This window comes from Neltuma alba, unplaced genomic scaffold (assembly GCF_004799145.2).
Source record: "Neltuma alba isolate B1F8T4 unplaced genomic scaffold, ASM479914v2 tig00002090_pilon, whole genome shotgun sequence".
In the NCBI taxonomy this organism is placed as follows: Eukaryota; Viridiplantae; Streptophyta; class Magnoliopsida; order Fabales; family Fabaceae; genus Neltuma; species Neltuma alba.
The window spans coordinates 2,502-74,590 of NW_021632734.1; the positions used below are offsets into that span (position 1 = coordinate 2,502).

The window sequence follows — 72,089 nt, forward strand, 5'->3', positions numbered from 1 at the left end:
TCTTTTGGATGCAACCAAGAGGAAGACTCGATGCACTTAATAAGTGATTGCTTGAATGCCACTGACCCTTGGAAGCCTACAATCTCTCTTGCAAAATAGAACACCTTTCCCTCCCTCCAAGGAATAGAATGGATAAATTGGAATTCAAAACCTGAAGCAAATATGAATCATACTAAGAAGGTCTAGTAGTTGACTCTTTTTGTATGCATATGTTGGGATATTAATTAGGATTTCTCATGCAACAAACTTTTTGGCGTACAGGGCATGAATGATCTTTTTGAATGCTCAATCCATCCCATTTAGAGCTTGTTTGAATCAATACATCACATGTTAGGAAATATTGTGCCTTCTAACAATAACTCATGTGAAGGACGTGCATGCTATAAAAGGTCCCATCGAGATTGAGGTAGATGGTAGAAAAACGAAAGAAGTGATTATGGTGGGGTCATTTGTGATAATAAAGATAGATGCATTTGTGGCTATAGTCGCAAACTTATGGCAGTCCCTGTAACATCCCGGATTTTGGGTCTAGAAATGTAAGGAATAGACTAAAATGATTAAGCTACTGAGTCTCTATGAGCTGAAGTTTTGAAAATGTAACAGGAAGGTTAAAGGGTTTTCAAGAACTAAATTGCAAATTAAGAAAGTTCTATAGACTAAAATGTAAATAAAGTTAGAGACTCTAATGAAATCTCAAGCCCTAAAAATGAGAAATGGAGATGAATGTAAGCCAAAGGTTATGTTAGAGGCCTCAATGAGGATAATTATGGGGTTAAGTCAAGCTAAGGACCAAATCATAATTTTGTAAAGTTTCAGCGAAAGGACAAAGATGAAAATTATGCTTAAAAATTTTTAAAATTTCTAAAAAATGAAAAATAGCATGTTAGGCCTATATGTGAAGAAAAATTATGAAAATGCTATTGAATTGACTTTAATAAAATTTCCAAGGTTATGGCTCATTTTGAGGTATATAGTTAGATTAATTAATTGTTTAAGCCATAAGAAAGCCTCAGAAAATTAAGAAAAAATAGGAATGTATGAGTTAAGAGATTGTAGAAAATTATAAAATTAGCCTTGTTCCCAGAAGGCGAGCAAAATAGCTTTAAGAATATTTAAGGTTCCATTTTGCCATTTAGGGGTATTTTATGGGAAATTTTAAAAAAAAACCTACAAATTGAGTTATGGTCTGGGAAAATTAATATATTTTCTCTAGAATTAAAAAAAATTTATGGTATAGATGGATGAATTTTTAGAGTTTTGGATTGAGTAAAATGCTTTAATCAAATATTAAATAATTTTTGTTTCTTAAATAGGAGACCAAGTTAGAAAATATCTAAGGCTCATTAATGAAAGCGTTGAGACCGCGTGCTAAGTCTCCAAGATGCATTTATAACACCGCTAGGTCATCTAATGAGTCATCAAGAGGTATTTATAGACAGTAGAAAAATTAGAATGTTGTACATGTATGTTTTAGACAATTCTCTGTCTACCCAACACAACGAAATCTCTACTACGTGACTTAGTAAGGCTAAGTAGCCTGCCAATGGAGCTAACTATTTTTTTCTATGCTCCTCTAAGATTGTGCCATATGTGGGCCAATTCATTGGTTAGAAATTCCAAGAAAGCCTGTGGAGAAAGAAAAGAGACTGATAAGAGGCGAATGAAACTGATAGTTTGGAAGCTTGTTAGAGAAGCTTTCTAATTTTCTTTTCGTCCCCTGTTTCACCCCACGTGTAAGGCTTCTCATTGGTAGGAATATTGTGAGAAGACAAATGGCGAGATCATGAAACATATAGCCTAATCAAGTTACAAATGGAAAAATCATAAGCTAAGTGGTTTAATTATGAAACACATGGCGAGGCATGATGATTTCCAAACATGTCATTATGTTATAAAGATGTTAAGTTGCAAACATATTATGAATGCCAAGCTTATCATGTATGTTTGGGTAGTTATTGTTTGCTATTAAGATTCTCCCGAATCTCACCCTCTCTTAACCAACCATACTAGGCATAGTATGCAAAGGAGGAGGAATGCTTGAAGGAGAACAAAGAAAAAAGAGAAGAATGTGATAATTGAGCTTATTTAATTAATGTAGCCTTTATGTTGATGTATATATGAACATGCCTCTCAATGTTATGAGATGTTAAATAATGATGATGACATGTATAATTGACTATGATAATGTATGTGAATGGTTAGTATACAGATGGAATGGTAATATACATGAAAGGAATTAATCATGAATTGTTATTGTAAGTAAGAGGGATAAATTATCCTAAATGAGTCACAAATCTGTGACAAAGTGAAAGTGAGACAAATGAATGAATCTGCCCATGAAATTTGGTGAACATCTATAGCACATCTTAAGCTTTAAAACAAGTGGTAAATCACTTAAATTGGATGTGTGTACTGAAAATTATGAATTTTCAAAATTGAACTGAAATTTTGGAATTTTCTAGTGAATAGTAACCCAAGAATTAACTTTTAAATTTTCAATCTACTGACTTGTTTCGTGATCCGCTTAAACCATAATCCTTCCAAGCACATACTAAAGGGTTTAAGGAAGGATGTTTTAGTCCCTCTAGTTATTGTAGATAAGATTGGGATTATACATTATCGCAAGTTGTGTTGGCATAAAGATTTTAGAAAAATAGCCATTTTTCAATTGTATAGAAGTAGGTAACTTGATAATTAGAGATTGTGATAGTAATCATCTGTTTAATTAAAGATATTGTGAACGAAGCTAAATTACCTGTCTATAGGGATTGTCATATCTTCTATAGCCATGTGCATAGAGAAGACATTACACTTGCGGACCATTTAGCCAAGTTTTTTCATTAGCTGGAAGAAAATTTGTATTTCCTTAATCGCCCTTCACATTTTAGGCAAAAGACAGAAGTTGATGAGGAAAACTAAGCTCTTATTTGTTTTTTCCCCTCTTTGTGAGTGAATAGAATTCAATTTTTCATTAGCAACAGAAGGAAAAAAAGATCACTACACAATCAATTTGACATTTTCTAATAGTTGCTTAAAATTTGAACCCAACACTTGTCAATTAGCACAACTTTATATGACTAAAATCCATCAAAATTATAACATAATATTGAATACTACTTAGAAAGATACGAAGAAGATTACACAAAAATTCCTCAAAAGGAGTATACACAACAATAACAAAGCACAAAATAAAGGAAGTCCAGAGCTTTGAAATATTCAGAGAGAATAAAACGTTTTGACACTTGTTAATACTACCTCTAGTTCTTAATATAAGAGCTAATTTGATATTCAATTTGGTCCTAAATATAAGACCTCAATTCACTTTGTCTTTTATATTTATCTTTTTTTTTTAAAGTAGCTCTTGTAATAGTTGTACATGTTAAAGGTTCCCATCAAATGATAATTCTAGCTAATACATATGATTAACAAGACTATTCTAAAGAAGATAACATATATTCATTACAAATAATTAATTTAACAAACTTTATTAATTTATTTAAATTAGTCAACTAATTATTATACTAAGGACTGAAAGTAGTATGTTGGATCCCTAAACATCTCATACTTGTTAAAATGAGGTTTGTATTTATAGATCCCAAGTGATTCTCGGCATTAGAAATGAGATCCAACTAACCTAGGGGTGTGGTTGAGCGGTGGGGGCTCATCCTCCCTTAACCAAGTGTCAAGGGTTTGATCCTCACTTTGGGCATAGAAAAACTTTAAAATCTCAAGCCAGCTGTTCCACCTATCAAGATGCATACAAGCCAGCGAAGGGATTAGTCACTGAGTCTGCTGGTAGATACCCTCATGTTTCATCCAGAAATGAGATCCGACTGTTTGTCGTGGAAGCAATGAAAGGTACAGAGGGCCAACCAAACTACAACTGTTAAAAAACAAATTTATTAGGAAATTTTTAATTAAAAGTACAGAGCATCCAAAAGTTTGTTTTGAGTGCAAATTTATCTAAATTGTAGCAATATTGACCATCCCATTAAAAAACTAATGGTGACTATTAAAATAGCCATCATATCACAAAATACAAACACATAACTTTGTCATAACGACCAATAACAATGAGAAAAAATTACTGTGGTCTTATATTAAAGAAAAAAATTATAAGAAAGTCTGATAATTATGGATGAAAATAGGCTAAACCTTTCTTATGGACTTACAGATCGACCTAGTTAGAGCCTGACAAGACCTAGCTTGTTTAGCAAATAGGCAAGGCTTAAGGCCCATTTAAAGGCCTACTTGCTAGGCTAGGCGTTTTGTTTTAAAACCTGGCTTGCAAGCTTGTAGGAATATATTATACATTTTAGTTAATTATATAATATTAATATATAATACTTTATTTTAACTTAAGACTTATTGTATTTGCATAGATATGTTGATTCCCTTTATTCCCAGCTTATGTTCAATCTTCTTCTTTTTTTAATTAATTTTTTTATTAGTCTGTTGCTCTTTTTTTTTTTTGTACATTTATATATATGCAATTATATTGGCAAAGCATATACACACATGGACTTAGATGTTGTTCTTGATCACCACATGTATGTCTTATGTTATTGTATGTTGATTGTTTTGTTGTTGTATTGTATTTCTTTTTTAGCACTATTGTTGTATTGTATTCTAACGGGATTTTTTTTTTGGCATTACGATCACGTGTAACAAACTTTACAATTTATTAAAGATCAGGTTTTATTTTGAATTTTAATTATATGCGGGTTTTAAATAGGCTTTAAATATATAACATTATAAGCATGTCAAATATAGGCTTTAATAGACTTGAAGCCTATTTATAGCTTTCGAGGCCCAAATGTGAGGCTTTTTTAGAGGCTTACATTGTAAATGGGCCTTTAAAATCAGACATGATAAAGCGAGAGAAGCCCCATCCCTCTCTTTTCTTTTTTACGTCCCTAGTAGGAACAAGTTGATAGGATCCCCCTTTTTTTACGTCCCCATGTTGCCCCCGTGTGGCGACATGGGGGCGAAAAAAGGGGGATCCTATCAACTTGTTCCGACCTAGGATAATAAGCTCATGATCTTAGTCTTACTTCACCGTCAAGAAACGAAAGAAAATCATAAAAATTGAAAGCTAAATCATTTTTTGCAAATAAGATATCAAAATGTCATTCATTTTATCTAAATTTTGATGATAAAAAGATTCAAAAAATGTTCGAGAAAAGCCTCAAAATTAAGAGGCAATTGTGGGGCAACTGACAAGGGGTGGTTGATAGCCTCGGCCCAAAAAAAAAAAAAAAATTTTTATACTGACTTCTTTAGACCCCTGTTATAGGCTCAGGCCTTTTTAGCCAAAGTATAGCCTGGCTTATTTTCATCATTACTTATAATCAATGAATGATAAGTTTTATAGGCAAGACATAACAAGATTCATGCTACTCACTTGTTATTAGGATTCTTGATTATTATATTTCTTTTTTGGAAGCTCATAGTAATTTTCCCTAAGAAAGAAAATAATGTGAGAAATGCAATAACACCAACCATAATGTCAAAACAATAATTAACATAGGTATCAGAATTATTTGGTCTCCATATCAGAGTGCTTGTGTCTTTGCCTGCTGGACTTTCCTTTGGGCAACTATCCTGGAGAGCCCTGCTTAACTGAAATGGGTTTAACGAAGTTTTGCTGGCAAAAAAAAAAAAAAAAGCATAAGAAGTTAAAAAAGTATCAATTTTTTATGCCCCAAAATAAATAGATGGAAACATCAAACAAACAATCTCGTAATTTTTTGGCCCAAAAAACAATTTCGTAATTTACTCTCAGGTTTAAACTTCACACCCGCATATGTTATGGTCAAAATGGGGCCAAAAGCCCAAAAGTGGGTTGGGCCAATGCAACATCGATTCCAGCTAGCGGATTTTGACTTTTATATTCAAATCCAAATAAGCATTTTTCAGAGCATGAATCCAAATTTTTTTGTGCATGAGAAACTCCTCAGAAGCTAGGATTTTCTTCTTCTTCTTGTTTTTTTTTTTGTTTGTCATTATTCACTTGATGAAATGAATCCTTATTTATCCCCCTTATGGAATATTAAACATGCAACTTCATGTCTAAACAAGATTTAAAAAGATGCCAAGTGCAAATTAAGCCACATAATGCTGACTCAAGCAAGGATAACATGTGAAGTTCGAGACATTTAAACAGAATATAATGATTAGGTATATAAATTGAAATAAATAGTGGTATAGTATGGTATAATGTAATATATGGTGTACTATAAATATATATTTATTTATATCTATGCATGGAAACTCCTCACAAGTCACAAGCTAGAATATAAACATATGGAGTTTAATACATTAAAAATAAATAATTTCTTCGGAGTTATGACATACGCTCGTCCATATAATATTTACGATGTTACAATTGTTTTGGATTTTTTTCAATTGAGCATCTTATTAGAAAATGTTAATATGTTTTTCAGATATATATTATTTTATGGAAACAAATGGAGCTTCTAGGAATGATCCAACTTATTAAGTCACCGTTTATTTCCTCAATGAATACCTTCCCCAATAATGAACTGGCTAGAAAACTCACCCATTCAATAAAGTAACATTATATATTAATAAGAATAAATTAGCCGCCCCCGGAGACAATTCTGCCTATGGATCTCAATTATATTTTAATTAATTCCTTCTGGATCTCAAATATAACACGTATGTGTATGTGTATAGAGATCAAAGGAATTAACCATATGTTGACTTAATTCATAATTTAAGACGTCTTTTATGACTAAAGAAAATGGCTTTAGCACCTTTTTTTTTTTTAAACCAAAATGGCTTTAGTACCTAAAGTCATACATTTTAGTTAATTTCAACATTGAAGGGGATTTCATTCATAAAATATTTAGTTTTCTATATGTTGATTTCATTTATTGAAAACTCATTACATGCGTTTTTCCTGTCCTGTATGATTTGGTTTCAATTAATTAAATAATCCCTAAAAAAATATATACTATAATTATAAGTATTAATCCTACAAAATTATTTGCGGAAATATTTTTTATCTTAATATTTTTATTTTTTGCCAAAATTTATTTATTTATTTTTCATTTAGTTCTATAATCTAATGCTCCTCCGGTCCTTAATATAAGACCCATTTAACTAATTTGATTAGATTAAAGAGGTTAGGTAAGTTAGTTAATTATAAGAAATATAAGACGTTTTTCCTAAAACACCATAATCATATTTCTTAGAAAAAATCCCAGATAAAGCCCTTCGAATATACATAATTCCAGATTGGGTCCTGGAATTATATAAATGACAGAAAGGGTCAATGACCCAATCGGTCATTTCTAAAATTAAAAGCAATTGACAATTTTGTCCTGATTAAGCAAAAGTGAGTAGTTATTCTCTAAACAAATCTAGGTAATGTTGTTCTAGTGATTATATGATTAGTTGTAGTTAATAACAAGACATCTTCTCATGGGGCATTCCTAACTACGAAAAAATGAATAGTTATTCTCTAAATGAATCTAGATAACGCCTAAACCCTTATACTGATTTCTTAAATTATTATAGTAAATGAATACAAATGAAAGTAAAAGTGAGTAGTTATTCTCTAAACAAATCTAGGTAATGCTTATACTGTTCTAGTGATTACATGATTAGTTGTAGTTAATAACAAGACACCTTCTTATGGGACATTCCTGACTACGAAAAAATAAATAGTTATTCTCTACATGAATCTAGGTAACACCTAAACCCTTATAGTAATTCCTTAAACTATTGTAGTGAATGAATATAAATGAGGACAAAATTGTCAATTGCTCTTAATTTTAGAAATGACAGATTGAGTCATTGACCCTTTCTATCATTTAGACAATTCTAGGACCCAATCTGGAATTATATATATTCAAATGGCTTTATCTGGAATTTTTCCTATTTCTTAATACCACCTCTCCTCTTTTACTTGATTATAATTGAAGAAGTATTTATAGGGGGTAATTTAGAGAAGATTGATAAATATGAGAAATGGGTCTTATATTTAGGACTAAAACTAACTCAACAATTGAGTCATATATTAAGGACCGAAGGAGTAATATAAAATCTTTTTAATCATTATTATTGTATTCTTGTCAATTTCCTGTAATCTTGATTATTTCAGTCATCATCTATAATTTTATCACTTACATAATGGACAAAATTTGATAAATAATCACAATTTTTAATCAAGAAGCATTTTTTCCCCCTTGAGGAACTTATAATTAGAAACGCGATTTTTCTTTAATCAAGAAACTTCTGGGCCGTTTTTCTTTATTTTGAAAAATCTTATGGTATTTCACATTACCTTAATCAATAAGAAATTAATAAGAAACTCTCAACCAGAAAAGGATTATAAATAGCCCCGAACCTACCCCATCAACCCTCAACACGCAAAACCCATTAAAACATATCAACCACCATCCATATATTCTCTCTCCATCTCCAACCAATCTTCATATTCCCAGCAAAACCACGATGTCTGAAGGCGGCGGCCACCACCATCACCACCACCACCACGACAACCAAGAAAATCCGACTGGCGAGATTGATTACAGGAAGGAAGAGAAGCACCACAAGCATCTGGAACAGCTGGGAGAGGTCGGAGCTATTGCTGCTGGTGCCTTCGCATTGGTAAATATCATATATACATATATATTTATATATAAATATATATATTCACTAGCTATTGTTCATAATTATGATTGATTTGAAGACATGATGGAATTGTTTTTATGCAGCATGAGAAGCATAAGGCGAAGAAAGACCCAGAAAATGCACATAGGCACAAGATAGAGGAGGAAATTGCAGCAACTGTGGCTGTGGGAGCTGGTGGATATGCGTTTCATGAGCATCACATGAAGAAAGAAGCAAAGAAAGAAGATGATGAAGGTGGTCATGGAAAGAAGCATCACGGCTTCTTTCATTGATTTTAAACTTAAATTAATCGCTGAAGAATAATATTATGGATTTGGAAAGTCGTTTATTATCTTCTTTTTGGATCTCTTCTTCCATACCACACACACATGCTTGTACTCTTCCTACTGCATTACTCGTAAATAAATTCTCTGAAGCCGAGATTCATGAATTTCTATGATGTTTTTCTTTTTTAATACTACCCGTTGTATTTAATATAAAAGTTAGTTTGACTTTTAATTTGATTCTAAATATAAGACTCAAATCTGTTTTGTCTTTTATATTTACTCATTCTTCTCTAAAATAGCCTTTGTAGTAGTTGCACATGTTAAAAGTTTCATCAAATCTTAAAGTTAATACACTTAATTAGTAAAGATATTTTAGAAAAGATAATTCCTATTTATTAGCTCTTATGTTAAGGAATGAATGTAGTAACATTTTTCATAACTTCAGGAAAATTATTGATACACAATTTCAGCAAATCTACTCCTTTAATACGTACTCTATATTGAATAACAATACTTTGTGAATCACTTTTGATTATTAAATGAATCTTTCGTGGTTGGATTTTGATTCTACATGCTTGCGTAATTTTTTTTTTTAATACCAAATACAACCTTGTGCTTTTTAGGAAATCAATCTTTCCTTATTCTAACAGGGTTTAGCACAGTTCTAAATTTATATATAACTTATAAGAAGTGTTGATATTTTTATCTCAAAAAGAGTATAAAATAAAATAATTAATGTTTAGTCATTTTATACTGATGGAATTATATTTACTTTATATTAATATTTTAGGCTACCTACATGAAAGTCCCCAGAAATGAGCTAAATCAGCTAATTACACTGTACTGGAGTTACTAATTAAGTCCTTTTCAGATGTTAATTTTTTTCTTATTAAATGACCATACTAACCATACTTTGAAATTACACTCGAGTTTAATGACACGTTCTGTATAACGATTAGTAGCTTTAACTATTATGACTAATGACAACTACAAGTTTGACAACTCCTTTTTATAAATAATAATAACGTGCTTTCAAGTATTAGAGTTTAATGACAAGTTTAGTGATAAATATATCAAATTTCATTATAAGCAATGACGACTACCATCTCATCAGTCAACAAATATTTTTCAAAAACAAAAAATCAATTTTTGAGTTTAGAGAGTTAGTTGTCACCTGGAACTCAATGACAAGCTTCAAATGACAATTATAACAATTTTGATTTTATATAGTTGAATTTTTTTGGTGATTAATAAAATTGACTTTTTTTTGGCCAAAAAATATATAGTCGAATTTTCAGTATGCTCTTGACGGGATAATATATATCTAATAAGGCTATTGTCTCAAATCTCAATCAAATAACATTAAATTAATTAGTATTTAATTTAATTAATATCAATTAAATGAGTTTTAATAATTAAGATATTATAGGTGACTGGGAGATACTCCAAATATTGATCACAATTACTTATATACGTTATTCAAAAGGGAAATAGTAAGATATGATATATTTTCTATCATAAATATGTCACCCACCGACTCTACAATAAACAGGAGGGACCACCATGAGTAGAAACACAGTCGCGTTCATGAGTTGCTTTTAATTTGTTTTATACAAATCAAGAAAAAGAAATTCAATAATTTTTTTAATTTTATTTCTATTTAATAGATATTATATCTAATATAAACAAAATCTACACAATAATAAATAAAAAGTGAAATTGTACATGCGTATAAAAATTTTTTCTCAGTATCCTATAAATAGGATTAAAAAAATCTTCTCTCTCTACTCTATAAATAAGACCAAAGGAGTATGAAATACATCAAGTGACCTTCTCTTCATAATATTAATTGCCTATAGTAGGAGATAAATGAAATTTTCCAATTTTATATATATTTCATATAATAAAATCAAATTATAAAAATCAAATTATTTTTAAGAAAAAATTTCTTAAAAAGACATTTAAATAATTTATATTTTTATTTGGGTTATTAAATTCCCCAAACTCCTAATCAGGTATATGCCCCCAATAAGGAGATTAGGTTTTAGATGTCAATTATCTGTGTGAGTACATCCAATAGATTGCTCCAAACCCTAAATCCAGTATGCCTCTCTCCCTCCATTATTTGTTTTCTAATAGTGCCATCAGAGCTAGTAGATCTTGCAGCTGTATTTAAATGCTATGTGATGATAAGCAGTTTATTTTGTTGTGCTGTGTAAATATATGACTTCCACGTTCATATATCCTTGTCATATTGATCGATATGTATGGGAAGCTTTTTAGGAATTTTTTTAAGGGTTAAGGTGCAATTTTAACAACAAAGTTTACCCTAAGGAGCACTGGGCATCATAAAGTTTATTTGGGTGCAAAAATATACATGAAGTTGTCAAAAGGGAGCATCTGACACCATGCCGTTAACATCCGTCAGTTTACCGTTAGAGGGGCCCAGAAAGTCAGTTTTAAAGTGTATTTTTAACAACAAAGTTTACATCAAGGGGCATTAGGCACCATGAAATTTACTTGGATGTAAAAATATACATGAACTTTGTAAAAGGAAAAAAATAACAAAATTCTTCAACTTCCATAAACATCCATTAATTTTATTCTTTTCTGTCTCACCAAATGCTATATTTTCTCTCTATAAATTCCAAGCCGATCCATCTTTCTCTCATCATAGTCAACATGCACATTCTCTTTGTCATGTCGTTTTCTGAGCCTCCAAGCCTTTTATATGTATTTAAGCAAAACACATCTTTCCCTTCTAGGATATAAGGTTCATTACTTGCACCCGAGTACTACCTCCAGTCCTTAATATAGGATACAATGGACTAATTTGAGGAGATTAAAATAAATAAATAAATTACTTTAAATATTATATTATTTATTTATTTGACGCAATAGCATATAGTACATGATCTCTCTAAAATATTTATATGCATCATTAAATTATATATACGTTTACAAGCCAAGAAAATTAATTTGGAGAAAAAACAATAAATATAATATTTTAAAGTAATTTATTTATTTATTTTTAATCTCCTCAAATTAGTCCATTGCATCCTATATTAAGGACTAGAGGTAGTACTGGGATACAAGCAATAAACCTCATATCCTAGAAGGGAAAGATGTGTTTTGCTTAAATACATATGACAGAAAGAGTATGCGTGTTGACTATGATAAGAGAAAGATGGATCGACTTGGAAGTGAAAATTGATGGCAAGAAAATATAGCATTTGGTGAGACCTAAAAGAATAAAATTAATGGACGTTTATGGAAATTGAAGAATTTTGTTATTTTTTTCTTTTACAAAGGTCATGTATATTTTTACACCCAAGTAAATTTCATGGTGCCTAATGCCCCTTGATGCAAACTTTGTTGTTAAAAATGCACCTTAAAACTGACTTTTTGGGCCTTTCTAACGGTAAACTGACGGACGTTAACGGCATGGTACCAGATGTTCCCTTTTGACAACTTCATGTATATTTTTGCACCTCAATAAACTTTATGGTGCCCAGTGCCCTTTAGGGTAAATTTTGTTGTTAAAATTGCACCTTAACCCTTTTTTTTTTAAAAAAAAAAACTTGTTTAAATCCATCAAAGAGTAGTAAAATTAAACAGTTTAGGATGTTAAATACCTTCAAAATTGGACTCAGATAAGAATTTTAACATGAATGATGGGTATAATCGTGTAGAAGACGAAGAGACGATTGCAAACAAAAAATGTCGATTAATCATTAGGGTCCCCACCACATCTAATAGGCAGGTGGTGGCTCTCAATTAAGGGGTGCAGGTTGAGCTTTATCCTTAACAAGTCTGGCTTGTTTGGTAACAAGTCCTATAGCATGTTGTTAGTTTTTGTTTTTTTTAGCTTAAAGTTAGCTTGTACAAAAGTCTGACCTGATCCGGTTTGAGCTTGTTAAAAAAGTTTGTAATTTTAAAATTTTTAAAATGTATAGTAAAAAAAACATAAACTAATGAAAAGCAAAATATACATACTACATAATAATTATTTATTATTATTATTTTTTATTTAAATTTTAATGTCATAAGTGATATTTTAAATCTTGATTACAGTTAACATTAGTAAAAATAAGTTATAATTATATGTTAAAATTTGAAATAAAACTAGATAAAAGTACAAAATTAAAATTAAAATTAAGATAAATAAATCAGCTAAGTGAGGCTTAACAGGCTTCTCAAAAAGCCTAGGCCTGATCTACTAGATTAAATAGGCCTTTGAAAAGGCCTAGGCCTATTTCTATTTTGAAACAAGTTAGGCCATAAACCCTTGATAGGCCATCTGAGCTATTTTCATCCATTCTCCCAATATAATTAGTGCAGTGTTGTGAAAGGGAGACAAAGGACAGATAATACTACCTCCAGTCCTTAATATAAGAGTTAGTTAACTAATTTGAATAGATTTAAAAAATCAGTTAAGTTAATTATTTATAATATATAGGTGTTATTCTTTCTAAAATATGCTTACGGATCAAATATATTGGGTAGAACTATCATCATTATAAAGATTATCTTAAAAAAAATAAATATAACAGACAAATTGGATTAAAATATTGTATTTAGGACAAATTGAAAGTAAACTAGCTTTTACATTAAGGACATGATATAGTATTATATTAACACGGGAAATTATCCAAATTATCCATTCCATACGTAACATGAATAATTATGGGACGGGACACGATGCGAGGCAATTTAGGCTATTCGAAGCTGGGAAAACCCGAATTATGGGACCCTTATTGGAGATCGATCTAAAACATGTAGTTCGCAAGTTGGTTGCGGCTCATTTCTTATTAATTTCCTAACTAGCTATTACTATTATGTTTAGAACAAAAAAGGTGTACTCTGCTCGTTAATTCCGTTTTGCAATTTGATTGTTAGTAACCCCTTTTTTCTTTTTCCTTTTTTTTTAAAATTTTTTTGAACATTTTAGCTGCCTGTTACTTTCAACGTTATCTACTTTTTTGATTCTACTTATAATTCACTTCTAACATGTTTCATACGGACCAAAAAAAACTTAAACTTCGTTAATTCTCATTTAAAATTCAATAACTTTCTAACTTTATCCCTATTTAATATACATTATATATTATGTAAACAAAATCGAGATAATAATAAATAAAAAGTAAAATTATATATCTATATAAAAAATTCCTCCCTGTCTTATAAACAGGAGTAAAATTTTTTTTTGTCTGTTTTATAAATAGAGACATAAGAGTATATAAAAACATTAATTTCTGTAATGCCGCCGATATAGGTCTACATTGCGCCGGAGCCCAGATTTCTAGACCTATAAGCAGGCGAACTATAAATTGAATTTAATTCTGCAGGACTTGCGATGCTGAAGGGTATGACAAATACACACGCCTTTTTCAAGTTAGCGCGTGACGTGTGGCTGTTCGCTTGTTTGTTGTCTATCTTATCGCAGGGCAAGTTTCTCAGCTTCAAGCCTCCTATCACCAGTTTCCGCGCCCCTCTTCTCTCTGGTTGACTGTTTCAAAGTTTTCACATCAAAATACCACCTCTAATTTTTAATATAGAAACTATTTTGATATTAAAATATGTTTTATGAAAAAAAAATTTATTTAACCCCCATTATTGACACTTAATCTCAGCCGACCTCCAAAAACGTAAATTCTAAAATTTCACTACATCTCTAATGAACAAAATTTTATGAGTGAAAAGAGAAAAATACCCTTGCTTTATTTTGGGTTATAAATTTTCTTCTTTTTTTTTTTTGGTATATCATCAAATTTGGATTGCAAATCGCTATTTTTTTGTGAGTTACAAAATTTTTGAGTAGTCCATTCACATCAAAATAATTGCATTTAAGGGTTGTGACTTGTGAGTTCCTTATTTCTCTTATAAATTGTCAAATTTGGATTGCAAATAGTTGAATTTTTGCAATAAATGCTAAATTTGAGTTGTCCCTTCACACCAAAGTAATTACATTAGGGTTGTGAATTTTTTTATGTTTCTTGTAAATTGTCAAACTTTAACAACCCAAATTCAGCAATTTACAAGAATGTTTTTAAAACAATAAAACAAGAGAATTTTTGTCTTTCCACCCATGAAATTTTGATCCTTTTAGTGCAGTCAAATTTTATAATTTTTTGGAGGTTGACTAGGATTAATTGTCTATAGTGGGAGATAAATGAAATTTTCCAATTTTATATATATTTCATATAATAACATAAAATCCATAAAAATCAAACTATTCTTAATTATTAGCTCAAGCTTAATTCATGTAAAGCGCGAGCTGAGTTTATTATTTTCTATATTTGTATTATTGCTATATAAGGTGTATATTGAAGATTTTGAAAGTGATGTGACCATCATACTTCCTAATTGAATTTAAAGATAAATATATATAAGTTGGCAAAAAAAATTAAAAAATTTAGAAACATAAGGTCGAATAAGTATTGTTGTAAAAGAAAATTAGAGAATTCATTTTCAAGTAAGAATAAATGACACGCTTCTGTATATTTCGGCTAAAACGCGGCATGTTTCTTAATAAAGAAGTTTTTTGTATTTTGACTATTTTATGTTTCACATATGGTCGTCTTACAAGAAAATATTAATAATGTTGACTTAATCTACAAGAAATTATCAACAAAAATAAAACTATAAATGGCTCAGCTTCCCACATAAACCTTCAACATCTATCCGTAGCAATAAGCATACATACATCATTATCATTTCGTTTGAAATACCTTCCCTTTATACAGCCAAGTCATCTTGTATTAAGAAACTACCATGTCCGAAGGCCATCACCACCACCATCACGGCCACCGCCATCACAAAGAAAAACCGGCTGGCGAGACTGACTACAAGAAGGAAGAGAAGCACCACAAGCATAAGGAAAGTGTCGGAAAATTAGGAGCCGTTGCTGCTGGCGCCTTCGCATTGGTAATAAATAACATATATATAATATCATTAAACAAAAATCATTAATTATTGTTCATGATCATGATTAATTTGAAGAAATTAACAATACAATGAAACTGTTGGTTGCAGCATGAGAAGCACAAGGCGAAGAAAGATCCGGAACATGCACACAGTCATAAGATAAAGGAGGAGATTGCAGCCGCTGTTGCAGTTGGAGCCGGTGGATATGCACTTCACGAGCATCATAAAAAGAAAGAAGCAAAGAAGAAATACTAAGAGGCTCATGGAAAGAAACATCACCAATTCTTTGACTGATATTAGCTTATGAAAACACACACACACACACACACACACACACACACATCTCTGGGGAGCTCAACTTCTTGCTGGATTTGTTCTGTTCTGTACTATATTTGCTCTTCTGATTCGTACAAGTTATTACACTCAGTGTTCCTACACAAAGTAGTAATACCTTGCAGTATTAGGAGAGGATATGGAAGAACAGATTAGGAGAGAAGCTGAATTCATATTTGGATAATAATTATAGTCCCTAGTTTTTTATTTTATTAATTTGTTTTTGTGTGTGTGTGTGTGTATGCTTTTCATACACAGCAGGAGTTTCATGATATATGTATGATTATTTGTTTGTTTGACTTTATATATATGTATGTATGCATGAAATACAACTTTGTGTCTAATCTATTCGACCATTGTTTTCTGGTGTTGCTTTGGATTTGCTTCGCCTTACAGACGGTGCACTACACACACACGTGTTGCGCAATGTTGTTAGTTTTAAAAAAAAAAAAAAAGAGGAGACAAGGGAAGAAAGAATCAAACATACAAGAATTTTTCTGATTTTCGGCAAATTAAATCTTCCAATTAAAATGACATCATCAATGTGTTTTTGTTTGGTAATTGATTCTGCAACTGAGATCAAACAGTCGATTAGAAGTTAGTTGGCTATTTATTATGATCAACACTAATAACCACCTCCAATCCTAAATATAAAAATTTGATAACTAATTTATACAAATTAAATAAATTAGTTAAGTTAATTACTACCTCTGTCTTAAAGATAAGAGCTAGTTGGATAATTAGCTTAGTCCTAAATATAATACTATCTCAATTCATTTTGTCCATAATATTTATTCATTTTGCCCTCAAATAATCCTTAGGGTGATTGAGTTTTCATCAATTGTTAGTTCCAATGCACATGATTAACAAAAGTATTTTAAAAAATACAATATATATATTTATTACAAATAACTAACTTAACTAATTTTCTTAATATTTACAAATTAGTTATCTAACTCTTATATTAAGGATCAGAGGTAATGTTAAAAATGTGTGTTAATTTTCTTTGAGTCATTTGCATGAATTGGAAACTACTCCTCTAGTCCTAGTTATAAGATAGAGAGAAAAGATTTTTCTTTATCCTATTTATAAGTCACTTCATTAAATTATTAACATGAAAGTACTATTTTATCCTTAATTTATTATAGTGTAGATAGTTATTTCTTTTAAAAGATTTATATATTAAATAGAGGTAAAATTGAAAAGTTATTATATTTTAATGAAAAGTTAACGCATTTTCCCCCTTTTCAAATTAAAAATTTTATTATATTTTTACACCCAGGTAAATTTTATGGTGCCCAATATTTCTTGGTGTAAACTTCATTATTAAAAATGCATCACTAACGGAGAAGTAACAGACGTTAATGATGTTATTAAAAATACTCTTTTTGACAACTTCATGTATATTTTTGCAGCTATAGAGACTTTATGGTGCCTAGTACCGTTTAGTGTAAGCTTAATTGTTAAAATTGCGCTTAAGAACCATTTTAAATGACTAAACTCACCGTCCACATTGGTAGTTAGAAGTTGGAACTATCCTCACCAAGTTTGACTTTTGATGTATTAAACTCGTAACTTTTTGCAAATATAGAGTCCTTATGTATTACAATATTGTAAATGGATTCGTTTAGGATACAAAAATTATGTTCGGTTCCTAATACATGACACTTGTTAATATCAAAAGGTTGGCTATAAAGATGATATATGGAAATTATAAATCCCTAAAGACCATTTTAAAATAGATTATTTCAATTTACATGCACTAAAACATTTCAATTGTAAATTTCAAAATGCTGAGTAGAAACATGTTATAAAACATGTCATGTAAATGGATTCTTTCATTATTACCTAAAATAGATTAATTATAAGAAAAAGTATATTCCGTTCTTTTTCATTGCTCTTTCACTCCCTTTTGCAATTTGATTGTTAGAGTTTTTTTTCTCCTTATAAATATCCTAGCTGGCTTTTAGGTTACTTTCAATATTATCTATAGAAAAACATTAATTTTTGCAATTTGATTAGAATATGACCTAATCCATCCTCAGTGAATTCGACCCAAACCCATTTAAGTTAGGGCCGGAATGCAAATGAAAGAAGACTTAGATCGTTAACCATAATATCCACCATGTCATTTGAATTTGCTTTAGAGCTGGTAATATGGGTTGAACCTAGGGGTGAGCAAAACCGAACCGGAACCGAAAACCGAACCGAACCGAACTCAATTCGGTTATTTCGGTTATTATTTTTTTCGGTTATTTTATTCGGATACTTCGGTTATCGGTGTTCGGTTTGGTGTCCTGAAAAATAATTCGGTTAGTACCGAAATAACCGAATTTGAACAGTTTTTTTTTAAAAAAATATTTCTCTCCCATTCTCCTTCTCCCCAATTCCTGCGGCCCAGCTACCATCTATCCAGTCATTCCAGACTTCCAGTGATCCAGTCCAATAGATAATAGTCCCGTGACCCACAGTCCACACTGCCACCCGGCCCTTCTCGCCTTCACCTTCACACTCAGTCGGCCTCACACTCCTTCAGTAGTTCAGTTCAATCACGCCCACAGCTCACTGCCTCACTCGACGCTCACAGTCATAGGCTCGCCGCTCGCAGCTTGCTCCCTCTCTCCCAGACTCTCGACTCCCATCCCCTCTCCAAGCCCTAAGTCTGCAAGCGGATTGCACAGCGTTTTTGAAGTTCTTGCAAATCGCCCTAATCACGCCCACAGCTCACTCGACGCTCACAGGCTCACCGCTCGTAGCTTGCTCCCTCTCTCCCAGACTCTCGACTCCCATCCCCTCTCCAAGCCCTAAGTCTGCAAGCAGATTGCACAGCGTTTTCGAAGTTCTCGCAGATCGCCCTAAGTCTGTCGCCGTCGCAAGGTTCAGAGTCTGAACTTCAGACTTCAAACTCCCTTCTTCGACTTCGTTCGGTCATCGCAGATCAGCAAGAGCATTGAAAAGGTCCATTTTTCCCCTTTTTAACAATAGATTATATTCGACATTAATACTCTGCATTCGACATTTTTTCCCCTTCAGACTTGGTCACTTGGTAGCTTGAGAGAATTTCTTCTACTTGTATTTGAATTTAATACTCTGCATTTGACATCAATTGTATATTGATTGAAACCATGGGTGATGCTTGATTATATCCAACATCTGACATTCCTGATTCCTCTGTATTTGGGTGGTTTGCTTATGTTTTTCGATATCATGATCCCCTGTCCCTTTATTTTCTTCCGCAGCGCATATATAATATATTGATTGAAAGTTGAAACGTGATGCTTGATTATATAATCTGTTGTAAATTAAGAAGAAGAGAGATTGATTATAGATAGGAGTTATCTATTCATTATAAATTGTCTTCATTTGTGTTCTTATATACAACTGCAAAGGGTTTATTATTTCAAGTAGTGGAGAAAATTAAGCACGCATTCTTCAATCCTTCAATTTATTATTTCATAATAGTTTGATGATGCAGTGGAGAAAATTCTTTAACATGTTCCACTTTGATGATGGTTTAACTAATATATATATTTTTTTAAATTAGATGTCTTCTCATGGTGAAACTATGGGTAATGCTTGAGCTGGGGATGATGATACTACTCAAACAATGAATCCTTCAATGCCAGTAGCAAGTGGGACTACAAAAAGGAAAAGCATGAAACCAAGATCAAAGGTTTGGGAGCATTTCACCAAATTTGTGAATGAAAGAGGTGAAACTAGAGGTAAGTGCAACTATTGTGAAAAAGATCTTGCATGTGATTCAAAAGCTAATGGAACTACTGCACTTAACAACCATTTGACTACTTGTAAGTTGAAGCCCCCTCCTGAAGAGCTTGCGCAATCTCACTTGAACTTTAGTGTAGATGACAAAATGGGTCTTACTAATTGGAAATTTGATCAAGATGCTATTAGGAAAGCCTTGTCATGCATGATAATTACTGATGAATTACCTTTCAAGTTTGTTGATGGGGATGGGTTTAGGCAATTTATGTCAATTGCTCAACCTAGGTTTAAAATTCCATCAAGATGGACTATTGCTCGTGATTGTTTTGGGATTTACATTGATGAAAAAATTAAATTTAAAGACTATTTACTGCATAAGAGGCAAACGGTTTGCCTCACCACCGACACTTGGACTTCCATTCAAAGAATCAATTATATGTGTGTTACTGCTCATTTTATAGATGATGCATGGACATTGAGAAAGAGGATTTTAAATTTCATTCCTATTTCTAGTCATAAGGGGAAGGATATTGGAATGGAAATGGAAAAATGCCTACTTGAATGGGGAATTGAAAAGGTGCTCACAATTACAGTGGATAATGCTAGTTCTAATGATGTCATGATTCAATATTTAGAACAAAAAATTGTGAATTGGGGTCACTCAATTATGAAATGTCAATTCTTGCATATGAGATGTGTTGCACACATAATCAACTTGATTGTTACTGATGGGTTGAAAGAAATAGGGAGTTCTGTGAAAAAAGTTAGAGAAGCTGTTCGCTTTATCAGACAATCACCCCTTAGGATGAGAAAGTTTAAAGAGAGTTGTGTGGATGAAAAGATTCAAAATAAGCAAATCTTATGCTTAGATGTCCCTACTCGGTGGAACTCTACCTATTTGATGTTAGACACTGCTCAGAAATTTGAGGCAGCCTTTAAAAGGTATGAGGATAAAGATCCATATTTTCGATTTGATCTTCAAGATGAAGAGGGGGTGCTTGAGTCTGAAGATTGGAAGAATGTTAGGAGGATGATTATGATGTTGGGTCATTTTTATGAGCTTACTGTGCGGATATCTGGCTCTTTATTTGTAACATCTAATACTTTTTTCCGTGAAATTTATAAGCTATATCGTTTTTTGGATGAGTGGACAAAATGTGATGTTTGGGAGTTAGCTTCAATGGCAAATAGAATGAAAGAGAAATTTGATAAATATTGGGAAGATCCTTTGAAAATGAATCAACTTCTTTATATTGCTGCTGTTCTTGATCCACGATATAAATTAGATTGGGTGCAATTTGCTTTGTGTAAAATGCACACAAGTGCAATTGGTACAAGTTTGGGGATGCATGTTAAAGAGCTTTTAATTTCTTTGTATAATGAATACAAACACACTTTTTCCCCCTCAACCCAACCTGAAAAAGAGCCATTGCATAGCACACAAGATCATTGTGATGAAGATGATGATCCTGCTATGAAAGTTAGAAAATTGCTTGATATTGAGGAACAAGAGTTTATGAATGAGCGTCTTGGTGGAAGAACTAGCAGAACTGAGGTTGATAGATATTTGAATGAAGAAATTGAGGTTAATAAAGATGATTTTGATATTTTGAGCTGGTGGAAGCTAAATGGTCCTAGATTTCCTATTCTTTCTCTAGTGGCAAGAGATGTTTTAGCTATCCTAATTTCTATGGTTGCATCAGAGTCTACATTCAGTACTGGAGGACGAGTTCTAGATCCATTTAGGAGCTCTTTAACTCCTAAAACTGTGCAATCTCTAATTTGTGCTCAAGATTGGCTTAGACGCTCAATTCAACATGTTGTAGAAGAAGGGAATGATGATATCCAGAAGATAGAATTGGGTAATATTTTATTTTTACTTATAACATTATAAGAATAATATCATGTTTAATTTATTATGACATATGAAGTCTGATTTTGTTTTTCTTTGTGTAGATTTGCAAAAAATTGCATTGGAAACAACTGTTGATATACTATAGATGCAACAGGGAAAAAACTTAAGAGTAAAAAAATTATTGTGGTTAATTTGTTTGTTTTTTCTTTAACTCTAAAGTTGTGCACTCTCTAATATTCTTGTTTAATTGTAGTTGTTGCTGACTTGATGGCAAGTTGTATGCAAGGAACTTTGGGACAAGACTGGAATTTCAGGCTGCCTTGTGGAATTTCATTTTGGGTTACTTGTTTCAATTGTTTGATTTTGGATTACTTGTATGTTGATGATGGGTTAATCAATTGCATAATGTGATAATGGCTAGCTAGATGTTGATGATGAACTTCGGCTAGCTAGATGCTAGCTATCTGACGAGCTGGGGCAATTTTAGTTTGTATTCTCTCTATTACAATTAATATCTACTCCTAATTTGTACAAGCCGTAGATGTGATGGGGTTTCACCGTTTCAGGAGAGAGTTCGTTGTTATTTGGGATGTGAGAACTTTTTCCATGCTGATATTTTGTATTTGTTTTATGTTCAGCTGATATCCGCAATGGTTCATGATGGTTCTTCTAACATATTTACAATTGTTTAGGTGTTGTGGTGTTTTTAAGGATATTAAATTTTAGAAGAATTGTAATTGCATATTTATAACTTGTCATTGACTTTTTAATAATTATTCTGTCTCACAATATATGTAGTGTGTAATAAAATATATTTGATTTTGGAATTTAAAACTTTTATTACACCTTTCAAATATCTAGATTCTTTGTACAAAAAGAGCCCAAAAAATTATTTTTTTTCCCACTATTTAGACTTTTTGTGCGTACTGGGCTGTAATGGTACCTGAAAAAAAAAAGGCCAAATAAAAGTCCCAGTAACCGAATAAGCCCACTAACCGAACCGAACATATTTCGGTTATTTCGGTTCGGTTAGTTCACTATATTCGGTTTCGGTTCGGTTTCTTCATTATGATCATTTTGGTTATTCGGTTATTAATACTAACTGAAACCGATTAACCGTTTGCTCAGTCCTAGTTGAACCCGCGGGTTCAACCCACCAACCCGCCAAAAATGGCGGGTTAGGGTTGGCTAAAAGCCAACCCGTCAGTAAACGAGTTTTTTTAACCCGCACCACCAGGCCCGCAACCCGCCACGGGTTAGCCCGCCAACCCGCAGGCTAACCCGCATTTATTTTTTTATTTTTTTAAATTTTTTTAATTATTATAATTATATTATTATATAGTATATCCTATCTAAACAAATATTAAAAAAATACCTATATAATTTATTTGGTGCTTTTAATCAAATATTTCAAGAAAAAACAAAAATTTTATTATTTTTTAAATATTATATAAGAAAAAATATTTAAAAGTAAAAAAAATATTTCAAAAATAAATAAATAAATGTTGGCGGGTTACCTTGGCGGGTTAGGGTTGGCTAAAAGCCAACCCGCCTTCAAACGAGCCTTTTCAGCCCGACCCGCCACAGGCTCAACCCGTCACGGGCCAACCCGCAACCCGCGGGTTGGCCCGTATTACCAGCCCTAATTTGCTTGGTGGGAACTGTCAATATAAGTGGGATGAGAGTGGGGAGTATAAAGAAAAAACTGAACACATGCTGGCATAATATACCTAGAAAGGAAATACCATCTCCGATCTCATTTAAAAGACTTTATTTATAGACTACAAACAAAATCTTATAATTAGGATTAAAGGTAGTACTCTCTATTCAGTTTGAGTAGAAAACACTTCTTATCTCAGTACCCTTTGTTGTATAACAAAACTCTGACTCCTTTCTGTGGTCTGATCACGTATGAGCTTATTTACTGTTCTTGATACACTCCAAAAACCCTTAATCTATGTTGTCCCTGGGCCTAGATTTCTAGATCTATAAGCAGATGAATTATGAATTGATTTTCATAAGACTTCCGATGTTGAAAGGGTATGACAAATACACACGCCTTTTTTTTAGTTAGCGCGTGACGTGATTTTCTGTACACACACACACACATTGTGCTTGTTCGTTGGCTATTTCCTCAGTTCCAACTTCCAAGCGTTTTATCACTATTTTCCGCGTCTCTCTTCTCTCAGGTTGACTGATTCAAAGTTTACTCATCAAAAAATATATATATTTCATGTGATAATATAACATTCATAAAAATCGAGCTATACTCAGTTGTTATACCCCAGACTTAGTTTTTCATTATTTTCTATATTGGTATTATTGCTATATACGTACGGAGTATGTCGAAGATTCAAAAAGTGATGTGATCATCACATATACATCCTAATTGAATTTAAAGATATATGCAAACAGATAAATCATTTTCATGCAAAAACAAACGGCATGCTTCTATACGGGAAGGAAGAGAAGCACCACATGCATAAGGAACATCTCGGAAAATTAGGAGAAGTTGCTGCCAGAGCCCTTGCACTGGTTGTAATATATATATGTGTGTGTATATATCAACACAAAGTTATCTGCAGTTAATCATTGTTAGACATTGTTCATAATCATGATCAATTTGAAGAAATTAACAATATAATGGAACAGTTTGTGTTCATTACAAGCACAAGGCGAAGAAAGACCCAGAACATGCACAGAGTCGCAAGATAAATTAAAGCAGGAGATTGCAGCCACTGTTGCAGTTGGAGCTGGTGGATATGCGTTTCATGAGCATCACAAAAAGAAGAATCCAAGAAGAAATACCAAGAGGCTCATGGAAAGAAGCATCACCATTTCGTTCATGGATTTTGACTTATCAAGAATATATATATATATATATATGGCTTTGGGTTGCTCAACTTCTTGCCTTGTTTATTCTGTGTGTTCTGTACTATATATGTTCTTCCGATCCGCGCAAGGTATTATACGTACAGTATTCTTTGTTCCTACTCAATGTAGTAATACCTTGCACTATTAGGAGAAGATATGCGAAAGAACAAACTGGGAGAGAAGCGGAGAATTCATTTTTGGATAACAATTATTGTCTCTACTTTTGGATTATTGATTTGATTTGTTTATGTATATGATTCATTTGCACTACAGCAAGAGTTTATGACTTTATATATACACTACCTCTGGTCCTCAATATAAGAGGTAGATAACTAATTTACAAATATTAAAAAAATTAGTTAAGTTAATTATTTTGTAATAAATAGATGTTGTCTTTTCTAAAATATCTTTGTTAATCATGTGTAATTGGATTACCTCTTGATAGTAACTTTTTAATAGATACAATCACCAAAGGGATTATACTTGAGCATAAAATGAATAAATATTACAGACAATATGGATCGCTATTATATTAAAAACCAAAGGTGATATTAAATACAAATTTGTGTCTCTATTCGGCAATTGTTTTTTGGTATTGCTTTGGATTTACTCCATCCTACAGACATTGCCCTCGTTAGGCATTTTGTATTGCTGTAGGACATTGCTTAATTTCTGTGTGATAATGTCTGTTAATTACCAGTTTCAGTTACATGTTGCCCAAAGTAGTTAGTTGAAAACGAGAGATAAGGAAAGATAGAATCTGTAAGAAAAATTTCAGAATGGATCGAAAACATACGGGTCGGATCTCGGGTCGGGTCGGTTGGATCTTCTTAGCTCACGCTTAAGCTAGACTATAAAAGTCTGAGCTTTTAAGTGCACAGCAGAGCACCTCTTTTGCAAGAAAGAAAATAAGAGAGAGAGAGAGAGATAGTAGGAAAGCTCTACTACTGGAGTGATTTGAACTGATGAGGGAAGCCTCTATTTATAGCTTTTGTCAGGGATATTTTGGGTAGCATAAAAATATCCACTGAGCCCATCAGATAAAATCCGAGATAAGATATAATATATTCTTATCTCATAATATCATGATATTTGAATTTAAATCCAGAATCAATCACAATTAATTCTAAATATATATACTTAATATATATTTAATCTACACAATATAAATTAATTAATTTAATATAAATTAATTAGATTTATATCGTAACCGATTGGATATGATTCAGGGTGTTTGACCAAGTCAAACATATCACAATATCGCTTGGATATGTGACTGATATATTCTCTTTATACCCGGTCAAATAATCCGGCCCATCAAGGGCGGATCCAAGCCCAAAAATCTAACATCTCCCACTCGCACTTGATGGGCTGCCTATCGTGTGATAGCTAAATCTTTCCTTGCCTCATACTAGGTGTCTGCCGTGACCGCGTGGGCATGACGTCATCGATTCGGGCGTTTGTGCACTAGGAATCCTTTATGCAGGACCAGCACACAAGAACACCCTTGGTGTACCTGCAAATTGTACGCTTGTTGCCTCGAATGCCCTAGTTTTATCCATACACTTTACTTGTGGCATATCTAATCCCTCTCGAGTTATTTTGTTTACTCAGATTGCCTTTTTATACGTATGGTATCCACACTTGCTTAGTTGTTCTGTTCAACCTGCAAGGGACATGTCACAGACACCAACGTAGATGTATATTTCAGGATAAATCTTCCTTCTGACTATTCATCATTTAGATTTGGCATAGTCGCTTTCTCAGTCTTGACCCGTTAGATCGCATCATTCTTGACCATGGGGTTTAGGCTAGAGTAGCTGCCACTAAACCAAAACCTTGTGATGTTGTCTAAGTCTTAAGGGCATTATGAAAGGTTTATTTCCTTTCTGGGACTCACACCGTAATGGATCAGGGATCTTCCATCTACGTCCCTTGTTGCGGATTTGAGTGAGCTCATGCAGTATGAATTGCATGTTACGGTGCTCAATCCACCAAGTGGAGTATGTCGCTTTTGGTTTTAATAGCACCATACAGACTTAAGTTCCAAATGCACTCCAACATTTGAACCAGGAGCTCTTTCATCACAACTATATATGACGTCTCACTAGTAAAGAATTCCTTGTCTGGCTACAGGTCTCATGGATGACACATTATCCATGATTCGGCCCAAACTTTTATGGGTCTCATCTCAGTCTAGCTGAGGTGACATTTGTGCAGTGATTCTTCTCTACCATCTCATGGTGATCATCTGCTGTCAAACCTTCTATATCCCATGAGAACATAGCAAGGCGGTTGCTCGTGTGAGTGAGCCAACCTTGTGACCTGTACGACATAATTGTATTGCATACCTTGTGCCTATGCATGTATAAATACACAAATATACAAGAAAAATTTCTTTGAACTGGATAAAATGCATTGAATTACTAAGTAAGAGGAAAAGGTTCAGTACAACATGCCTTGTGCCTGCGTATTTGAACAAAAAGGATCAAAAAGAAAAAAAAGGAGTTCAATACATAATGCTCTACGCATGCCCAAGGCCTTTACATGCTTAACGAAAGGATCTCTAGCTATAGGCTTGGTTAGGGGATCTGCCAACATCTTATGAGTGGACAAGTATTGAACTGTCACTTGTTTCTTAGCGATCATATCCCTTACAAAGTGATACTTTATGTCTATATGCTTAGTACGATTGTGGTACTTAGGGTCCTTTGCATAGGCTATTGCTGCTTGACTATCGCAGTGAATCAAAGTTGGTCCCTCACTCCCACCATGGATTCCCAATCGTACTAAGAATCTTTTGAGCCACACAGCTTCTTGGACAGCTGCAGAACAAGCTACATATTCTGCTTCCATGGATGAAAGAGACACACACGTTTGTTTCTTGCTGCTCCAGGAGATTGCTCCGTTATTCAGTAGGAAAGCATAGCCTGACGTCGAGTGTCGCTCGTCCAGGTCTCCTGCCCAATCAGCATCGGAATAACCCTCCGCACGAAGGCCATTTCCTTGATAGCATAGCTCATAGTCCATGGTTCCTTTTAGATATCTCATAATCCTCTTTACAGCTTCCCAGTGTTTGACTCCTGGATTGGATTGGAATCGACTCACAAGTCTGACTGCGAAGCATATGTCTGGCCTGGTACACAACATGGCGTACATTAGGCTGCCAACGGCACTTGAGTATGGGACTCTCTTCATGCGTTCTATATCATTGTTTTGTAGGGTGCATTTCCTCACTTAGGTTATGTCCCTTAACCACAGGGGTATCCATAGGCTTGCAGTCTCTCATATTGAAACGCTCAAGAATCTTTGCTATGTATGCCTTTTGTGACAATGATAGCAATTTTCTAGAACGATCTCTTCTTATCTTAACACCTAAGATATATTCTGCTTCGCCCATGTCTTTCATCTCGAAGTTCAAGGATAACCACTCTTTGATCATCTTTATTAGTTTCAGATTGGTACCAGCCAGTAGTATGTCATCGACATAGAGGGATAGAATGACAAAGTTGTCTCCAAACCGCTTGATATAAACACAGTGATCTTCCTCGATCATTTCAAAGTCATAGGAGCTTATGGCTTTGTGGAACCTTAAGTACCACTGTCTAGATGATTGCTTGAGTCCATAAATGGATCTCAAGAGTTTACAAACCTTTTGTTCGTTCCCTTTCTGTATGAAGCCCTCAGGCTGTTCCATATAGATTTCCTCATCTAGTTCTCCATTCAAGAAAGCGGTTTTTACATCCATCTGATGTAACTCTAAGTCTAAACTTGCTACTAAAGCCAGTATCAGTCGTATCGAGTTGAAACGTACAACGGGTGAGAAGGTGTCTGCGTAATCCACTCCTTCCCGTTGTGTATACCCTTTGGCAACTAACCTTGCTTTGGGTTTATCAATTGATCCATCAGCCTTACGTTTGTACTTGAGAACCCACTTGCTCCCAATTGCCTTTCGGCCAGGTGGTAGATCAACTAATTCCCATACTTGGTTGGATTCCATGGAATCCATTTCCTCTTGTAAGGCCTTCTGCCATTTTTCCTTAGCAGGTCCTGTTAGTGCTTCTTTAACACTTACAGGGTCTTCTTCATCGTGTTCTGGACTAACGATGAAGGTTACTCCTTCAATTGAGAAGCGTCTCTTAGGAGTTTTATCTCTGTTACTTCTCCTAAGTGGGGTTGTTGTAGGACTTACTTCCTGTGACTGGGTTAAACCTTGTTGTGTAAATGGCTCAACCCTCCCACTCGGATCAGTAGACTGAGGAACACTTTGTTGTACCTCATTGCTATCATCCTCATAAAGACGGCTTGTTCGATCAATACTCCCTCTGCTAGGATATTCGATTTCTATGAATGTTGCGTCCCTTGACTCTATCTCAGTCACTGAGCCGTCATCATTTTCACCAATGAAGACATAGCCCTTAGAGTTCTCAGAGTATCTTATGAAGATACACTTTTTGCCCCTTGGTTCTAGCTTGTCATATTTATGGGAAGAATCACGAATATAGGCTGCTGACCCCCATGGTCTTAGGATGCTTAGATCCGGTTTGCGGTTTGTCCATGATTCATAAGGGGTTGTAGTGACTGATTTAGAAGGCACTCGGTTAAGTATGAATGTGGCAGTTAAAAGAGCATCTCCCCAATATGAGGTTGGAAGCTCAGCTTGTGCCATCATTGATCTAACCATATCGAGGAGAGTTCTATTCCTCCTTTCAGCAACTCCGTTCTGTTGAGGAGTGCCAGGGATTGTTAGCTGTCTAACAATACCCCTTTCTTCACAGAGCTCCTTGAACTGATCAGAGAGGTATTCTCGGCCTCGGTAAGTTCTTAAGGCTTTGATTCTTGAACCTAGCTGATTTTCCACTAGATTGAGATATTTTCTAAAGCACTCTAATGCCTCAGATTTGTGGGAAATCAGGTAAGTATAGCCATATCGGGAAGAATCATCGATGAAGGTAATAAAATACCATGCTCCGTGACGTGCCCTAACACTCATTGGTCCGCAAATATCAGAGTGTACCAACTCAAGAGGATGGTTAGCCCTGGTTGCCTTTCCGAAAGGCTTCCTTGTGCTCTTGCCAGCAAGGCAATGTTCACACAGAGACATTTCCTTTTTGGACACGTTTCCTAGCAAACCCTCTTTTGCCAGTTTGGTCATGCGTTCTTGACCAATATGTCCTAATCTAGCGTGCCATATATCGTAATTGACATCGGAAGAAAGCGCATAGCAAGAACTAGAAAAATTATCATTGAAATTTTCTAAAACAAAGAAACCATCCGAAACATAACCAGAAACTGAAAAATTGGTCCCATACGAAATGTCTACTGTGAAATCATGAAACATAACCGACGCCGTTTTGGGCTGGTCAGGTCGTCCCTGACCTCCAGCCGGGTCGCCCCAGATCCGGCTGGAGCTCCGGCGGGTCCGTCGCGACCCGCCATTTTCGAACCGCCGTATCTTCCTCCTCCGAGCTCCGTTTTATGCATTTTAGGTGTCTATGGACTCGTATTTTCGTGCTCTACAACTCTATGGGTTTATTTTCTTAAAAAAACGTCAATTTTAAAGACCCAAAAAAATGGTTCGAACGGCCGACGTTGGAAGCTTCAGAAAGTAGACTTCGATCACGTTTTTAAGCCTTACGGAATAACAGGTAATGTTTTCGAACTTCACTTATATAAATGGAGTGTTTATGTGAATTTAAAACACAAGCATATAGAGTTTGAATTGCATACGGCATATTCACGATGCAGCGGAAAAAATGAGCGTGTAATATATATATATGCACACATATATTGAGAGCCTCAAGAACATCTCGGCTCTGATGCCAATGTAAGAAAAATTTCAGAATGGATCGAAAACATACCAGGTCGGATCTCGGGTCGGGTCGGTCGGATCTTCTTAGCTCACGCTTAAGCTAAACTATAAAAGTCTGAGCTTTTAAGTGCACAGCAGAGCACCTCTTTTGCAAGAAAGAAAATAAGAGAGAGAGAGAGAGATAGTAGGAAAGCTCTACTACTGGAGTGATTTGAACTGATGGGGGAAGCCTCTATTTATAGCTTTTGTCAGGGATATTTTGGGTGGCATAAAAATATCCACTGAGCCCATCAGATAAAATCCGAGATAAGATATAATATATTCTTATCTCATAATATCATGATATTTGAATTTAAATCCAGAATCAATCACAATTAATTCTAAATATATATACTTAATATATATTTAATCTACACAATATAAATTAATTAATTTAATATAAATTAATTAGATTTATATCGTAACCGATTGGATATGATTCAGGGTGTTTGACCAAGTCAAACATATCACAATATCGCTTGGATATTTGACTGATATATTCTCTTTATACCCGGTCAAATAATCCGGCCCATCAAGGGCGAATCCAAGCCCAAAAATCTAACAGAATCAAACACTACAAGAATTATCGCCATTTTATTCCCTTACCTATGTCCAGTTCGCTTTAGAATATATACTTTTTTTCCAATTATGATAATCTAATCACAATTGTACCTGTAGGTTTTGTGCTCCGCTCGCTTAGAACTCTTATAACTCCAAGGTTTTGTTTGGTACAAAGTATTGAAAATGAGAGATTCAGATTACAATTGAGAAAAATTATTAAAACAATATTTACCATGAGTAATTGCTTGTTATATGAGATTAGGCGAGCCCATAGGGGTGAGATTGGGAAATACCATTTCCCCCTATGGTATTCCTTAATCCTATATTCGTGGGTTTGGTTAATCCCTTACAACAAGCAATCTTTTATGTTAAATAATCTTTTAGTAGATTTTTCTTAATCCCAATCTCAATCCCTACCCCTAATTTTTAATGCTTCCTATGAAACGATTCCTAAGGTTTTTTTGGTACGCAAACTTGAATTCTAAGGGAATGGGATTCAAAGTGGGAGTAGGAGTGGGGATGAGAATAGACTTTAAAATTATGTTTGGTATGAAGTAATATTTGGGGGATGTTTATATCAATTATATTTTATATTCAGTCATAAATTATACAAAGACTCATATGCCCCTATAATAAACGAAAATAGGAGTTTATGAAATATTAGCGGAACAATTTGGTAAAAATAATGTTTAGTCCCATAAATGATCTTCTAATACCATGAGAGGTGGTAGTATTACGCAATTATTAGTATTGTTTAGTGTCTCATATCCAACATATTAAAATGAGCTATAGCAATGTTAATGCCAATCCCAACCCTCCTAATGTCCTAAGGTCCTATTTGGTATGAAGCATTGAGGGTTATAGATAAGAATTGGGATTGGGATTAAAAAAACATATTAAAAGAGTATTTGATATGAGAGATTATTTGCTACTTGAGATTGAGTAAATCCATATAGGTATGATTGGAGAATGTCACTTTTCTCTAGGGTATTTCTCAATCCCTCCTATATGAATTTGTCCTATCCCAAGTAGAAAGCAACAACTCATGTCAAACACTTTTTTAAAGAATTTTTTCAATCCTAATCACACGTCATCTTTCATTGCCAATGTTTTGTACCAAACAATACCTAAGGTTTTGCACAAGCTCAAATAAGACTAAGAAAACAGATGAAAAAATAGTTTCTTAGAAAAATGCTTTCAACAAGGAAATGGCGAAATTTTTAAGCACACAAATTTCCAGATTACAATATTGATATTTCGAAAAGCACATGATGAAGCTTGCAAGGATAATGGTCTGTTCGATCTGTTCTATATTTTTCATAGCCAATCCTTCATCTTTCTATATTTGAAGCTTTTGAACTTGAACGTTGATGGGGCTCCTCCATGAATTTACAAATCATGCACAAATCTTCTTTTCATTGTTGGTCCAACGACTATAATTTTCTCTTTGATCATTCTTGTGAATTATTCGTTGTTTCCTAATTCTGAAATAAAGACAATAATCTCAATTCATCAAGATTTATTTGGTTCAAAAATATCAAATATTATTTAAATGATTTTAATAAATTTGTTATCATAAAACTAATAGCAGCTTAACTTTGAAAGTCAATGGTTCACTTCTCAACATTGTATATCCACAATTATAAATTATTTCATATATTTAAAAAAAGGCAAAGAATAAAAATAAATTTTCGATAGCGGATGTTAAAAATAATGACATATAAGTGTAAAATAAATATATTAAAACTAAATATAGACGAAACAAAATCAACAAAATCAATTATTGCAAAGATGCACCCAAGGCGAGCCTTGTTCCCAAGTTTATGAAATTCTAGTCTTACCCGCCTATCTTGGACCCGAGAAATGGCTGAAATGGGTTAAATTAAAACCCAAACAGAAATCAAACCCAGCCTTTTGCTTCCCGTTACACTTTCGAATCCCAAAAGAGATAGAGAGTGTATTAAATGGGCCTAATGCTTAATTAGATGGGCTTAAGTGGCAGGAAGTAATGTAATCATAAAAATGATAAACTAGTCTCTTATAACTTGACGAACCAAAATTTAAATCTTTATTAAAAGAACTGTTACTATCTAATACCTAATAGTATCTCGAACAATACTACTTTTAATAGAAAGATACATATGCCTAGCAAAAACAAAAAAGCAAAACAAGAGCGAGCGAATGTGTTTGAAAATCAATCACGTATAAGTTATTAATCCATCAATCAGTCAATACTCCTTCCCTTTTTTTTTTTTAATAAGAGACAATTATCCGGACTACAGTGATAAAAAATGGCAAATGAAAAGTATATATTTGATAATTTGACTTTATATAGGATTTCAATTTCGTCTCTTAATTTTAAAAAAGTTTTTTTAGTCCTTTAGTCTTAAAATCATCAGGCTTAAACAATGAGTTTTTTATAAAAATTGTGATTGTTTTGAAAATTAAATTTAATATGTTAGCAGCAGTTTGAGATTTTTTTTCAGGTCACTCATCCCCTTCCAGTAATTTATCTTGAGATTTTGGTCTTTTAGGGCTCTCTAAAAGTCCTAACGTGTCAAGAGCTCAAATATGAGTCCTAGCCAGACTCAGTCTCCTATAAATACCCTTTTGTCTACGCTATCTTTAACAAGTTGAATGAGGAGAACTAATCAATCTCTTTTGTCATGAGCATTGTTTATTTTTAGTGTCCTGAATTAAATAATCTTGTGATGATTTGTTTCATCTTTGCAGCGGTGGTTGGAGCCATATCTTCACCTGGTTTCTAGATCTACAAGCAGGCGAACTATACGTTGATTTTTATAATAATTGCGACCTTGAAGGGTATGAAAAAAATACACACACCATTTTTTTTTGGTTAAGCTAAATCCAGTAACCCGAAATATTTTGTCAAGTGCGTTCAACATTCTAAAGTATTTTGTTGTACATCTACCATCCAAAATATTTTGTATTGTAATTTTTCTCTTAAAGTATTAATTTTTTCAAAAGCAATTATGCCTTTAAACTATTATTTCATAAACAATTTTAATTTCGTCATTAATTCTCAAATGGTCAAATGCATGTATATCAAGTATCATAAAATATTTTTAGGATGTTAGACGCACCTAAAAATTAATTGATAGTGCTGAATGAATTACAAAATATTTTAGGGTATTAGATATATTTAAAAAAATTATTTCAGAATGATAGATGTATCACAAAATATCTTAGGATGATGGGTAAAATGTTTTAAGGTGATGGGAGTATCCAACCTTTTTTTTCAATTAAATTAGCGCGTGCCGTGTTTTGTTTCTCAGGTCCAACTGTCCAAGCCTCCCACGACTATTTTCCAGGTCCCTCTCCTCTTCGGTTAACTGTTGTCGAAGTTTATATTGGTTAGCGGTTTTATAAGCACACGCATCAAAATATATTTCCTATATATTCCACGTATTAAGACAAAATCCATAAAAAAAAAATCACGCTGTCTTAATTATTGCTCAGATTTAATGCAAAAGTTTGAGTTAATACATTTAATTTACTTTTTGTATTTTTATAATAGTATATTGGTACATATATTATTGCAATATACCGAGTATATATATTGAAGGATTTGGAAAGAGTGATGTGATACCTCCGAATTGAATTTAAACACAAACATATACATAAGGTGGCAAAAAGCAAACAAGATATATGAAGTAGAATTTATATTATTGAATCTGGCAAAAAAAAAAAGAATATATATTATTGAAAAGGAAAATTTGAGAATTCATTTTCAAATTAAAACACACGGAATAATGCTTCTATTTTGGCTAATTAAAACGCGGCATGTTTCTTCTTAAGAAGTTTCTGAGAAGGCGTATTATTTAGACTATTATACGTTATGTTTCATAGACGGTCGTCTTACAAACGAATATTAATAATGATGACTTAATCAATAAGAAATTATCATAAAAAATAAACCTATAAATACCTTAGCTTCCCACATAAACCCTCAACATCGAACCAAAGCAATAAACATACATCATTATCATTATCATTTGAAATACCTTCCCTTTATACAGCCAAGTCATCGACCACCATGTCCGAAGGCCATCACCACCAGCACCACCGTGACCACCACCATCACAAAGAAAATCCGGCCAGCGAGATTGACTACAAGAAGGAAGAGAAGCACCACAAGCATAAGGAACATCTCGGAAAATTAGGAGCTGTTGCTGCTGGCGCCTTCGCATTGGTATATATATAATATCATTCAACATAAATTGATATGCAATTAATCATTAGTTATTGTTGATAATCATGATTAATTTGAAGAAATTGACAATATAATGAAACTGTTGGTTGCAGCATGAGAAGCACAAGGCGAAGAAAGATCCAGAACATGCACAGAGTCATAAGATAAAGGAGGAGATTGCAGCCACTGTTGCAGTTGGAGCTGGTGGATATGCGTTTCATGAGCATCACAAGAAGAAAGAACCCAAGAAGAAAAGCCAAGAGGCTGATGGAAAGAAGCATCACCATTTCTTTCACTGATATATATATATTAGCTTATGAAGAATACATATATATATATATATATATATTGATCTGGGGAGCTCAGCTTATTGCTGGATTTGTTCTGTTCTGTACTATATATATGCTCTACTGATTCGTACAAGGTATTACACTATTCAGTGTTCCTACACAAAGTAGTAATACCTTGCAGTATTAGGAGAGGATATGTAAGAACAAATTAGGAGAGAAGCTGAATTCATATCTGGATAATAATCATAGTCCCTTTTTTTTTTTTATTAATTTGTTTGTGTGTATGTATTTGCTTTATATACCAGCAGAAGTTTTGTGATATATGTATGATTATTTATTTGTATGACTTTATATATATGTATGTGTGAAATACAAATTTGTGTCTGATCTATTCGACAATTGTTGCTTCACCTTACAGACAGTACCCACACACACACGTTCCGCATTGTTGTTAGTTTTTTTTTTTTAAAGAAAAAAACAGTAGATAAGGGAAGAAAGAATCAAACATACAAGAATTATCCTGATTTTGGGCAAATCAAACCTATCAATTAAAATGACATCATCAATGTGTTCCTGTTTGGTAATTGATTCTGCAATTGAGATCAAACAGTCCATTGGAAGTTAGTTGGCTATTTATTATGATCAACACAAATAACCACCTCTAATCCTAAATATAAAAATTAGATAACTAATTTATATAAATTAAATAAATTAGTTAAGTTGAGTAATACTTCCTGTATTTAATATAAGAGCTAGTTGGATAATCAATTTGATCTTAAATATAATATCTTAGTCCACTTTGTCTATAATATTTATTATTTTGCCCTCAAATAATCCTTATGATGATTGAGTTTTCATCAATTGGTAGTTCACATGATTAACAAGGGTATTTTAGGAAGTACAATATATATTTATCACAAATAACTAGCTTAACTAATTTCCTTAATATTCATAAATTAGTTATCTAACTCTTATATTAAGGACCAAAAGTAGTGTTAAAAATGCATGTTAGCTTTCTTATAGTCATTTGCATGACTTAGAAACTACTCCTCTGGTCCTATTTATAAAGTAGAGAGAAAAATATTGCTTGGTTTTATTTATAAGTCACTTTCTTAAATTTTTAACATGAATATACTATTTTATCTTTAATTTATTATAGTGTAGATAGTTATTTCTTTTAAAAGATTTATATACCAAATAGGGATAAAGTTGAAAAGTTGTTATATTTTAATAAAGAGTTAAAACATTTTAAAGGTTTTTGTTTTGTCCGTGTGAAAATGGTAGACGTGTCTTATAAATAGGACCAAATGAGTACTTCTTAATCAAAACCTCCTTAATAGATATAATCAATAAGTAAATATAAATTTGAAAGACAAAATGGATTGAATTTTTATAATTGAGACCAAAACTAACCCATCTCACTCTAAAACGCAGGAAATTAGTAATGTAATTTCTGTTCCTAATTGACGATGGATTAAAAATGTAAACTTTTTGCTATTAATCTATTGCTAATCCGTTACTAATTAGCAATCAAATTCATAATTTTATTGACAATTTCATCATTAATTAAATTTTGTCGACAATCAAAATTTCGTCACTAAATCACATTGCCAATTTTAAAGTTAATTGGGGGTTAGAAGTTGGCTGCGGAAAACATGATCCCAAACATGAGATTTGGACCTGAAGTAGCTTTGCTGACGGCTAGAAAGTGGGCTTGGGTCACTGAAATATGATACCAAGCATGGTCATAAACAGCTACATTAAGCAGCCGTCATTGTTACCCCAAAAAAAATGTGGATGTACGTCACATCCTAAAAATTTTTACCTAACTATAAGAGATTAAAAATTGGCATGAGAGTTAATATAGAAACTAGATAGAAAGATGAAATAACTTTTGATTTGAAACCCCGATAAGGTCCGGATTGGCATTTTCGTAATTATCAGTCTAGAAAAAGCAAAACAGGAAAATTTGAGAAAAATTCTAGAAAATTCTCAAAAAATAGGAAATTATAAATTGAAAGTTTTGAAAACTTGGTTGAGGTCTAAAAGGTAAAATTACGGTAAAAATGAATTGTTATGTAATTTCTCATAAACAAAGGTTTTTCAGAAAAATATTAGAAAATTGAAGAAAAATAATTATTTTAAGTAGTTGAAGCCTCAATAAATTTGGGAGAAACATGGATAATTCATTTAAATATTTATTGGAATTTATAAAATTATTTTTAGGCCTTGAAAGTTCAGGAATTAATTTTAGAGAATTTATTTTTTCCTCAGATTTCCCCATAGATGCCTAATCGGAGAAAATTCAAAATAAAACCTAAAAGTGGCAAAAAATTATGAAAATTTTCAGATCATATCCTCATATTAAAAGGTAAATTATCATGGAGAAAAATGAATTTTTGGAGGTCTAAAAAAATTATAGAATGTTACTAGTGAATAGTAACTGATAAAATTTCAAATTAGTTTGAGATAGTGATTTGGTTTGTGGGTCATCTTTTTGGACCAGACCAAACCTTTTGTGGGGCCCACATTGAGCCCAATAAGGGCCCAATTTCGTGCAGCTTTCAGGTCCCTCTATTTTTATTAAAATAAATGTGAAATTAAGGGATATTTGTGTAGAAAAATCTAGAGAAAAACCACATGGTGAGATCTAAAGATTTGAGGCACTTGATGGCTGCCAACTCACCCCATTTTTCTGCCATTTAGTCATTCAAAATCAGAAGGGGAGGTAGCTTAATTTTTTTTCTATAAATACCCCCTTAGAAAATACAAATAAATGTTGGAAAAATTGGAAAAATAAGGAGAGACTCTGTCGATGTAGCTCCAGCTATGTTTCTTCAAAATTCTTGAGTGTTTTAGGCAAGGAATCATCCAACTTGCACCAAAGGAACATTAAGATATTTCTAAGCATCATTATCCTTAAGTTTTACATTGATTGGATTAGGATTTTGGCTTGGAAAATCATGGGAAAATACTGTAAAATTCGGTCCAGTCATGTGATGCTTAGGGTAGGATAGAAACCTTAATAGTCAAGTGGAATAAGGAAGATTAAATGGTTTATGGATGGATTTTTGGATGAAATCAAAGTTAGGGTTTAAGGGGAAAATTTTCTGTCAGCATTGTTCGTGTAGGAGTTGATTGTTTTGGCTTGATTTATGGTTCTAATGGCTTTAAAACATGTTTTTATGTAGGGATATGTTGTTGGAAAGTGTTTAAAATCATTGGAATCAAAAATAAAATTTTTGAAAATATATAACCCCCTACTCAGCCAATCATTGTTCATGGGGGGAGGAGTTTGAATTTTAAAAATTTGATTGCACCATTAGATTCCTTATGAAAAATTTTATAGGATTGAGCAATAAGGTTATTGATTCTAAAGGAGGAATCATATGGTTAAAAATCAAAGAAAAAGAGGGAATCATTGAGTTAAAGTTTAAGGGTTGTATTTAAGTGATTTAGGAATTAATGTGGCCTATGTTTATGCTTGGTTTAATAGGCATTGTGAGGAGTGTTAGAATTACGGTTTTGATGATAACAAATTAAGGAATCTATGTTGATCGATCACCTGATCGATCAAGGGACTATCGATAACTTGACAGATAATATTTCTGTACAAACAAGTAACTAAGCAGAAACATTGATCGATAACTCGATAGATAATATGTTAATCGATCAATTGATTGATCATTGTTAACTCAGTTATGTATAAAAGTCTGCAGAAAATTATCGATCAATTGATCGATAATCAAATGATTGAATAACTGTCAGATAATGGGAAACAAGTCTGGTAAGCATTTATCGATCACATGATCGATAAATAGATCATCGATGAGGAGACAGATAAATGGTAAAGCACTCTACTCACTTTGTATTTTGTCTTAATCACCATTTATCGATCACTTTATCGATCAGTGATTTTTTGATAACATGATCGAACATTGCTTTATAACCCATTCAATATGCAAGTTGTTATCCTTGTGGCTTATCGATCACTTGATCGATCATTCCTTAATCGATCATTTATTCGATAATTTATATAGTCTGTGTTTTCACAGAATATACTTTTCTTTATTGTTCATCGATAAGTTTATCCATAATCTATTTATCGATAAAGTTTTCGATCATTATTCCTTGAAAATCTATTTCCATATCACTCTGTTTATCAATAGTCTAATCGATCAACAAGTGTTCAATCACTTGTTCGATCATGGACTGATTTTAGTAAAACTTCAATCAGTTATGATGATTCTCAAAATATGTTGTCTATTTCATTCAAGCTTTTCTCAGCCTTCATGTTTGTTTTAATTCTCTATTTTAAGAGTTTCAGAATCAAAAGAGACCTTGAGCTTCCTTTTCTCTGTATACCTTTATGAAGTCACCGTTTCCTTTTATCGATCACTTGATCGATAAATCAATGATCCATCACTTGATTGATAAACATAGTTACCTATGTCAAAAGTTCTCACTCTGAATAAGCTATAACTTAATCGATCAACCAGTCATCGATCATTATTTCGATCAAGGATGTCCAGTTATTGTTCAAAACATTTAGCAACTGATTGATTCTACTTTTAAACTATGAATATTCATCTTATCATTTGTTCGGTCTGATCTAAGTCTTACTCTACAAAGAGAAACTTATTGAATTAAAGTACTATTGCAGATTACGAAGAAGAACTCAACGGCTCTGTAACGGTTGCTTAGTAGCCTATAACCTACCATGTCAGAAGCATTAATGGCGAGAACCGTTGCAACTGGAAAAGCACGCAACCGAACTCTCAACGGCTAGAAGCTCTTCTGTCTAACGGTTATTAAACTACCTCAACTATAAAAGGCGTGAAGAAGCATTAAATGAACAGATTGAATACGCGAGCTACCCTCTGCTAATTATTTACTGTTACATTCAATACTCTGTTCTAGCATATACCGAGCTTCAGTGTTTCTCATTTAATTACTTTGTGAGAGAGTCTGTATCTATCATCATAAATCACGTTCTGTGTGAAACTCAAGAGTGTAGACTCTTGAGAGGGATTGTAACCTTACGGGTAGTAAGGGGGAGTGATTGAGCGAATCAACTACTGTACTGCGGCACCAAGAGCCCGATTAATCTTGGAACATAGTGGAATACTCAGAGGTGTTTTGACGACTGGACGTAGGTCAAGTAGTTGAGACTGAACCAGTATAAATTCTGTGTCCTCTTTCTTCAATGAAATCTCTCTAACTCACACTCTCTGTTTCCGTTAGCTTATTGTTTTAAATTCGCAAGATTTTTATAACTCACCCAATTCACCCCCTTTTGGATGAGACTGCCACTAATAAGGAGGAACTAAGAGGAAGCTTTGTTCTTGGAGTAACCAATTGGACAAGTATTAAAAAGATAGCTTTGAATTGTAATTTGATTGTTAATCTTGCTTGTTTAATGTGATTTGTTGTTTGCTTGGATGGAGGAACTTGTGTTGTGGCATGGATTGGTTGAATAACATTGGTTTATGCTTCGGCCAAATGCATTGAATTATACCATTGTGGAAGTGTTGATGTTCTTCTTTTAGTATGGCATTAAGCATGATTCTATGTGGTTGATTATGCCTTGAGGTATGATAACATATCACATGATAACTTGCTTGATTTGCATGATAATTGTAATTCAAATGCTACTAAGATTTCATAGAAATCTCATTCCTCCTATGTTAAATTATATCTCAAATAGGGAATGATTCATCTGATGGCAAGGGCAAGAAAATGGTGTGGGGATAGAAGAGCTTTGTGAATGTCATATTGTTTGGAATATTATTTGATGTATTATCCAACTTTATGTCAAGTTTGTAATGGATTATATATAGTAATATGATGTAAATTATGTTTGTATGACATGCTCAAATGCTGAAATTCTGAATGGTGCAATGTTAAAAGAGTGTAGGAAAAAGGAAAAAAGAGAAAAGAAATAAAGGAAACAGAGTTAGGGGATAAAAACCCCCTAAAAAAGGCTAAATTTGTGGCATATAAAATAATGAGTAATTGTTAGAATTTGGGCATGAGATTTTACAAGCTTATAGATCTCATTTTTAGCTTTAAATCAAGTAAAAAACCATTAAATTTGAAATTTTGTGCTAAGAGTTATGCCCTTCCAAAATTGGGACAAAATACTGAAAATTCAAAAATTAACCATATGAACAGTGCATCTTGTTGATTTTGCTGGTGCTGTTCTGGATGGAATTGATCCCAATGAATATTTTTCCTCTATAGAAATCTTAGCACGCTTCATGTGAAAATTGGAACCATCTTGTTTCAATTTTTTGAGAATTAGTTACGAATTTTCAAAGTTGGCCTATTTTCGAATGAACAATGTACGGACAGAATTAAAGGTAAAATTTTAAAATTGAAATTTTTCATCCGAAAACACTGTAAAACACGTTATAATGGTTCCAATTGATATATAATGGGTTATAAAGAGAAGTGTGATAATGTACAACTTACAAGTACAAGTAAAGTACCTTAAATAGTACATTGACTTGTTTTTTGGGTAACAACGACAGAGTTGTACATCTAGAGGTAACGGGCTGGCCCACTGGTTACAAGCCAGCCCACCGGTTGTAGACTAGCCCGTAGCAGGATCGAGACCATGCAGGCTGGTCCTTAAAAGATCGCCTCCTGAGGGGCTCACATTTTGCCAACTCCAGCCAAGGGGTAACACACCAATTTCCATCTTTTTTTAAAAAATTTTTACACATATATTTAAAATTTTTTAATTAAATTATAAATTTTTATAGATCAAATTCTTCTTATTCTTATATTTTCATATAATTATATAATTAAATTAATCTCAAAATTTGAAATATAAACATATAATTCATTGTTAATAATTATTTTATTGGTATAAAAATGGTAAAACAATAAAGAAAATGATAAATCAAATTTAGAATCAAAGTTTCTGATAAAATATAAAGTTATATGTAAATTAAGTGAAAATAAAAAAATTTCTTATTAAAATTAAATTAAAAATTTTAAAAAAAGTTGGAGGGCTACATGTTGGTAGGTACAGGCTGAAAAGGACCGCATCGAAATGTTTCAACCCAACCAGCCACCTTATGGGGGTTGCGGGGTTGAGCCTTATCGGCTCTATGTACATCCACTTAATGTAGCTATTGGTACCTTAAATGAAACCCCAAAAAAAAAATAATAAAGTACCTTAAATGAAGAAATAAATGGTGATATAAATATGCTATAGATATTTTAAAGGGTTAAGATGCAATTTTGATCCCTAGTAAAAAAAATTACAATTTTAACAACTAAATTTATATCAAGAAGCATTGGGCACCAGGCACCATAAATTTTTTAAGGTGCAAAAATATACATAAAGCTATTAAAAGGGGGTATTTTTTACAACACTATTGGCATTCGTTACTTGTCTGTTAGTAGGGGGCCTGAAATCAATTTTAAAGTGTATTTTTAACAATGAAGTTTATAATAAGGGGTACTTGGTACTATAAAGTCTACTTGAGTGTAAAAATATACGTGAACTTTCTAAAAGAAGGAAAATAACAAATTCATTAACTCCATAAATGTCTGTTAACTTTATCATTTTCGGCCCTATCAAAGTATTTTCTCTCCACTCATTCCCACTTCCTTCTCTCCTTAATATAATAGACTAATTTGAGAAAATTAAAGAAATAAAACAATTACTTAATTATAGGCTTATAGCATATATTATGTAATCTCTCTGAAATATTTATATGCATTACTAGATCATATATTAGTTTATAAGTCAAAAAAAATTAATTTGAAGAAAAACTATAAATATAACACTATAAAGTCATTTATTTAATTTATTTAATCTTGTCAAATTAATCAATTGGGTTCTACATTAATGATCATAGATAGTATTTACGTGCAAGCAATAAACCTCCTATCTTAGAAGAGAAAAAGTCATCTTGGGTAAATACATATAAAAATTTGGAGGCTAAGAAAACATGTCAGTGAGAGAATGTGTGTGTTGATTATGATGAGAGAAAACTTGGTGTCATTTGATGGGATCCAAAACAATAAATTAACTGACAATTTATGAGAATTGATAATTTTTTTTTCTTTTTAAAACATTTATGTATATTTTTATACACAAGTAAACTTTATAGCGCCTTGTACCCTTTGGTGTAAATTTCGTTATTAAAAATGCACCATTAAACATACATTAATCACGTATTAAAAATGTCTATTTTGACAACTTTAGTATATTTTTGCACCCAAAAAATTTTTATGGTACCCAGTATTTCTTGATATAAACTTAATTGTCAAAATTACACCTTAATACTGTTTTAAATTACTAGACTTACCGTCCACACTGATAGTTAGAAGTTGGAACTATCCTCTCCAATATTCATTAGTTGCAAATATAGAGTCCTTGTTTATTACAATATTGTAAATGGATTCTTTGAGGATACAAAAATTATGTTCAGCTTCTAATACATGAGACTTGTTAGTATCAAAACGTTGGCTATAAACACGATATATGAAAATTAATCCCTACAGACCATTTTGAAATAGATTATTTCGATTTACATGCACTAAAGTTCAGACTATAAAGCATTTCAATTGTAAATTTCAAAATGCTGATTAAAAGCATGTTATAAAACATGTCATGTAAATGGATTCTTTCATTATCACCTAAAATAGATTAATTATAAGAAAAAGCATATTCCATTCTTTTTCACTGCTCTTTCACTCCTTTTTGCAATTTGATTGTTAGAGTTTTTTTCTCCTTATAAATATCTAGCTGGCTATTAGGTTACTTTTAATATTATCTATCGAAAAACATTAATTTTTCTACTTAAGTATATTTCTTTGTTAGAATATGGCCTAATCCGTCCTTAGTGGATTAGATCCAAACCCGTTCAAGCTGTGGCCGGAATGCAAATGAAAGAAAACTTAGATTGTTAACCATAATATTCACCATGTCATTTGACTTTGCTTGGTGGGAACCGTCAATATAAGTGGGATGAGAGTGGAAAGTATAAAGAAAAAACAATATGCACGCTGGCATAATATACATAGTAAGAAAATACTATCTCCCATCATATTTATAAGACATCGTTTATAGACCACAAACAAAATTTTATAATTAGGATTAGAGGTAGTATTCTCTCTATTTAGTCTAGGTGGTGTTTGGCAAACTTGCAAAAATCACTTTTAGAGTCCAAGCCATGCTTTGGCCTAAAAAGTTGTCAAACACCCCACATTTTTACAAAACCTATAGTTTGGCTCCAAAACTATGGTTTGACACACATAAACCATGGTTTCATAAAAAGCCAAAAAATGTTGCTTTTAAAAATGTGATCCTTTTTTCACATTGTAATACTACCTCTGATCCTTAATATAAGAGCTAGTTAACTAATTTGAATAGATTAAGAAAATTAGTTAAATTAGTTATGTGTAATAAACAAGTGTTGTCTTCCCTAAAATACTCTTTCTAATCATATGTATTAGCTAGAAGTACCATTTGATGAAATATTCAACATTTGCAACTACTATAGGGACTATTTTCACTACTACAAAAAATGCTAACTGTAGCGTTTATGTTTTCATTTTTGTAGCATTTTCAAAATGCTACATTAACATCTTCTATGGAAGAATGTGGGTATAAGCTGTAGCATTTTGGAAATGCTATAGTAAGCGAACCTCCTGTAGCATTTTCTCAGGAAAGCACTACAAGAGGTCCCCTTCCTGTAGCGCTACAGGAGATAGCAAATCTTCTATAGCACTTTCTTAAGAAAAAGCTACAAAAGTGTTTTTCATAAAAAAAAATTAATTAGCATTCAATGTTTCCAAAACCACATTTATATTACATAGAAATTTCTCAACTGCAAGCAAAATTCAGAGATCAAATATATACAATAAAATTCTCAGAACAATATAGCTAATTAAATTAACAAAGTTTTATTACCACTATATATTGACAACAGTTGTAAACAAAATGAATCTAATTCTAATTCTACAACTTAAAACCAAATCATAAAAGAGAAGCAGCTACCTACTTTATATAAAGAATTCTTCGAACACATATCTACACCACTCTTCAATGACTTCATTTACTTAGTTGTTAGTGTAGTTTGTGCAACGTATATCTTCATAATACTGCTCAATAATTTACATAGCCAATTAAAATCACTAAAAATTAAGTATTAGACAATAATTAAAGGTAATAAAAAATATAAAGTGAAAAATAAAACTACTTACATTCTCAAGAATAAAAATTTGATCGTGAATAATAATATCCTTTATGAATCTCATAATATAATAACCACAATCATTATTATTGGGTTGGAAAGGGCACTAAAACAATATCATCAAGTAGTTAAATCAATTTATGAATGCAAATAATTTATTTTCAAAACTTAAGAATTAAAATAAATACCTTAGTTTTCTTCCACACGTAGCTTTTTGACGTGTTAGCAGCTTTAGAATAACTCAATCCAGTAGAACTTTAATAACCAATCAACGCACTAATAAAATGAAGTTGAGATTAAATTGGTTATTCAGTCATACGAATATACACATATATACAAGTATGGGTAGACACTTACCTATTGAACAACCATATCATATTAGGACGGTCTCTTGGTTGACCATGCTCTAAAGGATCCAAATAGTAAATAAGGAGACCCAAAGGTGCCCCTAGATTGATCACAATCAATATCCAATGTTGGCTAAAATTTTTTAAAAATTGTTTAATTAAATCAAAAGTAGAAAAATGATTAAAAAATATCATAACTCATAAGAGTACAGCCAATGACTTACCCTACATTAAACGGTGCTAGAAACAACATATTACGAGTTGTTTTTGCTGAGAAATACTTTTTAACCATGTTAGATTGAAAATCAATGTCCTTTTTTTTTCCAGTATGTTGGCCTATCTATAGGGATTGATAAATGAGAATTGTACTGATTTCTCAATATCCATCAATACGTCATGGTACAAGTGCCTTCATATAAAAGCAAATAATTAGATCAAAACTAATAACATTAAATGATAAATAATAAGAATGATGAAAATAAATACCTAATCCATATGTTAATAGTCGTAGCACCAACCCATCTACAATGAAGTATGTCATTCAGCACATGCCAATCAATATTATCAAATATATTACTTGTGTTGTACATGTGCCTATCAAACTTCACTTGAATACTATTTTCCTCCTGAAAAAAATTAAGTGCAATCAATTCCAATTGATTACGATATGATATAATTTGTTTTTGACCTATTTGACTTGCTGAGCCTTTTGTTTTTGATACACTTGTTAACCAATTGAATTTGTTTGCTCCTTTGTTGTGTAACCTATAAAAATCATCAAACTAAATCAAATATTTCTAATCAGATATATGAAAAAGTTTAAAAAAAAAGCAAATTTATTACCTTTTGAAATGGCTCAATAAAACCTACAAGCCATGCAACATAAGCACCCCCAACATCTTTCACCATTGTTTGCTCATCTAGAGTAAGAAATGGTAATTGAGCACCTTCATTGGTGTAAGTATCAATCTTTACACATAGTGTGTTGTGAGGAATGGTGAATTGTGCAGAATTTCGTTACCACTATTGTAGACAACACCCGCAGCAACTGCATGCTTAAAAGATTGATCTAAATACAACTTGCAATTTGAATTTCCCTCAAAAGAAAAATAAAGTCAATAAAGAAGAAATTATAAAGAAATTAAAAATTAAGTAGAGAAAAACCTTGAGAAAATTTACTAGAGGAAGGGGGATTTTAGGAACTGAAGTACAACTGTCCTTTATGCTTGGGCTATCACATGTGCAAATACTTGGTCCCACCCCATGTTGTATGTAACTTTGCAATTGGTCCATTAATTCCATATTTTTCTGTTGCAATACACGAGTTTGTTCAAAAAATTATTCCTGCATTTGCTGCTTGAAAGAATTTATTTCCTCTTTCAATTGTGAAATCTCATTTCTGGTACAGCGCTTACAGGGTCCAAAATAAGATGTCGATGTCACTCAAAAAGCAACACCCCGAACACGACTAGAAACTTCAGGGACATTTAATGCTCTGCTAAGCAAATCATCACATCCAATACGTTGAGCTTCATCTGATGATTCTTGTATGATTGATTCCTAATACCAAAAAAAATGATAAAATTATTTCTTATATATAAAATAGAATCATTTAAATAAAAACTACTTAATGGAACATATAATACTTATACAATACTCTGCAACCCTTCTAATTTTGTCATGAACAATTTCACCTTTCTTATTAGTGCAACCAGCTAGTCACAACACATGCCGTTATAATTATGTAACATCTAAGTTTGATTCTTTTATCTACATATTAGAATTATTTGAAGTTAAAAATTATTCTAACAAATGTTATACATATGAAGCAATTATTAGTGCATATACTAGTTTTTGCTCCATTTGTTCATATGCTATTCGTCCTTGTCTATAGCGATATTTCATGTTTATCACCCGAGACTGATTTTTGTCACTTAATTCCTATTTAGATGAAAATTATTAATATTAACATATGTTAATTACATATAAATTACAGTTGGAAAAGTCTATTATTACCTAAAATTGCTCAGTTGTATGTGACTCCAAAAAGATATCCCATTGTTCTTGATTGATGATACTATCATATAAACTCGGTGGTGTTGGAATGATATTCTCATCAACATCTATTATGTAGTATTTAACTAGATCAGCACAAAACTTTCTTAGAAGAGTGACAGCTTTCATTAGCACATTCCTTTCTCGAGTCTCATCAATGACAAAACAAGACTATAAGAAAAAACCATATTAAATTGGTTGAAGTGTGATCTTATGAGAAAAATAATAAGAAAAAATAACAAGAATGTTAGAGTAATTAATATTTTACCACCACTTCATTTCAAACTAAGTTCTTATACTGTTTCGGGACTCTTCTCCAATTGTCAAATGTACAAGGGACTCTATCTCGAACTACAGTACCAATGAAACTAGTAAATTTGCTACGATTGACTCCAATTGGTTGCCCCTTGGAATTCCACTTTATTAATGACTTGATTCCCTTATTTCTCAACTTGATCAACTTAGCCATAATGGTTCTACCACGGGCTATATCATGCTCATATCTCTCTCTTTCAATATGCAAAGGAACTGGGACATTATCCTCATTCTCCTTAGGAATATCAACATCATTTTCAGTTGGAGAATACATTTTCCTGCTAAATAATTAAAGCAGACAAAACATTAGTTAATAATGAGAAAGTTAAGAAAAGTAAGTAAAATAATTTAAAAATAAAATGAAACATACAAATAAATTTAACAAACTCATGTTCTTTTTCTCTTTCTTGTTCGATTTAAAATTGTGTTTCTGTTGATTCTTCTAGTACTTTGAATTGATACATTGATCCAATTTCCCTCTTTATGATCATGTCTAACATATAAGGGTTCACTCTCATCTTCATCTTCATCAACATCAAAATCTTCAGATCCTAATGTCTCAAACATAGGATCATACTCATCTTTTGATTCATCCTCATCTATATTCATGTATGCATTACCTTCAGTACCATCTTTTTCTTTATGATTTTTGTTTGAAATAAGTACAATGAACTAATTCTTCTTAGCAGAATCTGGAATAAAAAACACTTATTCTGCTTGAGAAGCTAAAATGAAAGGATCATCAGGTCCACTTGAATAAACCCGTAATCCATTGTTGTTATTAACCCACTTGCATCTAAAAATAGGGATACTAGACATCGAGTAATCTAACTCCCATATGTGTTCAATGACACCAAAATATGACATTAGTGCATAGACAGGGTTTTTGTCTTTAACACTGGATATATGCCATGACCCAGCAACAAGTTTTTGTATTGTGCTATATTCATCCTAGTCTTATGTATAGAATGTGTACCAATTGATTACATAACCAGTGTAAGATAATACATGAAAGCTCGGTCCTTTTGATAACCATATCAATTTTTCAAAAACTGAATTAGGATTCTTATCCAACTCATCAGTGATGCGTCTTTTCAACCAATTGGCAAAATGTCGATTGTGTTCTTTTGTTATCAAATTTTCATTTCTATCACCAAACATACCTCAAAGACTATTCTTGTGTTCTTCAACAAATGGTTCAACCTCGTCAATGTTATGCAATATATATAAGTGAGTTTGCTCCTGTTCAGTCACCGGTATGCTTATCGCATGACTCCCTGTCACATCCCGAATTTTGTGCCTAGAAGTACTGAAATTAGCTTGAAATGGGTAGGCTACTAGAACCTTTTTGGTAGAGGTCCCAGAGATTCCCTGGAAGAACAGCAGGATTCTCAAGGACTAAATTGCAAAGGGAAAGTTTTCTAGGACTGAGAAAAGAGGAAATTAGAGACTCAGAAGAAGTCTCAGGGCCCAAGAATAAGAAATAGAGATAAATGTAGACCAAAGGTTATGTAAGAGGCCTCAATGAGGTGAATTTAAAAGTTAAGCCAAACTAGGGGTAAAATCATAATTTTACCAAGTTTCGGGCTGGTAAGGGTAAAAATGGAAATTATGCTCGAAAATCCTAAAAAAATCCCAGAAAATGGGAAATAGTAGGTTAAGGCTTGAACACTTTAGAAAAATTTTAAAAAAATAGGAATAAGGTTCAGAGGCCTGTATGAGGCTAAAAATGACAAAAATACCCTTAGAAGAAATTTGTGGAATTCCCAAGGTTTTGATTGATTTTGAATATTATTAAAAATGAATTATTTAAAGTATAGGGAGGCCTCTTATAATTAGAAGAAAATGGAGAAAAATACTTGAGGAATTATCATAAGTTTTAAAAATAATTCTGTCCCCAGAAAGCGAAGATGTTGGCTTTAATGGAATATAAAGCCTATTTATACACTATCTGAGAAAAGTCAAAGTCAAAGGTCTAGAGGTTGACTTTTGACTTAAGAAAAATTAGAGGAATTCCCTGTGATTAATAAATAGTATTGGTATCTAGAGACAGATTCTCGGAGTTGTAGTCCGGTAGAAAGAATTCGGTCAAGTTCACTCCAAAATAAATATTATTAATTATTTTAATTATTTTAATGGAAGAACAAGGGGAGAGCATCACTCTCTTTTTATGCATGTTATATAATGCCATGTGAATTTATTTGAGGTGAGAAAATGGTGCCATAACATGTCCTAGTGGTCTCGGGAAAGTAAGGACCTTAAAAAGTACCCTATACTGTGCAGAATGGCAAGATAGGTAGAGGAATACCTAAGAGTTGTATTTTGCACGAATTTTATATTAATTTTCTCTTTATTTTAATGCCTTAATGATGAACGAATATGGAGGATACAAGTGTACAGTTAGATGGGAAAAGAAGGTATTACGAGTACGGCTGGATGCAAGACTCGTGTACGGTCAAATGCAAGACATGTGTACAGTTGGATTAAAAGCATGTGGATTGATAATGTAAGCATGATGTCATCAAGATGATATAACCATGATGTCATGGGACACTTGTCACCACCAGATTAAAAAAGAAAATGGACGGTCCAAATCAAGCTACACATTTTTAAGATCAACGGCTCAGATTCAGTCTTGTTTTCTATAAATACCCCCTCCCCACCCCTCATTTTCATGAAAACCATGGACCTATGAGGAAAATCTTGCAAAATAGTTTCTAGAGAGAGAAAAAAGAGGTAGAAAGAAAGGTCAAGTGGTCATATGCAAGATCAAGCTCTGAAACAAGGTATGTTTATGGTTTTTGATGTAGTTTTCACTACCCTTATTGTTATTGAGCTTGGTTATAGATTTTAATGATTTTTAGGAGCTTGAAACCCTAAGGGGGCATGCTGCACGAAATTGTTAAGAATAGGGGAAGATGAAATTGATGTTAGAATGATGTTTAAATGCTTGAAAAGAACAAGAATCAAGTAGTTTTATGTTGAAATTGGTTGAATTTCTTGATTATGTAACTTGAGTAATATTTCAGCTAGGATTAGATTTTGATGCTTCCAATGTGTTTAAAATGAAAAATTGTGCGGGATAAAGGTGAGAAAACAAGTTTGGAAGCATTAGAATTGAAAGTGAAATTTTGGACCCTAAAGGCATACTATTTGGTCAAGGCTAGTTCATAGAGAAAGAGTTTGATTTTGATTATTTTGAGCTTGAAAATAGATTCTACATGTAAAATTGTATGGGAATAGCATGTGGAATTAATTTTAGAAAGATTGTAAATCAAGCTCAAAAGTTAGAAGCTAATATAGTTCAAAAAAAAACAAAGTATTGATGTTACTGATTACCATGATTCTAATAAATGAATGGAAATGATGTGTTGATGCAATTAGGGTCATGAGACATTGAGGAAGATGAATGGAAAAGTTTAGGCAAGTAACCTTAATGGTTGGAAGCAAAAAGGAGCAAGTTGAAGAGCAAGAGAAAACTTATGATACAAGGTAGCGAACTTACCTTTCTTATGTGCTCGATGTGTATGTGTGTATGTGCTATGAATGCCATGATGTGACTAAGCTATGCTGCTGAATTATGATTGCTATGTTTATGTTAAGCATGTCCTGGCATTATGTTATGTGAATATGAATAAACTGACTTACTTTCCATGCCCACCATGCATAAACTATAAAGTTATGCACAAAAGCATATCATACACTTACATCCATCTTGCATGCATAAATAGTAATGTTTGCTACTGAGATTCTCCCAAATCTCACCTTCCCTTAACCAACCATACTAGGTGCAAGAAGATGGGAGAAGAAATCAAGAAGTGGAGCAAGAAAGAGGGGAAAAAAATTTAAGAAATATATTACATTATGTTGTACATTGTATATACCAATGTATGTTGTAAAGGTGCCATTGATGGTATGTGATGATAAACGATGATGTTAGCCTATGTAATTAGCTATGATAATATATGGGAATGGTTAGTGTATGAATGGAATGGTATTACATTTGGAAAGTCTTAATCATGAACTATTAGTACAAGTTAGGTGATAAGTTATCCCTAATTGAGCAACAAAATAGTGGCAAAGTAAAACTGAGGCAAATGATTGATTCTGCCCATGAAATTTGGCATAATTAAAGTACACATCCTGAGATTTAAAACAAGTAGTAGATCACTTAAAGCGGATATGTGTACTAAGAGTTATGATTGCTCAAAGTTGGACTAAAAATCTAAAATTTACAAGTAAACAGTAACCTGAGAACCAATCACAAAGTTCAATCTACAGGCTTGTTTTGTGAATCGCTTCAATCATAACACTTCCAAACACCTACTCTGAGGGGTTAAATGTAGGATGTTTCACTTCCACTTGCTACTTTCTCTAATCTCTACCCATCATGACGAGACTTTGAGACCCCTACAGGTTCATATTGGAAAGATAATCAGCACATAAGTCACTTGCTTCCTCAACCATATACCATTATGCAATACAACCCTCTGATCGATATCTATTTTTGACATACCCTTTTAAAACTTTCATAAAATGCTCAATTGGATACATCCATCTCAAATAAACTGGGCTGCACATTTGAACATCTTTGACCAAGTACATGGTTAGGTGAACCATAATGTCAAAAAATAAAGGTAGAAAACACATTTCAAGTTCACACAAAATACAAATAATTTGCCTTTGTAAGTCTCGCAACTTCATTGAATCAACTACTTTACTGCAAATCAACTTGAAGAACATGCAAAGTTTAGTGATAGTGTTTCGTACTTTTTTGGGTAAAATAGACCATATACCTTTAACTTAAGGTTCTTTAACTTTAACTCTTTCACTAATACAAGGTTCTTTACATTTGAGGAATAGCCTTCTCGAACTTTAATTCCATATAGAAACTCACAAAAGGCTTTTTTTTCCTTCCTTGAAAGCGTGTAAGCTGCAGGAGGTAAATAAGTACGGTATCCGCTCTCAACTGATGCTAACTCTTCTCTTATTCCCAAGGTAACCAAATCCAACCTCACATTGATATTATCCTTACTTTTTTCTTGCATATTGAGTAATGTGCCAATTAAACTATCACAAATATTTTTTTTCTATATGCATCACATCAAGAAAGTGTTTCACATGCAAAAACTTCCAATATGGAAGTTCAAAGAAAATTGACTTTTTCTTCCAACTAGTTGTGGCAACATGTTTTGCAAAATACTTGCCAAAATTACTGTCTATGTCTTTCCTCTTCTCAAAAACCTGCTCACCAATTAACATCTTTGGTGGATTACCTTCTTCTGAGTCCCCATTGAAAGCCTTTTTCCACTTCCTCTAACGATATTTTGAAGGTAAGAGTCTACGATGTCCCATAGAGACATTTTTCTTACAATGATCTAATCACATTGAATGAGTGTTATCTGCACATATAGGGCATGCATAATATCCTTTGATACTGTATCCGGATAGATTACCATAAGCGGGAAAATCATTAATTGTGCCAAATAACATGGCTCTTAAATTAAAACTTTCATCCCTATACCCATCATACACTTTCACCCCAATCTCCCACGTCAACTTTAGGTCATCAGTCAAATGAACCAAGTATACATTTATATCATTCCTTGGCTATCTCAGCCTAGAAATTAACATGGACTGTAACATCCTGAGTTTTATCGGGTTTTAATAGCCTCTTTTTGGTTGATTTTGAGAATAGATTAGTAATTTAATGTTGATCTTGGTGTTTGGGTTGGAATTGAGGTATGTGGGAGGAATAGGTGAACAGACCCTCTCAGGGTATGTTCGCCGAGGCGAACCGGGAGTTCCAGGGGGAGTGTCTTCTCGGGAAGGTTTGGCCGCGGCGAAATCATAGGGACGCCGTGACGAAGTTGTTCAGGTGAGCGTGGTTTTCCTCTCGAGAAGGTCTCACCGCGACGAAGTTAGGGGTATGCCTCGGCGAAGGTTTTCTGGGCGAGCGAGAGTTTCCTCTTGGGAAGCTTTCGCCGCGGCGAAGTCAGGTTTTCAGGCGAGTAATCCCTCTCGGGATTAGTTCGCCGCGGCAAAGAGGGTCGAATCTATATAGTCACGGGAGGGGTCTGGTTCTGCGAAAATTAAAAAATCTGAAGGAAGAGAGAGAAGCTCTGCTAGGGTTTTGAACTTTTGGCTTGAAGGGGGCCTTTCTAAGGATCCATTACCTCAAGTAAGTGATTTTAACCTCTAATCTACTTTCTTTCTTGGAATTTCTGAGGATTTATGGTGAAACCCTAGAGTTTTCTAGGTTGTTATGGAATTGAGGTTTTTGACCGATTGTTTTGAGTTTAATTGATTGCTTTGAGTTAGTCTAAGTATTTAATCGGTGTAGTTTTCTTGGATTGGAAGAACGATGAGTTTTTGAAATTAGGGTTCATGGAAATGGGAGGTTTGTGATTGAGGATGATAATGTGGAGATTGATTTTGAGTTTTGTGATTTGGGTTATGTTAAGGAGGGTTAAATTGGATGTTTAATCGGTTTAGAATGTTGTTAAGACTTCTATTGTTTAAATGGGATGATTGGGTGTTGAATTCCGATAGTGGGTCCTTGAGGTTATGAGTTTTAATTGATGTTTAGAAAGGAATTAAGGTTTTAATGGATTTTTATGACCTTGGAGTGTTGCCTTGGTGGTTATACCCTTTTGAGTTGGGTAGAGTTTGGTTGGAGTTAGGAATTTTGTGTCCCCAAAAGTTGTTTTGGCCACATTATTAGTTGAGAGCTAATACATGATGGTTGTGTGCTTGTGTAGACCAGTTGTGAGCCTTGTTGGTGCACGGCGCCGTGTTGTTGGTTTGTTATTCCTTGCTCAGGCGAGAGGTAACCACTTTCCAATCCTTTGTACATGCTTTTGTGGTATTGTGAGTGGATTTATGTTTTGTGCTCCAAGTAACAACTGTGTTCAAAGTGTATGTTGTATGTTGAAAAGGAAAACCATCTTGTGGGGTTTAAATTGATATTGATTGAATCTGGAACTTATGAAAGATAGGCCACTGAAAGAAGTTAATTGTGAAATAATTATTTACTCTTTGATTACGGTTTGAGCATGATGCATGAATTGGGAATTGGTGAGAGTTTTGATTGTTACTACCACGTGGTAAGGCCTCCATTAATGCATGATGGTTGGCTCTTTACGTCCCCCATAGTGAGGGATAGGCCTTTTGGCTCCCTACATCCCCCAGAGTGAGGGATAGGCCTTTTATGGCTCCTTACGTCCCCCATAGTGAGGGATAGACCGGGTTCAGCTCTTGAAAATCCCCCAAAGTGAGGAATATGGTTGATGGGATTGCATCATTGCACTTGCATGACTTAAATGGCTATCATTTATCATATTACTTGTGAACTGCCCCACTTGACACCTCACGAGCACCTATTTAGTAGTACTTTGAATTGGAAATGTTGGTTACTGAGATGTTTGTCTCACCCCGTGATTTACAATGTATTCAGGTGAAGATTCTAGCGTGTGCCATCAGGAAGAGACGCAGAGGCTTGAGCTTGGTTAGCTTTAGGCCTCTGGCCCTTGTATATGTATGGCTAGTATATATTGCCACATTTAGGATCCCTTTTGAAATATTTTGATTGCCCGGCCTTATTGTAAACTGGAGGGAATGTTATCTCTTTATTTTGAGTTGGTCGAAGGCCATTTCTAGTGTCTTATGAAACTCTGATTTATTTTGTTGGAAACCATTTGGATGGGCTGATGTGATGTCTTTTGTTACCCGGGCCGGAGGCTCGGAGGCCCAGTGGATGTTAATGAATGATTTCTAGTTGCATGCAACGGAATTTGGGTTTGACTCGAGTTTGAATGTTGATTTCAAAAATTGCCCAATTTCTTTCTACTATAGTAGTTTGTTGTAACAACTTTCCTTTTCTACCATAGTAGTGATTTTACGACGAATTTATAATGTTTTGAGGAAAAGGTTTTTACATGGACAGCATCATAAACTTACATTTCATGATTAAGCGTGGCAGAAGGTTATATATCATCAATATCACAAGCCATGTGCTATGTGTACTACTTTAAACACCGTGAGGATTAATTCTATCAGTTGCCAATGCAAGTCGCAGGTTCCTTTCTTCTTCCCTGAAGTTAAGGTACTTATAATCATTTTTTTTTCCATTGTGGAGAATCTGCAAGGTGCCTAAGCTTCGTGTCTTTAATCCTCTCATTCACATGCCATGTCAACTGCTTAGCAATTTTTACATTACTGTACATGCACCTAAATCTTGGAATAATGGGAAAATACCAAGGGACCTTCAAAGGATTTTTGCCTTTTTGCCCATATCGTAATTTATTCCATGTAGGGCACTTCTCCAATGATGCATACTGATTTCGAAATAAAATGTAGTTATTAGGACATAAGTTAATCTTTTCATAACCCATCCCAATAAAGCAAAGAATTTGCTTAGCCTCATATGTTTTGGTAGGAAGTTCATTTTTCTTTGGAAGCATGTCTTGCAAAAGTATAAGCAATGCAGTAAAACTCAAATCATTCCATCCATAATGCCCTTTCAAGTTATACAATTTTAATACCGCTAGCAATCTTGTTTATTTTGTGCATCTAGCATAAAATGGTTTTTCTGCATCACTTTTTAACCTCTCAAATACATTAGGATAATCATGAAGATCCTCTTCAACGGCATTTAGCATTTCTTCAAGACCATCGTCTTCATCACATATGCTTGTGCCAAACTCATTTGAAGCACCCTTTATGCTATGAACTTGACCACTACATGTATCATAAGTCTGACCATGCCTTGTCCATCGTGTATAGGATTGATCAATTCCATGACACACCAAATGATCTAACAAATCATGTGGACTAATTTGCTTTCCAACGTGTATAGGATTGATTAATTCCATGACACACCAATTAATCCAGCAAAACTCAATGATTTTTCACAACTATAAACAACAACAACAACAAAATCATATTTACCAACATATATCAAATCTAAAATAAAAAGCATTAAAAGCTAACAGATTAAATATTTAGACCATTCTAATTTCCATATCTCATAATACCAAATCACGTACAAAACTATAAACAGTTGTTTAAAGAATGTCTTTTACCTTAAAAAATTTAGCAGCATAACAGGCTAAAACTTTCATGGTCCTAAAATCTCTTTTTAACAGTTAATTAAATAATTCATATAGCAAATTTTGTCAATTTTTCACAGTTCATAACAATAGCAATCATATTTGCCAACATATGATTCCACCTAAAATAGAAAAAAGAAAAATATAACTATCACATATTTCCACATGTAATAACCTAATAACAATTAATCCTATTTCATTAATTTTCCAACATATTTCCATTTTTTGCCAAGGAACAATTTTACAGAATTTAACCAGGTAAAATAAAAATTATTAAGCAAATTCACATATTTATCACTAACAAACTTAAATTTGTAAGCTTTTAAATTATTTAGCTGGAAAAAAAAAATACTTACAGTGCATTGTAAACTGACTTGAATTATATTAAGAGTCCTGCAAAAAAAATGTTAAATAAAAGCAGGGAGGGGGAAGAGGGGTAAGGGCAAAGGGAATGAGAATAGGGATGGATTAGGAAAGTGGGTACAGGAAAAGAATGGGGAAGTACAATAAGATTTGGGATGGGATGGGAAGGGGGTGGGGACCATGGGTAGGAGGGGGATGGGAAAGGGGTGGGGACCGTGGGTGGGAGTTAGAATGGAAAAGGGGTGGGGTTGGGGACCGTGGGTGGGATGAAAGGAGGAGATGGCAACAGAGAAGGAAAAGGGAAACGGGGAGCTTAAGGAAACAGGTGGTGGTGGGGATACATGGGAAAAGGGGTACAGCAGGCAGCTGTGGGGAAAAAAAGAGATGAAAATGGCATCTTGAAGCTGAAGGACAAAGAGCTATGAGTTACTCTGAGGGGGAGCTATGGGTTTAGAAAAAGACAGAGAGAGTGAGCTGGAGCTGTGGGGTATAACACAGGAGTGGAGGAGTTGTGGGTTAGAAAAAAAGAGGGAAAATGAGAAAAAAATGGAGGGAGCTAGAGGGAAACGTTATGTATTTAGGGAACTGTTGTAGCGTTTTCTCTACAAAACGCTACAGCAAGGACAATTTAACAAATGCATCTTGCGTTTGCTGTAGCGTTTTGAAAACAAAACGCTACAACAGATATTTTTAAATTTTTTTAAAAAAAATGAATTTAGCTTTTTTTTTTTAAACTTAACAAGGGAAAATAAAAAAAAAGCAAGGAGGAAAATATCATTAGCAGGGGATTTTTATAATTTAAAAGAAATTCTTTAAGCTTTTTTTAAAAATTTAAATAGGAAAAATAAAAAAATAAAAAAGGAGGGAAATGCTGTAATAAAAATGCTACAGCAAGTGATTTATTTATTTCTTTCAAAAAAATGCTTTTAGCTTCTTCTTTTTTTAAAACTTATCAATGAAAAATGAAAAAAAATGGAGGGAAATGTGTCATTAGCAGGGGGTTTTTATAACTTTAAAAAAAATTACTTTTAGCTTTCTTCTTTAAATTTAACTTGGGAAAATGTAAAAAAATGGGGGGGGGGGAATGCTATAAACAAATGCTACAGCAGGGGATTTTATTATTTTTTTAAAAAAATCATTTTAGTTTTTTTAACTTAAATTGTGAAAATGAAAAAAAAAAGAGGAAAATATCATTAGCAGGCGAGGATTTTTATAATTTTTAAAAACAATGCATTTAGCCTTTTTTTTAACTTAAATAGAAAAATGATATTAAAAAAAAAGGACTTACTGTTTTGTTTAGATTTAAAATGCTTACCGAAAGTGGCCTTTTGTGGCGTTTTTTATAGAAAACGCTACAGAAGGTTTTTCTTACTTTTTTAAAAAAATCCCTTATTTTTTCCTTTTTTTAAATTTTTTTAAATGATTTTAGCTTTTTTTTAAACTTCTCGAAGAAAAAATGAAAATAAATGGAGAGAAATGTGTCATTAGTAGGGAATTTTTATAACTTTACAAAAAATTTACTTTTAGCTTTCTTCTTTAAATTTAAATTGTGAAAATGAAAAAAAAAAAGGAGGGAAATGCTATAAACAAATGCTACAGCAGGGGATTTTATCAATTTTTTTAGAAAGATCATTTTAGTTTTTTTAACTTAAATTGTGGAGGTGAAAAAAAATAGGGAGGGAAATATCATTAGTAGGGGATTTTTAGAAACAATGCATTTACTTTTTTTAACTTAAAAAGACAAAAGATTAAAAAAAAAAAGTGCCTTTCTATAGCGTTTTGTATAGAAAAAGCTACAGAAGGTTTTCCATAATTTTTTTAAAAAAAATCCTTTATCTTTTTTTTTTTGTAAACTCGATGGCCTTTTGTAGCACTTTCTACAGTAAGTTTAAAAAAAAAAAATAGTCTTCTGTAGCCTTTCTAAAGAAAGCGCTACAACAAATCCTATATCTCCTGTAGCTCTTTCTGGAAAAAAAAATGCTACAGAAGATTTTTATAATTTTTTTAAAAAAAATCCTTTATCTTTTTTTCCTTTTTTTTCTAAACTCGATGGCCTTTTGTAGCGCTTTCTTTAGAAAGCGTTACAGTAAGTCCTATATCTCCTATAGTAACGCTATAGAAGATTTTTATGATTTTTTAAAAAAAAGTAAATGAACTGCTGTAGCGCTTTCTCAAGAAAGCGCTACAGCAAGTATCATACATGCTGTAACACTTATTGAAATAAGTGCAATAAGTGCTACAGAATATGTCCTTTTCTTTTAATAAATTATTGAGTACTAGCTGTAGCATTTTCGTTTTAAATGCTACAAAACAGGAGCTACAAATCAAGTATTTTGTAGTAGTGTTTGGAAAAAAAAAATGGATAACTATGATAAGCAAAATGATTAAGATTTTATATTTAAGATAAAATTGAATATCAAAATAGCTCTTATATTAAATATCAAAGGTAGCACGTTGTTAAAAAAAACTAAGTGTGAAAAAATGTTATGGGATTTCGTGTTTAAAATCTTTAAGGTAAAATAATATTTTTCTGTTGGCAAAAAAAATCATTTTTCTAAAAACATATTTAATCTTATATTTTATATATACATATACACATATTAATTATTTATTAATTTCATTTTTAATATATTATTAACAAATTTATTACTTCAAATATAGATTTTATAATATATTTTAATATATTATAAAATCTATATTTTATGTAATTATCATCTTAACTTATGTTCTTTTTGGTAATTTGTACATATAAAAAGTGCTTCTGAGAACAATTATTCAAATACTCTCACTTTATCAGAATCATTTTTTCATAAAATTTATTTTTCCAAAATCTATTATCAAAAATAATTTTTTTTTCAAAAGCTATTATCAAAACTATGGTTTGATTTTATCCAAACATCTCTTGAGTAGAAAACACTTCTTCTCATCTCAGTACTCTTTGTTGTATAACAAAACTCTGACTCCTTTTTATGGTCAGATCACGTATGAGCTTATTTACGGTTCCTGATACACTCCAAAAACCCTCAATCTCTGTTGCCCCTAAGCCAAGATTTCTAGATCTATAAGCAGATGAATTATGAATTGATTTTTATGCATAAGACTTCCGATGTTGAAAGGGCATGACAAATACACTCGCCTTTTTTTAATTAGCGCGTGACGTGATTTTCTTTTTCTTTTCTGTTTTTTTTTTTGGTTTGCTTGTTCGTTGGCTATTTCCTCGGCTCCGAGCCTTTTATCCCTATTTTCCGCGTCTCTCCCCTCTCAGGTTGACTGATTCAAATTTTGCTCATCAAAATATATGTGTATATATATTTCATGTGATAATATAACATTCATAAAAAGCGAGCTATACTTAGTTGTTCATCATTTTCTATGTTTGTATTATTGCCATATACGTACGGAGTATGTCGAAGATTACGAAGTGATGTGACCGTCACATATGCATCCTAATTGAATTTAAAGATATGTGCAAACAGATAAATCATTTTCATATAAAAACAAACGGCCTGCTTCTATTTTGGCCAAAAAGCGGCATATTTCTTAATTAAGAAGGTTTTTTCACAATTGCAGGTGTACCATTTTAACTATTTTATGTGGCCTTCCAAACAAATATCAATAATGTCGAATTAATCAATAAGAAATTATCAACAAAAATAAAACTATAAATAGCCTAGCCTCCCACATAAACCCCTCATAACACCCAAAGCAGTAAACATATTACTCCTTTGGTCCTTCATATACGACTTAATTGGGGAGTTGATATTAATCCTATATAGAAGATTTATTTTACATATTTATTAATTCTTTTTCAAATTAACGCTATTGATATTTTCTCAATAATGATCAAGTAGGATATATCAAACACTCTTCTAATGACTTTTCTCAATCCCATGTAAAAAAACAATCACTAATATCAAACACTCTTTTAATGACTTTTCTCAATCCCAATCACACTTTACCTCTCATTGTCAATACTTTGTACCAAACAGGATCTAAAGATTTTGTACAAACTCAACCAAGGCAAATACAACAGATGAAAAAATAGTTTCTTAGAAAAATGCTTTCAACAAGAAAATGGCGAAATTTTTAAGCAGACAAATTTCCAGATTACAATATTGATATTTCGAAAAGCGCATGATTAAGCTTGCAAGGATAATGGTCTGTTCGATCTGTTCTATATTTTTCATAGTCAATCCTTCATCTTTTTATATTTGAAGCTTTTGAACTTGAACGTTGATGGGGCTCCTCTATGAATCTACAAATCATGCACAAATCATCTTTTCTTTTCATTCTTGGTCCAACGACTATAATTTTCTCTTTGATCATTCTTCTGAATTATTCGTTGTTTCCTAATTATGAAATAAAGACAATAATCTCAATTCATCAAGATTTATTTGGTTCAAAAATATCAAATATTATTTAAAATGATTTTACTATATCTGTTATCATAAAACTAATAGCAGCTTAACTTTGAAAGTCAATGGTTAATTCAGTTCTCAACACTATATATCCATTATTTTAAATTATTTCTTACATTAAAAAAAGGCAAAGAATTAAAATAAATTTTCAATAGTGGATGTTAGAAATAATGACATATAAGTATAAAATAAATACATTAAAATTAAATATAGACGAAACAAAATCACCAAAATCAATTACTGTAAAGACCAATGGTGAGTCTTGTTCCCAAAAGCCTATAGAATTCTACTCTCACCCGCCTATCTTGGACCCGAGAAATGGTTGAAATGGGTTAAAACCCCAAACAGAAATCCAACTCAGCATTTTGCTTCCCATTCTGTTTGCGAAACCCAAAAGAGATGGAGATTCGGCCAAAAAAAAAAACAAAACAAAAGAGATGGAGCAGGCTACTCCCTCACAACTTGACGTAATGAGAGGCCAGTCCCTCACAACTTGACGAATCAAAGTTTGATTTCCTGTTGAAAGAACTATTCACATTTAATGCCTAACAGTATCTTGAATAAGATTATTTCTAATAGAAAAATACATATGCCTAGCAAAAAAAAAAGCAAAAATTGGGAGATTGTTTGAAAATCAATCAAGTATAAGTTATTAATCCATTAATCAATCAATACCCCTTTCCTTTTTTTTAATAAGAGACAATTATCCGGACTACAGTGATAAAAAATGGCAAATTAAAAGTATATATTTGATAATTTAATTTTATATAGGATTTCAATTTCGTCTCTTAATTTAAAAAAAAATTAGTTCTTTAATCTTAAAATCATCAGGCTTAAATGATGATTTTTTTTGTAACAATTATGATTGTTTTGAAAATTAAATTTAATATGTTAGCAGCAGTTTGAGATTTTTTTTTTCAGGTCAGTCATCCCGTTCCGGTAATTTATCTTGGGATTTTGGTCTTTAAGGGCTCTCTAAAAGTCCTAATGTGTCGAGAGCTCAAATATGAGTCCTAGCTAGGCTCAGAGTCTCCTCTAAATACCCTTTATGTACGCTATCTTTAACGAGTTGAATGAGGAAAACTAATCAATTTTTTTGTCGTGATCATTGTTTACTTTTAGTGTCCTGAATTAAATATCTTGTGATGATTTGTCTCATCTTTGCAGCGGTGGTTAGAGCCATATCTTCACCTGGTTTCTAGATCTACAAGCAGGCGAACTATACGTTGATTATTATAATAATTGCGACCTTGAAGGTTATGACAAAAATACACACACCATTTTTCTTTCGTTAAGCTAGATCCAGCATCAATATCCTAAAATATTTTATCAAGTGCATTCGACATCTTAAAGTATTTTATTGTGCATCCACTATCTTAAAATATTTTGTATCGTAATTTTTCTTTTAAAGTATTAATTTTTTCAAAAGCAATTATGCTTTTAAAGTATTATTTCATAAACAATTTTAATTTTGTCATTAATTCTCAAAAGGTCAAACGAATGTATATAAAGTACTATAAAATATTTTTTAATATTTTTTAGGGTGTCAAACGCACATAAAAAAATATTTGAGGTGTTGGATGAACTACAAAATACTTTAAGATACTGGATGTATATAGATACACTATAAAATATTTTAAGATGATAGACAAAATGTTTTAAGAGGATGGGGTATCTAACCCTTTTTTTTTTTTTTTTGCCCATTAAATTAGCGTGCGCCGCGTTTTGTTTCTCAGCTCCCAGCCTCCCACGCGGCCACGCCTATTTTCCGCGTCCCTCTCCTCTTCCGTTGACCGTTGTCAAAGTTTACATTGGTTAGCGGTTTTACAAGTACACGCGTCAAAATATATTAATACAAAATCCATTATAAAAAAAATCACGCTGTCTTAATTATTTCTCAGATTTAATGCAAAGTGTGAGTTATTAAATTTAATTTATTTTTTATGTCTTTATAATAGTATGTTGGTGCGTATATTATTGCAATAGTATATACATTGATGGATTTTTGGAAAGAGCGATGTGATCATCATCATACCTCCTAATTAAATTTAAACACACACATATATATAGGGTGGCAAAAAGCAAACAAGATATATGAAGTAGAATATATATTATTGAATCTGCCCAAAAAAAAAAGAAATATATATTATTGAAAAGGAAAATTTGAGAATTCATTTTCAAGTTAAAACATTCGGAATGCTTCTATTTTGGCTAATTAAAACGCTGCATGATTCTTCTTGAGAAGTTTCTAAGAAGCTGTATTATTTAGACTATTTTATGCTATGTTTCACATACGGTCATATTACAAACATATAATAATGACGATGACTTAATCAGTAAGAAATTATCAACAAAAATAAATCTATAAATACCTCAGCTTCCCACACAAACCCACAACACCCAAAACCGTAAACATATTGCATTATTATCATTTGAAATCCCTTCCAAATATACAGCCAAGTCATCGACCACCATGTCCGAAGGCCATCACCACCAGCACCACCGTGACCACCAGCATCACAAAGAAAATCCGGCCAGCGAGATTGACTACAAGAAAGAAGAGAAGCACCACAAGCATAAGGAACATCTCGGAAAATTAGGAGCTGTTGCTGCTGGCGCCTTCGCATTGGTATATATATAATATCATTCAACATAAATTGATATGCAATTAATCATTAGTTATTATTGATAATCATGATTGATTTGAAGAAATTGACAATATAATGAAACTGTTGGTTGCAGCACGAGAAGCGCAAGGCGAAGAAAGATCCAGAACATGCACACAGTCATAAGATAAAGGAGGAGATTGCAGCCACTGTTGCAGTTGGAGCTGGTGGATATGCACTTCACGAGCATCATAAAAAGAAAGAAGCAAAGAAGAAACACCAAGAGGCTCATGGAAAGAAGCATCACCATTTCTTTCACTGATATATATATTAGCTTATGAAGAATATATATATATATATATATATATATTGATCTGGGGAGCTCAATTTCTTGCTGGATTTGTTCTGTACTGTACTATTTATATGCTCTTCTGATTCGTACAAGGTATTACACTATTCAGTGTTCCTACACAGAGTAGTAATACCTTGCAGTATTAGGAGAGGATATGGAAGAACAGATTAGGAGAGAAGCTGAATTCATATTTGGATAAATAATTATAGTCCCTATTTTTTTATTTTATTAATTTGTTGGTGTGTATGTATATGCTTTATATACACAGCAGGAGTTTCATGATATATGTATGATTATTTATGTGTATGACTTTATATATATGTGTATGTATGAAATACAAATTTGTATCTGATCTATTCGACAATTGTTTCTGGTGTTGCTTTGGATTTGCTTCACCTTACAGACAGCACACTACACACACCCACGTGTTGCGCAATGTTGTTAGTTTAAAATAAAATAAAAAAAGGAGATAAGGGAAGAAAGAATCAAACATACAAGAATTATCCTGATTTTGGGCAAATTAAACCTTCCAATTAAAATGACATCATCAATGTGTTCTTGTTTGGCAATTGATTCTGCAATTGAGATCAAACAGTAGATTACAAGTTAGTTGGCTATTTATTATTATCAACACTGATAACCACCTCCAATCCTAAATATAAAAAATTAAATAACTAATTTGTATAGATTAAATAAATTAGTTAAGTTGGATAAGACCTCTTTTCTTTAATATAAGAGCTAGTTGGATATTTGTCTATAATATTTATCCATTTTATCCTCAAATAATCCTTGTAATGATTAAGTTTTCATCAATTGGTGGTTCCAATGCACATGATTAATAAGAGTATTTTAAGAAATATAATATATATTTATTACAAATAACTAATTTAACTAATTTCTTTACTATTCACAAGTTAGTTATGTTGCTTTTATATTAAGGACTAAAATAGTGTTAAAAATGCTTGGTAGTTTTCTTTTAGTGATTTGCATGAATTGGAAACTACTTCTGTAGTCCTATTTATAAGATAGAGATAAAAGATTTTTCTCGGTCCTATTTATAAGTCACTTTATTATATTGTAGATAGTTATTTCTTTTAAAAGATTTATATATTAAATAGGGAAAAGTTAAAAAGTTATTATATTTTAATAAAGATTTAAGGCATTTTAAGTGTTTTTTTTTTGAAATATGCTGAACGTGTCTTATATATAGGACCAGAGGAATACTTCTTAATCAAAACCTCCTTAATAGATATGAGTCTGTTTAGATTAACGATTAGAAAAGTAACTTATTTTCAATTTAACTTTTGAAAAAGTTAGATTTGGTAAAAGTTAAATTGGGTGATGTGAATTGTGTTCGAATTAAATTTTATAAAAGTTAGTTTGTAAAAATTAGATTATGGGTAAAAAGTTGTTTGAATTATGATTGAATAAAACTAAGTTTAGTTTGTATAATTACCAAAATGGGTATGAGTTTTACTAGATAATAAAGAAATGAATTTACATAATACAATAAATTTAAATTAGTAAGTTTAGTTTTTAAAATTACCCAAATGAGTATGAGTTTCATTAAATAATGATAAATGATTAAAAAATAATTTTACATGATACAATGAATAAGTTTCAGCGTATGAGGCTAAGTGGCTTGGGTGAAATAATGGTAGAATAATGAGGGAGGAGTGAGAGAAAAATAAAAATCTAACAATTCCAACTGTCCTAAGCATGATTTTCACTTGAATAAGTTACCTCAGATCAGCTTAATGTTAAGTGCATTTGAATCCAGATTTTTGTCCCCAAACACGATGGCTTATAAGCTTTCCTGAACAGCCTCCAACTTTCCAAACAAGCTTACCATGTGAAAATAAGTTACTTCTGGACCCTCAATCACTGACCCAAACAAAGTGATATAATCAATAAGTAAATATAAATTTAAAAGACAAAACGAAGTAAAGTTTTATAATTGGGACCAAAACTAACCCCTCTTACTCTAAAAAGCAAGAAATTAGAAATGGAATTTCTGTGCCGAATTGGCAATGAATTAGAAAATAAAAATTTTGTTATTACTCGTTGGTAATTCATTGCTAATTAGCAATCCAATTCATAATTCTATTGATAATTTTATCATTAATTAAATTTTGTCACTAATCAAATTTCGTCACTAAATCACATTGCCAATTTTAAAGTTAATTGGGGTTGGAAGTTGTTGCAGAAAACATGATCCCCAACATGAGATTTGGACCTGAAGCAGCTTTCAGGCCGGAAAAAAAAAAGGGACCTGAACGAGCTTAAGTGGGCTTGGGTCACTCAAACGTGATACGAAACATAGTCATAACCAGCTACATTAAGTGAACGTACAACTCTGTCATTGTTACCAAAAAAAGGAAAATGCACAACTTGCAAGTAAAGTGCCTTAAATGAAGAAATAGGTGTTGATATATAAATATGCTACATAGATATTTTAAAAGGTTCATATGTAATTTTAATCTTTGGTTAAAAAAAAATACTATTTTAACAATTAAGTTTATATCAAGAAGCATTAGACACTAGGCACCATAAATTTTTTTAGGGTACAAAAATATACATAAAGTTATCAAAAAGGAGTATTTTTTACAATTTTTTTTTTACGTTCATTACTTATTCGTTAGTGGGGAAATTAGTTTTAAAGTACATTTTTAACAATAAAGTTTATATCAAAGGGCACTTGGCACTATAAAGTTTACTTAAATATAAAAATATACGTGAACTTTCTAAAATGAGGAAAATAACAAAATTGATCAACTCCATAAATGTCCCATTAAGTTTATTATTTTTAGTTCTACCAAATATCACATTTTCTCTCCACGCATTCTCACTTACTTCCTCTCCTTAATATAATGGAATAATTTGAGAAAATTAAAGAACTCAAACAATTACTTAATTATAGGCTTATAGCATATATTATATGATCTTTCTAAACTATTTATATGCATCCCTAGATTATGGAAATGGATAGAGAGAAAATGTGACATTTGGTGAGATTCAAAAGAACAAAATTAAATGACATTTTATAGGAATTGATGAATTTTATTTTTTTCCCTTTTTAAAAAATTTATATATATTTTACACCCAAGTAAATTTTATAGTGTTTAATACCCTTTGATGTAAACTTCGTTGTTAAAAATGTACCATTAACGAAGAAGTCACAGACATTAATGATGTTATTAAAAATATCTATTCTAACAACTTTATGTATATTTTTACACCCAAAAAGATTTTATGATACCCAGTGTCTCTTAATATAAACTTAATTGTTAAAATTGCACCTTAATACTATTTTAAATTACTAGACTCACCCTCCACCCTGGTAGTTAGAAGTTGGAACTATCCTCACCAAGTTTAGAAGTTGGAACTATCCTCGCCAAGTTTAACTTATGATGTATTAAACTTGTAACTTTCTATATACGTTAGTTGCAAATATAGAGTCCTTGTTTATTACAATATTGTAAACGGATTCTTTGAGGATACAAAACTTATGTTCAGCTTCTAATACATGACACTTGTTAGTATCAAAAGGTTGGCTATAAACGTGATACATGAAAATTGTAAATCCCTAAAGACCATTTAAAATAGATTATTTCAATTGTAAATTTCAAAATGCTAATTAAAACATGTTAAAAAACATGTCATGTAAATGGATTCTTTCATTATCATCTAAATAGATTATTTATAAGAAAAAGCATATTCCCTTCTTTTTCACTACTCTTTCGCTCCCATTTGCAATTTGATTGTTAGATTTTATTATTATTATTATTATTCTTTTTGAATATCCTAGCTGGCTTCAGGTTCCTTGCAATATTATCTATAGAAAAACTAATTTTTGTAATGCCATCGGCATATGTCTATGTTAGAACCTGGGCTAATCCATCCTTGATGGATTAGACCCAGACCCATTTAAGTTAGGGTCTAAATGCAAATGAAAACAAACTTGGGTCATTAACTATAATATTCACAAAGATTCTCTTCTTCTCATCTCTGTACTCTTTGTTTTATAATAAAAGTTTAGGGGTGTGCATGTTCAAGATTAGATAGGGCAAAACTCCTGCTTGATGCCTAACCTGAAAGATGAGCAAGTTACAAAATATAGCATGCTATTTGGCCCTATCCAGTAGAAGCCGTAACTGTTTAGGTTGGGTTAATACGGGCTGGATGGGGCGAGCTTTCCTTACCCAAATTTACAACTTGAGATATGAAATTTAAAATAATACAATATGTAACAAGTATCCGTGCTTCAAGAATTAAACAACATCCATAATTTATTAAAAACAAAACAATAAAAAATTATAATTAAAGCCTGAAAGTCTAAATGATTTGCATCAATCTCCACAAAGTTGAGAAAAAGATGAAGCATACAAAAAAAAAATACAAGCTATATTAACGTATTCAATTATATTATTAACTTATGGTTTAATATAATTTATAGAGATCTATATATTATATTTAAATCAGCATAATTAGTATCATTTCATGATATATGAAGTAATTAGAAATTTCTCCCCGTGCAACGCACAGACTAGAATATTTTATTATACTTTAAATTTCAATAAATTGTATTTTCTAAGTTAGTTTAAGATTCGCTTATTATAGGAATATGAGATATTTTATTCATTCAAATGAGATTTGAATTGGAGATACGGAATTTACGGAGAACATATGGAAATTTAAAATCAATTAATTATTTCTCCATTTAAGCCCTAATTGACATATTATTTAATTATGATACTCCACATTTAATTGAATATATTCAAATTTCAATTAACATATTATTCAAATTCAAAATTAATTATTAATTTCTTCATTTGAGCCTCCAATTAAAATCCTATTTAATAATGATACTCCTCATTTAATTCAATATACTCAAATCTAAATCAAAATATTATTCAAATCTCAATAATTAAATAAATTCGGATCCCATAATGTGTTACCCAACCTATTTTTAAACGAATTGGGTATTACAAGTTTTCAAGAATATAGTTGATTGATAGTTGATATCAACCTGAATAAATTAAAAGACAATCATAGTACGTAACAAGGTAATTTAGAAAAATTAAAAAGGGTGGTATATTTTTTAAAAAAAACTAGAACTTCAAAAGTGTAAAGTCTAATAATATAAAGGAGTAACGATGGTTTTAGGTATTGAAATATTATAAAATAAAATATATTAATATTACACTATATATATTATAATTCTGAAAAATATATATTATAATATAAATAAGGGTTAATTAATCCGCAAGTCCTTGTAGTTTCAACCAATTTTGAATTAGGGCCTTATAGTTTTTTTCCTTTTTATCAAATCCTTATATTTTCATTTGTTTTTAATTAAGTCCTCGTATTTATTTTTCTTTTTATTAAATCCTTATGATTTCACTAAATTTTTAATCAGGTCCATCTAGTTTTAATTTTTATTTATTAATTAAATATAAAATTAATTAAATAAATAAATACTGAAATATAAAATATTAATAATTAAATTAAATTAATAATTATATAATAAAAGATAAGTAATATAATTAATTAATTCAGGAAAATTTTTTAGAACAATTATTTTTTTTGCAAAAAAAATTATTATAATAATTTATGATTTTTAGAATATTATTGTTTACAAACTAATATTAAATAATAAATACTATTTTATGTGTATAGAATAGTACTATTAGAATTTATAAAATAAAGAATAAAAAATTTAGGGACTTAATTGAAAATAAGGTGAACTTATAAGGACTTGATAAATAAAAAAAATAAATGCAAGTACTTAATTAAAAACAAGTAAAAGTATAAGGACCTAATAAAAAGAAAAAAAATTATAAGGACCTGATTCAAAATTGGTTGAAACTATAAGGACTTTCAGATTAATTATTCCTATAAATAATTATATATATTCCGGGCAAGGCGAAATAGACAGGGATACATGTCTTGCCAGCGACCCAGCCCTTCCTGTGATCAGCTTGGCCCGAGAATGCTCATTTTTTCTTTGAGCTACTTTTTTTTTGGGCTGGGCTGGACATCTTTTTGACAGGCTCAGGTAGGCATACCAGGCTATTGGGTCTCATGAACACCTCTAAACAAAACTCTGACTCCTTTCTATGATCAGATTACGTATGAGCTTATTTACGGTTCCTGATACGCTCCAAAAACCCTTGATATATGTTGCCCCTGAGCCAACATTTCTATATCTATAGGCAGGTGAATTGTGAATTGATTTTAATAAGACTTCCGAAGTTGAAAGGGTGTGACAAATACACACGCCTTTTTTTAATTAGATGATTTTCTATTTTTTCGTTTGCTCGTTCGTTGGCTATTTCCTCAGTTCCAAAGGCATTTATCACTATTTTCCCCGTCTCCCTCCTTCAAGTTGACTGATTCAAAGATTACTCATCAAAATATATTTATATATATATTTCATACGATAATATAACATTCATAAAAATCGAGCTATACTCAGTTGTTATACCCCAGAATTAATGCACAGAGCGAGCTTATATATAATCTAGTTCATTATTTTCTATATTTGTATTATGGCTGTACACGTACGGAATATGTTGGAGATTTATAAAGTGATGTGATCATCATATATACGCCTTTTGATCCTAATTGAATTTGAAGATATACGCAACCAGATAAATCTTTTCATATAAAAACAAACGGCATGCTTCTATTCTGGCCAAAACGCGGCATAATTCTTAATTAAGAAGTTCTTTTGCAATTGCAGGTGT

At 32.2% G+C, this 72,089-nt stretch overlaps 4 protein-coding genes across 5 annotated transcripts; all 4 read left to right on the forward strand.

The window, feature by feature from the left end:
* The first annotated feature begins 8,405 nt into the window (after nt 1-8,405).
* LOC114716870 (abscisic stress-ripening protein 3-like) lies at nt 8,406-9,098 on the forward strand. Its single transcript, XM_028901943.1, has 2 exons — nt 8,406-8,640; nt 8,748-9,098. Exons 1-2 carry the CDS (start codon nt 8,485-8,487, stop codon nt 8,934-8,936), a joined length of 345 nt encoding a protein of 114 aa, XP_028757776.1. The 5' UTR covers nt 8,406-8,484; the 3' UTR covers nt 8,937-9,098.
* A 6,536-nt stretch (nt 9,099-15,634) lies between these two features.
* On the forward strand, nt 15,635-16,167 carry LOC114716906 (abscisic stress-ripening protein 1-like). 2 transcript variants are annotated; one of them, XM_028901969.1, is made up of 2 exons: nt 15,635-15,857; nt 15,966-16,167. In XM_028901969.1, the coding sequence occupies exons 1-2, from the start codon at nt 15,705-15,707 to the stop codon at nt 16,110-16,112; spliced, it is 300 nt and encodes a 99-aa protein (XP_028757802.1). In that variant the 5' UTR covers nt 15,635-15,704; the 3' UTR covers nt 16,113-16,167. The 2 variants fall into 2 exon arrangements, with proteins under 2 accessions (XP_028757802.1, XP_028757809.1); XM_028901976.1 differs by having other exon boundaries at nt 15,975-16,167.
* A 4,776-nt stretch (nt 16,168-20,943) lies between these two features.
* On the forward strand, nt 20,944-35,663 carry LOC114716881 (abscisic stress-ripening protein 2-like). The gene is made up of 3 exons (XM_028901952.1): nt 20,944-20,954; nt 35,095-35,267; nt 35,381-35,663. The coding sequence occupies exons 2-3, from the start codon at nt 35,112-35,114 to the stop codon at nt 35,564-35,566; spliced, it is 342 nt and encodes a 113-aa protein (XP_028757785.1). The 5' UTR covers nt 20,944-20,954; nt 35,095-35,111; the 3' UTR covers nt 35,567-35,663.
* Nucleotides 35,664-64,803: 29,140 nt separating this feature from the next.
* LOC114716888 (abscisic stress-ripening protein 2) lies at nt 64,804-65,646 on the forward strand. Its single transcript, XM_028901958.1, has 2 exons — nt 64,804-65,011; nt 65,125-65,646. The coding sequence occupies exons 1-2, from the start codon at nt 64,856-64,858 to the stop codon at nt 65,308-65,310; spliced, it is 342 nt and encodes a 113-aa protein (XP_028757791.1). The 5' UTR covers nt 64,804-64,855; the 3' UTR covers nt 65,311-65,646.
* The last annotated feature ends 6,443 nt before the right edge of the window (nt 65,647-72,089 follow it).

Excerpts from the sequence above, each read along its gene's own strand:
- LOC114716888 (XM_028901958.1), top strand. The coding sequence starts at position 64,856 with ATGTCCGAAGGCCATCACCACCAGCACCACCGTGACCACCAGCATCAC. Across the intron at positions 65,012-65,124 it reads CTGCTGGCGCCTTCGCATTG|CACGAGAAGCGCAAGGCGAA; the intron begins GTATATATATAA and ends TGTTGGTTGCAG.
- LOC114716881 (XM_028901952.1), top strand. The coding sequence starts at position 35,112 with ATGTCCGAAGGCCATCACCACCAGCACCACCGTGACCACCACCATCAC. Across the intron at positions 35,268-35,380 it reads CTGCTGGCGCCTTCGCATTG|CATGAGAAGCACAAGGCGAA; the intron begins GTATATATATAA and ends TGTTGGTTGCAG.
- LOC114716870 (XM_028901943.1), top strand. The coding sequence starts at position 8,485 with ATGTCTGAAGGCGGCGGCCACCACCATCACCACCACCACCACGACAAC. Across the intron at positions 8,641-8,747 it reads CTGCTGGTGCCTTCGCATTG|CATGAGAAGCATAAGGCGAA; the intron begins GTAAATATCATA and ends GTTTTTATGCAG.
- LOC114716906 (XM_028901969.1), top strand. The coding sequence starts at position 15,705 with ATGTCCGAAGGCCATCACCACCACCATCACGGCCACCGCCATCACAAA. Across the intron at positions 15,858-15,965 it reads CTGCTGGCGCCTTCGCATTG|CATGAGAAGCACAAGGCGAA; the intron begins GTAATAAATAAC and ends TGTTGGTTGCAG.